This window comes from Scardinius erythrophthalmus (assembly GCF_964197995.2).
Source record: "Scardinius erythrophthalmus genome assembly, chromosome: 4".
Classification (NCBI taxonomy): Eukaryota; Metazoa; Chordata; class Actinopteri; order Cypriniformes; family Leuciscidae; genus Scardinius; species Scardinius erythrophthalmus.
In genome coordinates this window covers 9,350,990-9,411,937 of record NC_138224.1, presented here as the reverse complement: position 1 = coordinate 9,411,937, position 60,948 = coordinate 9,350,990, and the positions used below count along the sequence as shown (strand labels likewise).

Below are 60,948 nucleotides of genomic sequence, written 5' to 3'. Positions count from 1 at the left end.
ACTCGTAACATGAAAAATTATATAAAAAATTCACAGACAACATATGTTCACATTCATGGCACAATGCAAACGGGACCAGAAAATAATTATTTTCTCCCATTCACTTGCATTGACGATTTTTTAACCTAGAGGTCCAGTGGGGTTTTACGGATGGGCGGGACTTACCAGCTCTATGGTGTTTCTTTACAAAATAACATCGCCAACTACTGGCCTGGCATGAATAATACAGCGTTTTTAGTCGTTTTTTCACAGATCCGTGTGAACGGGAACAATGCAAAGGAAAAACCTTTTAGTTTTTAGTATACATTGCCGTGTAAACGTACTCTTAATTTTAGTTTAAGTATTAGTAATTTTGTGCTTTTGTAGTTTTGTTTAATATTTTTATGTAGCTTAAGCTTTAGGGTACGTTTACATGACAACAATGTACTAAAAACGGAAACGTTTTCCTTTGCGTTTTTTAAACATTGTCAAAACGTTCCCCGTTCACACAGATCTGCGAAAATGCTGTATTATTCATGCCAGGCCAGTAGTTGGCGATGTCACTTTGTAAAGAAACACTACGCGCCTATAGACTGAACACGTAATATGCATGCGTGTGACGTCACCATTTTAACAAATTTGTGTTTTTGTAGTTTACACTGAGACGATAACGTATAATTTTCAAAAACCTTCACTTTGAAACCCGGTTTCAAAAGTTTGAGTTTTCACAGGCCCCCAAAACGCCGCTGTCATGTAAATGAACAGCCAAAATGCATACAACGTTTTGTTGAAAATGGTGTCGTGTAAACAGACCCTTAATTCATTTTTATTTCAGTTGTAGTTTTACTTTAGTATTTCAAATGAAACGTATTTATCTCAGTTAGTTTCCAGGGCAACATTTCTAATTTTAGTTTAAGCTTTTATAGTTATTAACGGACGTTTATATTTTATATCAGCTAGCTTTATTTCAGTTACTGAAAACAATTTTGTATAGTTTTAGTTTTGATTAATCTTAATAATACTGATTCAGACAACTCTAGGTAAATGTTTGCACGCGTGTGTGAATTGTTAGTCAGAATCTAATTAATTTGAACTATTCTAGAAAGCTAAATTCATTTTCCAGCAATAAATCCAAGACAAAATGTGCTCTAGTAATTACATTTACTAACAGAGAGCAAGAGAGAGACTTTTTGCCTTGGCTCTGACCTGAATCTCCTTTCTACCCAGAATCCTCAGGGCCGTGGTGTATGCGTGTGAGTCAGACAATGTGAAGAGACCTCTGATTCATGAGTAGGCAAACACTTGCACACACACGCCTTGTGCGCTCATAAATGTGTGCTTATGACACACAAACTCACACACACACACACACACACACACACACACACACACACAAATCTCCAGGATACAGAGTGACACACTTGCTTTCTGAGGACACTTTTGATGTGGCGGAGATGATGGATGTGTCGAGGGCAGCTTCATTTCTGTTGCTGTTCTCACAAACACTTACATGCGCACACTCATTTCAAACCTTAATTGGGCACAGAATCAATGAACAGTGCTTAGTGCTTTGCTATTAAAGCCATTTTTCTCTCTTCATCATAGAGATTTGGAAGAAAGTACGTAGTAAAGGAACCATAAGATATAGAGCAATATGTTATATAGAATATCTTGCAGTATGCAGTTCACATTTTAATAAAATCCATTCCTGATTCATTGAGTATTAATGCTGAGTTTTGGAAAAAAAGAGGTAGCACGCCATCTAGTGGTAACAAGTACAAACTGTGACCTTCATACATTATGCAGATGACAAAGAAGCTTAAGTTTAAAATGCGTAAAGAATCATGCAACAAAACATATATATATATATTAACAAATAGCTTATGAGTTTATGAACAAGATGTTTGTCTCAACTGGTTGTCTTACTTAGGCTATCTGTATTCTGCAAGGCATATTTACAAAACAAGATGATCAACGCCTATAAGTTTGTATTAATGTGCTTTATTAGCCTATTGTTATTTCATAACAGTCACAATTTATTATACACAGTGGGGAAAAAGCTAAACATCTCATCTAAATGAGACATTCAAATTTAAATTAACCCTGACCTAACTAACCTAACCGTGAAATTTCTGTTATGGTCCGTCTCACCCTCGTCACTCCAAAAGCGCACGTCCAAGCTCTTCTGCGGCTGTCATGCTCCACAAAAGTGTCATAAAAGTAGTCTGCTGTATTTAAGGTCTTCTAAAATCATATGATAGCTTTGTGTTAGGAACAGGCCGAAATTTAAGTCTTTATTTGCAGAAAACATCAGTTTCTTTCGTCCAGCTTCCGTATATTTAAACCTGGCGCGTGACGCGTCACGAGCTCTTCGCGAGAACAAATTAAATTTGAGCAAATTTTCTTTCGCCCCGCCTACTTTCCAGGATAGAGAATGAATATTGTTCACTCAGAACACAGACAACACAAAATGGCAGAAAACTAGTTTAGGGAGCTATTTTGGACACAAAACTTATTTGGATGAGAGAAACTAAACTTTCTGAATCTTCTAAACAGCCATGGTTCATTTTTATTTATGCATGGTCTTTCTGAATACTCGATTCTGATTGGCTGGAAGGTGTGCAATAAAACCGTTATTATATATCAGTGGTTCCAAGTCAATTTCATCATAGACATACAGAGAGAGAGATGATACTCACTTTAAAAATTAGTAAATTAGTCATTTTCTGTTGGCATACATTGGTTATATTTATTCAATTTTCCATCATTTTGGGCATATCTGAGACGCTCCAAGTCCAGGCAGAGTTAATGTATCAGGCAATAGGTTTTTTGTGTGTGTGTGTGTGTGTGCAAACATCTGACTAAATAACTAACAAATGTAGGCCTATGATCTAGAAATAAAAAGCAACTGGAATGTACCAAAATTGGCAACTCGAGTAATTATTGTGATTATTTAAAAAATGAGACCGTAAACTACATGATGTGATAACCTCACCTCTCATCAAACACAATACGAGAGTCAACAACATTCACAGATAGCCTACATGTGTCCTCCAAATACTGCCAAAAACACATCACAGGATTATACAAATAATCAACCCACGACCACCCTGAAATTATAGAGGAAATATTTATTTAGACAACCAAATGCATGCCAGAAACACCAATTTTACATAACTGACAGCTCCCTTCTCCTCCCTCGCTTCACCAGCCAGCTCCAAATCAACTCCTTCTGGGGCAGGGAGTGGATGGGAGAGCCATCTGGTGGATATACCTCTGTATCGCATTGAAATGACAATTGCAGAAAAGTTGGGGGAAACCTGTATGAGTGAAAAGACTATGGACCTATAATACATAAAAAGGGACAGAGTATGTTTAGACGGTGTAATCTTTGCAAACGGCAAAAATATTATTCACATCTCGTACATCTTGCATGGCACAGAAATGACCTCTCGCACAACACACCGACAATAAAAATAAAGATGCACAAAGGCAGAATTCACATGCAGTGTGTTCTCCACGGCATCTAATCTGACCGAACCCACACATTTTTTTTAGGGAGATTCACAGCTAATCATGATTTATGATTTCTTGTTAGTTTTGCACAATGAATGAAGTTAATACAAGAAAGACCTAAAGATAACCTTAAGAGACAGAAAAAGAAAAAAACGTAAAACTGAGATTAAAGGTACAGAAGAGATCTGAAAACAGCCTCATCTGCAAACACGTAACAAGAATCTTAGCCTAAAAACAAATAATTGGTCCGTCTATGGGTACTGCGGCCCGTCGGCCACGTTTACAACTGAATAGAAAAAAATATCAAAAATAAATGCAACCCTTTGAACAATAAACAATAACCAGCAATAAATAATCAAGTGGTGTTCCGCTGTATATATGTACATATACTAGGGTCACTCAGCATTCAGCCTAACATAGACTGAACTGGCAAATGAATGACGTAAACTTATGAAATATGAGTAATAATAATTTAGAAATACACTACAGACATTATGGAAATATCTAAAAAGATGTTCTTTCATTTTTACGCAACCGACATTTAGAACGATCATCTATACGGCTGTAATCCGCAGATAGTTTGACTATGCGACTGGTTTGGAAGAGCTTATTCATTCAACTCATGCACATTGTTTTTGAAACCTAAATTTTGGCAGAAATGGTCACCACAGTTAGACCTTTTTTTTAGTCAGTCAGGCCCACTTGATTATCTGAAACAATTAACACGAACATCAAAACGCTTCTGAGGATCAGAGGTTAGACAAGCTGTTACTAAGACATGCCTTATTTTCACCTTTGACCAATTGTGTCCATAATTACTTAGTGTTGTTCTATGTACAGTACAATGCTTGCTCATATATTACAGTCTTTACAAATCAGAGCAACTGGCTTCCAGTTTTCCAGGTGCCAAATTCGCTCCGCCACGTCTTTTCCACAATCACAGACCGTATTTTGTCGCATCGACAAATAAGTTTCCTTTGACACCAAATGCATCTTCTTTTCCCGTTGGCACTTTCCCTTTTTAATCACAAAGGTTTTTTGGCAAACGACTGTCTTAGAAATGCGTGCTTTGATGAAAACCATCACGTGTATGACGTCGGATCTGGAACACTAGTAGTGTAAAAGGTCTTTGCTGTCACATCACAACAACAAAGAGAATGTGCTTTCCCTGGTGAACGGGTGACATGAGCAGGATTCCAGTTGAGTTCACCGTTTTTGAGTTTTGTGCTATCGATTATGGCCGCACTGCACGTATGTCTGTTGTATGAGTGACTGATGCAGATGTTTACAAGTGTGTGTCGTCGACTGAGTGTGCGTGTGTGTCTCACACGCTGCGTGGTGGTCTCTGCTGTTCGTGGGTCCTGCGGTTGCGCCCCCTCTTGTTCTCCTGGAGCTGTTTCCACTTGGCTGTGTTAGGAGGTCCTCTCTGAGGGGTCTGGGTACCTCTTTTCCCCTGGTTCGGCTGTGCTCTTTGGGTCTCGGGAGCACTCTGGACCTTCTGCGCGCTCTGAGTGTCCGGTTTGCTGCTTTGGATCTCTGTGCTCATGGTACTTCCTGGGACTTGACTTCTCTGCAAGCCGGTGGATTTGGGAAGAATCTGAACACTCGGGTTGTTCGGCACTTTGGGTGTGTTTTGGGCTCTCTGCGTCGGGTTTTGCGAGCTCAGAGCCGTCATTTGAGAGGTTTTCTCTGTTTTTATACCCACACCTGCTCCGGTATTGACTTTGGGGGCTTTTTTACCCTTTGGCTTCTTCTCTCGCTTCCAAACCCGCTCGCAGAACTCGTCCACACTGTTGAGATCTGGGTGCTCCAGCAGGCTCATGAAATCCCGGTACCAGAGTTTGTGTTTTGGGGAGGGATCCTTATCATTGGCTCCCGCCCGGAGAAGCAGCTCACCCACGCGCTGAGATGGGATGACCTGGAGATTGATACGCCTCAAGGGCTGGATGAAGCCGTGCTCTACGGCGTGGCAGAGGTACACTCCTGAATCGGCCTGGGTTAGACTTCGGATCAGTAAACCTTGGCCCGTAAGACTCACCCTTTCATCAATCACAATCTGACATGGAGAAAAAGAGATTGAGTTAGGACTGCTCGTTTTTTAAAAATGGTCCCAGACCAGGACTTAAATGCTAAGGGTCACATCTGGGGTGCAAGGATAAACTACAGCACAGTTTGGGGATTTTCTTACACAGCAGGAAGGCTGAAATTTGACCGTTATTATATTAACATGATGACCGTCTGGGCTGAGGTGTTACTTTAGCGCTATTTTTTGCCTGATCATATCAGAAAGAGAAACACAGCTGGTGTATGTGCGGTGTTGGGTGGTAAGGGAGGGAAGGAGGGTCATTATGTCATATCCTGTTCATTAAAATCCCTTAATTTACTAGTCACAACATTCCCCTTAACCTTTGTAAAACAGCAACATTTTACTTAATGATAATTATATATAAAAAGAAATTAATACTTTTATTCAGCAAGGACTTTAAATTGATCAAAAGTGAACCATAAGATATAGAGAAATTTCTATTTCAAATAAATGCTGTTCTTTTGAACTTTCTATTCATCAAATAATCCTGAAAAAATATATTATGGTTACACAAAAATATTAGGCAGCCCAACTGTTTTTTGAGCAGCAAATCATGACTGAAGAAATGGATGCTGAAAATTCAGCTTTACCATCACAGGAATTAATTACATTTTAAAATATATTAAACTAGAAAACAGTTATTTTTGATCAAATAAATGCAGCCTTGGTGAGATCATAACATAACAATGACTCAACCAATGGCGTGAGTTGGGGGGCGGAGTTTTCCATTTGGCCAAGCAATGGAAGAGCTAAGTGATTCCATTTGCTAAAGCTTTTGACACAGAAATTATTTTTTTACATCGAAAATTAAAAATAATATTTCAGTATTCATAAATAATGACTGGTGCATTAGATAGACTAGACAGAATAGCCTTGCTGGCTTATCTTCTTGCTATTAAGAGTATATGCATGTACCTCATGTTTCCGCTCGTCGTTGGGTCTCTGTAGCTGCCAGTAGATTAGAGCTCTCTGAGACTTTGGGCTGCATTCCAGAAACATACTGCTGTTCTCTACGCCATACACACTTCTCTCCTCCACACTGCTGTAACCTTCCAGATCATCTAACACACACACACACAGACACATGAGGAGGTAATGTTCAGTAATGCCCAGAGTACTGAAATAGAAGAATGTATCAGTGGCATCTGCACAAATGAAAGATTATAGTGCATAAATTCCTCTCAAGCGAACTTCATTGTTCAGATTTAATTCTAATGTGTTGTTGATCACCTGTATTAAAGAGTACCATTCATTTCATTGAATTTTTGGAAGTTGCTTTTTAGGAACACAGGTAGGTCACAATATTCAGTACATTAAATTATAAAAGATGTGTAAGATTAAATGCACATATTTTAGGCCAATCGATGAACTTTTTTTTATGTTTTTTTCTTGAATTTGTGACATTTGGACATTTGTGCATTTCCTCATGTTGGTTTAGGCAAATGATTGATTGTGCATGATCATGTACTGCTATGTAGTACATGTACTGTGTTTATTCTTACCATTATGTTGCAGATCAGAGCACTGGGAAAGAGGATCACCATTTCTGATGTCCTGACGTCTTGTTCTCCTGTTCAATATAAATGATTGAATAAGACACATGTGATGTGATGTAGATCTTCCCAGCTAACAAAAATATGTTCTAAGATCGTTTTGCTAACATACCTATTAAGTACAAAATCAAAACTTTGCTCTCTGGAACGTTCAGAAATAACATAAATGTTTCTTGGTTGCGCAAACATTAAGAAAAATTTAACTTGGTGTTTATCCTTTGCAACACTACTACACTCAGACCACTAGAGCGCACTGTTGTTTCAAACACCTACATTGTACCATATTGCCCTCTAGACTTAAACATGATGTGTGATTTTTTTTAGATGGTAAAATACTTTATACTATTCTAGGTTAATGCACAAAGACAATAATTGAACTATTTGTGTAAACAATGTTCCTCCAACATTGGCCAACACGGCAACACTGATCCATCCAATACAATCTGTTTGTCATTACAAAGGCAGATGGGGAAAGTGTTGCAAATAACTTGCAAATCCATGTGGTTCCATGACAGATATTTAGGTGCATGAAGGAGGGACATGTGCTTGACGTGTTGGTGCCCTAGTTTGATTCATGGAGAGATATTTCATAATGTTCAAATATATGTTCTTGAAATATATTAGTCTTTCATTCTCCATTAAAGCATTTACAACCACTTTAAGAGAACAGCTTCACCTCTTAAATGCTAACATGGGCCAGGGACTGAGCCAAGGCCGGCACTCTTATCCATTCACAACTGTACTGAAAGGCTGAGAAGATTTCCTGTGTCGAACTGAAAACATTCAGAATCTGGTGTGAAGGCTGCCTGTAGCTGAGGTTTAGCTGCAGTAGATCTTGGAGAATGATAAGTGAATTATGAAAACCTGCATAGATTCTGTGCAAAACGTGTTTGAAACAGCTTTGTTGTCATTTCCCCGTGATCTTCTCAATTTTCTTTTCCTGTTCTGTACATTTTCTCTCGTTTTGCTAAGGCGTGCACACACACACACACACACATTCCTTGACTCTGGCTGTCTCGGCACGTGCGGGAGGTGCGGTAAGGACGTCTGTTTTGCATTTTAGGCACAGTGAAAATATTTGGAGTGGCGTGGACCATCCTGGTGCCACGAGGGTGTGTCGAGACCAAATCCATGGCCTTCTTCTTCCTCTGCGAAGGTGTAGCTGGCACAGATAGTGTGTGTGTTTTACTTTAAATATATTAAGAGTGGTACGTGGTGTATTGTGGTGTATCGTGGTGTAGTGTGTTTAAAAGCAGCGTGAATACTTGGATCCAGGTGTTTGTACTTGTCTATGCATGTGCGTTGTGTGTTGAGATGCAGAATTTGCAGTGCACTTAACACCTGAACAGTGAATATGGTGCCAAAATTTGTGCTAAAATGTCATTGACTTAAAGGGATAGTTCACCGAAAAATTATGTTTTGTCATTTACTCACCTAAATATGTTGAAAAACGTCTCAAAAAAGTTGAATGGGATTGTTTTGGACCCCATTGACTTTCATTGTATGGATAAAATCAGTTGTTCAAAATATCTTACTTTGCGTTCAACAGAAGAAAGAAAGTCATACTGGTTTGGAATGACACAAGGGTAAGTAAATATGACAAAGATTTTATTTTTGGGTGAACTGTCCCTTTAAGAACATGTAATTTGATGCATTTTCTAAAAAAAAGCACTCAAATATTCAAGAAATTCATCAATATGTGCTTACCTCTTAGCAGTGGGAAAATATCGAGAGCATTCGGTCCCATCCCAGGCACAATATGGATCTCTTGCCAGGCAACACTCGGCACAGGCCTTCCCGTAGACCTCACAGCGGTGCAGGGGCATCTGGGAAATCCCTAAATCTGACCCGAGGTACAGCTGTTGCTGTTGACAGATGAACATATAAGTCTATTAGGACACGGTTTACTCTCTGCTAATGGCTGGTGAAGAGTCATTTCAAGCAGACGTACTTGTTTAGTGGAGAGCTCCATGGCAGTAATAGGTGTTGGCTCCTAAAAGAGAAAACACAGCATTTTAAGATCGGAGGATATTTGTTAGATGACATGCTGTGGCTGTGCAGACAGATTTATGGGAGAACAATTAAATGTACTAAGGTGAAAATTATAGTTGGATTATTTCGATTCCAATAGCAAGCAGAAACGCACAGCTCTCTTGGTAATGAACAGTTGGAGCTCATACCCTAAACACCGTCATCTCTTCCAGCACCACTTCCTCCAGATCATGCCAGCTTTCCCTCGGAATGGTCACAACCTTCAAAACGGTTCCTAAATCTGATTTGGGATTAGAATATATTTATATTCATCATGCTTTATACAATATCTCATAGTAATTGTAACTTTTTCTCTTCTCAGAAAAAAATATATATCATATGGGTCTGAAACAACATGAGTGTGAATAAAAAATTTAAATAGAAAACATTTGTAGTTTTGTGTGAACTAAGAGAGCTCAGAAAACATTCAAGGGGACATAAATGACTTAAAATATTTTAAAATCAGACAATGCAACCACTACTATTAAACTGCACTATAAGCTAAAACCATTAAAAATCAAGATATTCCTTATTTTAGTCTTGGAAAACCTGGATTATATGATGGAATACATCATATATGCTTTGATTTGTTTATTCAGAAGTTATATTTCTGTATTGACGACGTGTTGGTTGGTTTTACTAGCCTGTGCCGATGAACATGACTTCGTACTGGCCGTCCTCAGCTTCCACACGGTCCACTACCAGCTGAGTGAACTGGTACTCCACGTTCGTGCGCACAACTATGGGCTTCCCACCCATCGGTTGCACAGGGTTATACATGGCTGGGTGCAGGCGTGCAAATGTTATTACATCATCGGGAAGGTCTTTGGTGGAGTCAAAACCTCCGAACGTTTTGCTGGGACACTACAGTGGGTAAGAGAGGGGAGATGAAGGGTTAAACCTTCTCACTGATGCAGAGGTTCAGGTCTCAAGATGGAATTCTGAATAATGTAGTGTGGTTTTAGTTATTTTTGAAGTGTTATTAAAAAACGTGTTTATTGTATTAGAAGTATTTTTGCAAGAATTAATTATCAGACAAATTCTGGTAAATGTGCTTCAAAATAGACTAATAAAGTACAGTATGTTATTAGTTGGAAGAATAGTTTATTGTGATTATTATTATTTTGTATTATTATTTGACAAAAATGCACAGATATAAAGTTGTAATTTGTCAGAAAACATTAAAAAAAAGTGTTAATGCCATATATATTGGCCAGTACTCACTGTGCCAGGACGGGGGTATGGCACTCTGCCCTGGAAGGGAACCCACTGGTAGTTTGGCCCGTCCCTGTGGGCATATGGACCTAGAAATACCCTTCGGATGTCTGCCATACTATACATGCATATAGCTGATCCACGGAAGATATTACTGAGGAAAGAAGAGGGAAGAAAATGGAGGTTAAATCGTTTATTTAACACAAAAGCTTACATTTCTAGAAGCGTGTATATGAGAAGTGACTGATCCATTTGAATTCAACAAGAAAAATGTTGGGAAGGACAAATGTTTGCATGGATTTAATGGATCAGGAATTAGTTAAAATTGAAAATGGAGCTTTATGACAGGTGGTCTCTCTCTGACAGGTGGTTGTTGATGAAAACGTAATGCGATTCACTTGCTGCATCAGATGTGGCCGTTCTAATGACGGACAAAACATGTATCAAAAAACCTTGTAATTCCATTTAAGCTTGATTTTGGTAAAACATTAATGATATAATGACACATGCAAGTGTCTGACCATATATGAAGCCACAATATCAACTTTGACAACAAAGTGTTGTGAAATATGTAAAAAATACAGTGTTTTTTCCATTTCCCGAAAAGTAGCAATTTTGGACATACAAGGTTTCAGACCGACAGCCAGTGTTGGGAAAGTTCACTTTCTACATGAACTAGTTCAAAGTTCAGTTCACAAATTTTAAAATGAACTAGTTCAGTTCATAGTTCATACTCAAAATTTTGAACCAAGTTCACATTTCCAAAAATGAACTAGTTCATAGTTCTTTTTTTCAATGCTGCTGCGAGATATTATTTTTCAAAATGATTGCCACAGCCCAAATAGAACCACAGACAATTATTTTATCAATTTTAACACACCGACCTTGTCATAAAACTCGGTTAAATGATCATACGACGCCTCCTTGCTGCTTTTTGTTTTGATTTGTAACGTAAGTGATGAGTTGTTCATGAACGATCCATTCATTGCATCTGTCACATGACAAATGAACGAAAGACTCGGAAGGTAATTATTTATGTTCCACTTCCCTGTAAACGATTTTTGACTGCATTATAATGATTTCTTAATTCAGAATATGATCAAGATTGCATAGGTGGATGTGTTCTGGGAATTTGCCAGTTAATAGTATAACATTTAAAGCCCCTTAAATGAACGAAATGACTCGAAAAAAGATTTGTTCATTTTGATGAACGAGATCGAACAAGAGAGTCAGTAGACACTGGTGGCTGGTGTTGCCAGATTGGTTGTTTTTTCCGCTACATATTAAGGCTGGTTTACGGTGTGTTTTAGCCGGGATTTCGCCTGAAAGGCTCTATAGAAATCTGTCACTCTATTGAACGAAGTTAAACTGAGAGAGCGTGGCGTTCACAGACACCAGAATGAACGAGTTCACAGTAACGTTCATCAGGCAATAATACAATACGTTCAGTTCAAGTTCGCCCAAAATATGAACGAGTTCATGAACTATCGTTCAATGAACGCGTTCAGGCACAACACTGCCGACAGCGACGATATGCAAAAATAAATAGAACACAATAAGGGTTGATTCTGATTTCATGCTTACTTTGATGTGTGTTAGCTGATGTACAAAATTAGCATTTGTATTGCAGTGTATATGTGTTTATCCAAGCCGTTATTCCCCCTATACAGCCATGAAACCAAACACACTGTGGTGGATCAGCCCTTAGCATTTGTAAAATGTTAATTAGTGAGAAAATCAATTAACCACAGGGCACATGAATAAACGAATTCCCTATCACTCAGTCAGGGTCCCAGACATAAAAACGCACACACACACATACATGTGCTTTCACACTCTTAACACACATACACACCCAGATAGAGCGAGAGATAAAATACTGATCCATCACCGCAGAGTTCAGGCCTCATTAAGTGGCAATATTAAAAGCAAGTTCCTAGAATGCACTTCTATTCATCTCAGAAACAGGGCACTTAGAAAACCAATTAAAGCAGTCTAATTCTTTAAAGCCCGTAATTGAATTTTTGAGTGTTGTGTTCCCTGCATACATTAGGAAATCAGTGAGTTGGGAACACATGAGCAGGATGTGCACGGTTTGGACGATCGCTTTTGCCTCTCTCGCTTTTTGACAGTGATTAATCGTGATATGTTTGTCTTCTTCCTCATCTCATGTTTACATGCACGCACACCTCCGTACACACACACACAGTGTGCTCATCCATCATCTTAAAAGTCTTCCCCTCTTTTGAAAATCGTTTATCTGCTTTTGTTACTGCCTTCACCCTTCCCCAGCCCTCCGCTCCTCGCCAGCAGGCCCAGAGAAGAGTGTGGCTGGCTGGGGAGTGAGATTCAGGTTACCACCTTAATCGTATTTCCACTGAGCTTAAGCTGAATGGGGAAACAGGTAAGAGGGGGCAGAGACCAGGATAAGAAGGAAATTCCCATCCAGAGTGCAGTGATGTGAAGCGCCTGTCTGAGTTTAACCAGATTATCGAACTGCAAAGCTTCTAAAGCACCAAACATATCATGCATCACAAAATCACAGCCATCTCATAAAATAGAAGAGAAAATAAGAAGGAAAGAAGGAAGGTAGAAAGAAAAAGTGAGAAGGAAAGAAGGAAGAAAGGGATGGAAGGAAGAAGAAAGCAAAGAAATGAAGGAAAAAGTGAAGGAAGGAAGGAAGGAAGGAAGGAAGGAAGGAAGGAAGGAAGGAAGGAAGGAAGGAAGGAAGGAAGGAAGGAAAAAGGGAAGGGATGAAGAAAAGGGAAGGGGAAAAGCAAAGAAATGAAGGAAAAAGTGAAGGAAGGAAGGAAGGAAGGAAGGAAGGAAGGAAGGAAGGAAGGAAAGAAAAAGGGAAGGGATGAAGAAAAGGGAAGGGGAAAAGCAAAGAAATGAAGGAGGGAGGGAGGGAGGGAGGGAGGGAGGGAGGGAGGAAGGAAGGAAGGAAGGAAGGAAGGAAGGAAGGAAGGAAGGAAGGAAGGAAGGAAGGAAGGAAGGAAGGAAGGAAAAAACTATGGAATTAAATAAGGAAAGGAAGAAAGGAAAAAGCTAAGATAATAAAGAAGGAAATAAGAAGGAAAGGAAAGGAAAGGAAAGGAAAGGAAAGGAAAGGAAAGGAAAGGAAAGGAAAGGAAAGGAAAGGAAAGGAAAGGAAAGGAAAGGAAAGGAAAGGAAAGGAAAGGAAAGGAAAGGAAAGGAAAGGAAAGGATCCTATGTAACTTCTTATGGAATATCTGTTAAGGTTAATTGAATGTATGTCTGTATTACCTGGATGTAGTAAACACAGCGTAGATCACTGGATTCTTTGGATCTTTAGCACTCATCAGAAACACATCCTCTGGAAGTAAAAAAAAAAAAAAAAATAGAGTTGTTAAAATGTACCTTAAACTTAAACTAACAGCATCTGGAATGTAGCAATGGAAATGTATGTGCCAATTGTTGTAAGTTTGCCACACTTCACTTCATTGTAAGTGTTTTACAGGTAATCTACTCACAACATTTCTAGACATTACAGCGTTCATAGACATACTTACGCAGCTCATCAAAATGTGTGTCTATGCCATTGAGACCGGGCACTGAGCAGGTCAGCTTGGCTTTCAAGAAGGTCGTCCATTTGTTCACGAGACTCCTGTGTCCACCCATGTCATTCTAGAAAAAAATCAAGCAGATTAGCTATGTTCTTAAAAAAGTTTTAAACATTAGTATATGATAACACTGTGTGTACAAAGGCACTGGAAAATTTGCTTATCCATGTGCGTGTTTTATGTTTCTGTATGTGATGATACCTTACACAGTTGTCCTATCCTGGAGATGGTAGCTTTGCCTGTATGTTCACCATCCATGGCATTCTCTTTGAAGAACAGGAAGATCTTGTCATCTTCAGGATTATCGCTTTCTGGGATCAGGTGTATTCCTAGAAACCTGGGGTCTGGAATACACACACACACAATGCATCAGAACTTCAGTTTCATAGTACTGAAAGAAGATACAGAAGGAATTGAGCTGTTTAAATCAGGGAAGTTCAAACACACCGAAATGATTGCATACTTCATTAGCTTTTCCAAAATGAGCCAAGACCTCAGTATCGCCAGTTACAGGGGGATCACTCCTATCCAGCTGTGACCGCTCAGAAATGAAACGTAACACGTCCCCCACCCACGCGGGCGGCACACGCACACAGCGACATGCAGTGCTGCATTACATTGCAACAGACCCATCAGAATGTGAAGTTTAAACAGCGGAACAAACATTTACCGAAGACCGACTGCGTTCATGCACAGTAAATGTGTATGTGTCTGTAGAGACGCCAATGATACAGTTCCACCCATGTCATTCAATACACTGACTGTTTCCCAAAGATATTCAACTTGTTCCAGCCTTCCAAACATTCTCTAACCGAATGTTTGCTCTAAAAAGACTGATCCTCTTTGAAGTTCAGGAAGAATAACCATCAACAGCCATTGGCCACGTTGTCTGAGGATAGCAAGAGGCCCGTGTCTCTATTGATAAGGGCTTGATAGAATATCCATGTGACTAATCCTCTAAACGACACTGGCTCTTTTGTGCGAGAGAAACAGCTTTCAGTGCAGGCGAAATGGAAGTAACGTCCAATGTATCCGTGGTAACAGACAGCGAGGATTAAGGTGAGATGAGCGTTTTCAAAAGCACCTTTCCTCGAGAATATAGGGGGGTATTGATGGCGTGGACGTTGACCCTGTATGAGGGGTGAAACGAGAGCCACTCGCAGGAACAGCTGAGACAGGATTAACTTCATGGGAAAACCCTGACCGGCTCTGCTATCTTGATATTGACCTTTTGTGTCCATAAGTCTGCAAAAATGCAGGCGGGATGTTAGAGGAAACACTCAACACCCCGGCCGAGCTAATCTCTCCTGCAGACGCTCACAAAGAGTTTCTTTCTTTCTCACACACATACACATGTGCAGGGACATAAACTCACACACAAAAGAAAACCCATAAATTTACATTTATTTCACACATTTGCCCTTGGCAGACACATGCTTAGCAAAGTAACATATACTGTGTGATGACTTCAGCAGCCAGCTATGGATAAAAATTGAGCTCTAGGACAAAAATGTACGGACAGACACATATATGCAAGCACATGTATATGCAGTGTCTATACAAACTTTACAAACTGACTCGAGTTTGAACAATATCTCAGTTACAAGAGAACGGCATGTCATGAACAAAATGGTTACGTGACTAATTCAGTGACTCACTCATAAAGACAATCACTTGATTCGTTCCCAAATGAATCATATTAAAACAGTCATATCACAGGAACGTTATACATCACAAAACTAAAAAAAACATTGTCCAGTCAGAATATTTACCATTCAGCCATCTGGAATCATGCTGCTCAGTTCTGATTGGATGATGTGACCCAAGTGTTCGGAAAATGGCAAAGTCTCGTCCCATGAAGTCTGCTGATGTTCCAGAATACAGTTCTCCATCTGACAAATAGATAAGAGCATAAAATCTCCAATCAGACGACAGATAACGGATTCTAACAATTTAAAGATAAAACAGCAACATCTCTGACTGGCTCACCAATCAGGAGGGATGAGGACTGCATCTTTGGATCATAGGGACTTTTCCCACGTCCATTCTCAAAGTAGCTGGCATCCAGTCTGAAGATGTTGTCCTGTGGAAAGGGATAATGAATTAAGCAACCACAGCAAGGCATGAATAGTAATTGGATGAGGTAACGGAGAGGTGAATGTCAAAAAAGTGCCATTAGGATCTTGTTCAGGAGACACAAGTCTCTCAATATTAAAAAAAGTTACAGTTTTTGAAGAAAAACACAAAATCCTTCAACTCCTACTTTAGATTTGGATCTCTCTAAACTCACACAAAAAGAACAGCACTCAACTTATCTTCTGTTACGTCGAGGCGTTCAGTGCACTTAGGCCATGATTAATTTGCGTGGATCAAATGGTGAAATTCACTGACATTTTTCTACCATGTAAAGGCCATCTCATTTCCCACAGTTGAGGCACTTCTAAATAACACACTCGCTGCTTTGTGACACTCTCATTTTCTACTTCACTGGGCTGAAATTGTTAACAGGTTAAATCATCAATTTCCTTTTCATTCCTTTAAACAGTTTGGTGAAAGTGCTTTTGAGATATGTACTGCATGCACATGAGCACATGAGTATGTTTTAATGCTGTTACAGATGGTGGTCAACCAGAATGCCTATTACCGCCGCGCCAGCCGCCGCGGCGAAATTACCGCGGCGAAAATAAACCAGCCGCATTTCAAAGTCGTTCCCGAAATGACCGCCAGGTGGCGCAAAGGGACATTGTGCAAAACAGCAGCAATTGCCGTATTTTAAAATGTAAGTGGGTTAAATAATAGGCATATTTTTCATTTATATAAATAGGCCTATTAGGCTACAACAGAATAGAACCAAAGATAGAATCAATTTTACAGCTGAAAAAATAGAATCAAAAGTTAAAAATAGAGACGATGTTAGGAGCAATGACGCTGAATATTTTTACTATTCTATTGAGGAATTAGATAAACGAAGAGCTCTCGTGAGCGATACAATTTATAGTGATTTCAAAAGCAGTCCTTAAAAAAAAAAAATTACATGGAGTAGTGTGGCATAATTTTTGAGAGATTACGCGGAACACGTTTTAGTTAAGATCCTGGTTTCAATGCCCTTAATGTATATAGGCTAGGCTTTAAAAAAAAAATCACAACGCGTTTTGAGATTGTTTTGAATTAAACATTGAAGTTTAAAATGTAGTGTTTTGGCACACCAGGCCGAGTGGCGTTACGCATTGTTCAAAAATCAGGTTTTATTCTGGCATGTTGAATTGGCGTTAATATCTTTTATTTTTATTTATTAGATTTAGATTTTAGGTTTTGTTAGATTTATTTTTCTCATAACAGCTAAAATAACTTAATATATGCCTTGTCTTCATATGATTTTTATCAATGAACTAGTGTTTTCTGACAGTGTCGACTGCAAAGATGAAGTTGACGATCGCCATATTTGTAGTGAACGCACCTAGAGAGAAATGCACAAAGACATAATCAGAGAGTAGCCTTTTTCTTTTTCGTTTTGAATTATTTCGTTTGAAGACATTTCAAGCTTTGTGTATTTGATGTATTTATCATGTCTGTGTGAGGCATACGCTGAGTTTCGTTAAGTTAGGAGGATGAGATGCGCTCCAGCTGACGTGCAATGCAAGTGACCTCACGGGCGCCTCTATGATTAGTGTCTGTTTGCTTCTCTTATTGAATCCAGACAATTGGGTGAAAAAATGATTAAAATTAAGATACAATTTATAGAAAACGAAATTCACTTTAAAAAAAGGTTTCTACTAAACAAAACTTAATGAAGTGGTCAAAATCATGTCTGACCCACTCCATATCCATCTCTCGATATAATGCATCTTATTTTACTCATGCTGTTCACTTTTCATATTCAACATAGATTGAAAAAAAAACATTATAATATTTTAACAAATATGATACTAAATGAGATTATTTAATGTCTACAACAGTAGGCCTATAGACTCTATTTGTACAAATTGCTGCACGTTAATGTAATTAAATGAAACCTTGTAACGAATTCACACTGTAGGGTAGACTGTGTACAGTTGAGACACCTTAAATAACCTGCGTTCGCAGCAAGCACAAGTTGTGATTTTTGCTGTGCACTTGCATATAAGTGTCAGCTGGGAAGGAAATATAGAGACCAGACCTCTTGGAACTTTAATTGAATACATAGCGTTGGTAAAGCATACTGAAATTACATCCCTACAAATGTATTAGGCCCTACTGAAAATAAATGTATCGAATTTAAGCAAAGTAGCCTAAATGTTAAGACTGTAAGCCCTTTGCTTTTTACGTAGCCTAAAGGACTCTTATAGCCGACTTTGGGTTAATTTAATTTGTAGAGGATTTTTTAACTCAAACATTAACACTGAAATAAATTAAACTAAATTATTGTAATTTTTGGCACACCACGACGAGTGGCGCTATGCATTGTTCTAAAGCCAGGTTTTATTCTGGCATGTTGAATTAGTGTTCAACAAATGCGGCGGCGCGTTCATTTGAATGAAGAGCGTTTCTCGCTCGTGCGAGCGAACACACACTGGAACGTTAGGCCGTATCGCAACGAGTGAATAGTGGCCGAGTGGTTGAACGTACGTTACGATCATTTAGATGACACGGGTTCGAATCCCGAACTAACTTGGACTACTGGTGTTTTTATATCAGCCTATTAATGCATTTAGTCTATTGTTGATGCAGAGAGATTTGTCTTCTAAAACATTTTTTTTTTGCCTATTTACAAAATAAAATCGCCATGCATTTCCATTTTACACTAAGGAACAAATATTATACAATGACTTTACTTCTGTAGCCTATAATAATTCATATATATGACGTTTAAACGACAAACAATAAAATCAGAACCAGTATTCTGTTGCGTTCATGGTTCCAGTGGCAGTAATGCATCCACGGCTTTTCAAAATGTCTCAAAGCGTTTTGAGATTGTTTTGAATTAAATATTGAAGTTTATAATTTGTTTGGCACGACGAGTGGCAAACTCTTTGTTTTGTTTTGCAAACTCAGCCTGTGGGGGGTTTGGAGAAGGCAATACTTTGCTTTATCGTGGGGGTGCAGGACAGAGGTGTTAATGTTCCGTCTTTCATATGGAGAGTGTCGGAGCCAGCCTGATGAGGCAAAGGCAAAATTCTTTTAAGGATTAATCTCAAAATCTCCAAAAGTCCATAGCCTATGTACAGTAGGCCCTATATCTTATTAAATTATATATTGTAGTTTTATTGATTGTATAGGTTTTCCACAAACAATTTAAATTTAGCAGATACAGAGCTCTTTTATTGGCGACCCACCTCGTTTTATTGTGAGGTGAATTCAGCAAGGCATGTTGTATCTTTGAAGGAACAAAAGCTATTTGTTACAGATTTTTCTTTCGTGATTTGTGTGGATGACACACAGCGACATATACAGTATTATCAGCTGTATGGTGTTTTTTTACGCTGAAATGCTTAATTTCGAGAAAGACCCGCCGCGCGCAGTGAGGGAGACCAAACTTACAAAAAAAATATCCATCGCGAGAGAGGCAAAGAAAAACACCTGTTCTTAATTTATGTTGCTTTGAACTTTTTCCGTTTTGTACCGTTTTAATTTTTTAATTTAGCTGCAATTTCTTTGACAATAGAAATTTAAAATGTTGCAAGAATAGGCCTAAGATTCTGTGTTTCTTATTTTGCATCACAAAGGGAATAAACTCTATCGATGCAACCCTGTTTAAATAAATAAACTGTCCCGACACTTTATTCATATCTTAAAATGTGCGATGGGTTTTCAAACTTAATTAATTTTATTTTTCTTTTACATTTTCATTGTTTATTTTTTAATTGAAAGCAATACTGTATTGAAAGTATTTTTCTGATTTGTTCGATCTGTTTTGAAAAATGTCTTCCGTTGATATGGCCGGGTATCACTGTCAGTCATCTCAATCTCGTGAATGATTCACACACACACAAAAAAATTATTTAGCAGATTAAAGACGAATCATCTTCATTTTCTGGTGCAATCGGCTGACAGTCTTCCTTCATCAGATGTGTCGTCTTTGCAGCGGGAATGTAGCAAATTTATGTTGTAATGTACAATTGATAATTAAACAAGATGATTGACTTTAATAAACAGATGCATATTTAAGCATCAAGAACGGAAAAACATAAACACTGTCGGCTACACTGAGATTCGATCTCAGATCGTTTGAAGCTCCGAGAGGCTATTGATAATGCTTTGACCACAGAGCTACCGTCTGAATCGCCAACGTCTACTATTTTCTCTGTTTTAAAAGTTTGTAACATGTAAGGCTATTTAGTTCTGAATATAACAAAGAATGCTTAAACCGACTACATCGGTTAGGAGCTGCAAGTCCTGAAAATGTTTTAATTTCACGGTAAATTATTTTAAGTTATTTCACTGTTATGTTTCAGTTAATAAATCTACAAACACATTAAAATAACACGAAGAAAATGACAAGTAACCTATTGACATAGCCTTTCTAAATTATAGAAAAACTGGGCACACAATGTTAACGTGTGTCTACTTTGTTTAAATTTAATGAATTTGAATTCGTTTAACCACAATATTTATCTTGAATTTATCTGTGACCTCAGCTCAAATTACTGCCGCGGCAGATTACGTCATAAAGAGAATAAACTGACACTTTTCAAAGTCTGTGATTACAGCGCCACTCAGCGGTAAAAGGCAGCAAATACACATCCCAATTTTGCCGCCGCGGGAACGGCGGCGGTAAAAGTCTCATTCTGGTTGACCACCATCTGTACATTGCTGAGATTCAATTAAAGAAAATTAAGTTTTCTAATTATTGATGTAGAGATTGTGTGTGTGTGTGTGTGTGTGTGTGTGTGTGTGTGTGTGTGTGTGTGTGTGTGTGTGTGTGTGTGTGTGTGTGTGTACCTCTGCTCTTTTCCCCATCTCCAGATAAGAACAGATAGGATGGAAGGCTCCAGTGCCACATATGTAAATATGCGTCTGGTTATACGACTGCAGCACACGCACAAAGTTTGTGCATTCTTTCTGAAAAAGGCATAACAAAAAAAAAACGTGTTAACCAACCAGATATTATAAAACATTCCAATTAAAATATTAACTGACACCAAACAAACATTTGTTTTGCTAAAGATACTATATAATATACAACATTTGAGTATTATATATATATATATATATATATATATATATATATATATATATATATATATATATATATATATACTGTATGTGTATGTATATATATGTATATATATATATATATATATATATATATATATATGTATATATATATATATATACACACACACATACACATACAGTATATATATATTATACTCAAATGTTGTATATTATATAGTATCTTTAGCAAAATAAATGTTTGTTTGGTGTCATATACACAACATAATATACCACGTTACAAGTTTTCTTGTAAAATACTTTGCAAATATAATAATTTCTCACTTTCAGACTCTCCGGCTCTGTATAACTCCTCTAATGCATTTGTGTTATATTTATAACTTACAGCAAGTCCATTTTGAGAATGCTTCTAAATTGACACGAGATCTGTAATAAATAGATTAACGAGAGATTTAAATTCTATGTAAGCCTAATATTTAAGCTTTCAGTGTCATTAAAATGCCTTTGAGTTCCTGCTGGTTGACTGATGACGATCCCACCTGTTTTATCCATCTCAATATCCTGTCAGCCAACTCTCATTAGTGCTGAAAGTGTTAGTGTGTGTCTGGTTTTGATGAAAGGGAAACGTATAGCACATGTCTTTGGGCCATCTTAGTGAGTTGGCGAGAGCCGATGAGTGAATTGTTTTATGTGAATGAATGCTCTTTAATTCCCTTTCAATTGCAAAATATGCGAGGGCTAGGTTCAACAATAATAAACCGACACATTATAAACAGTGCACGCACAAACACACACCTATGTGCGCGCACACACACACCTTTCCACAGCTATTGAGAAAATAAAGCAGGTCCATCTGTGTAAACACTGATGGTCTCGTGACGATGTGTGCCGTCTGAATGCGAGTTGTCATTTAAGAGCACAGGAAAGGGTGTTGCCATCTCTGTGTGTGTGTGTGTTTTCACCACAAAAAGACACACACACTCTTATTCACTGTACGCATGTGTGTGTGATGAAAGCAAAACAGAAGAATAGATAAATGCAGGCCTGTTTCCCTCGATTACATCCAGTTCAGTTCAGTTTGTACAGGCTATTCAAAGCACATAATAAATGCTTGTATAGCACTCTGCATCAGCAGATTTTGTGGCAACACATTCGGTTCTCTTATAAAACCAAAGACCTACCTCACCTGCAACTTCCATACGGCAGCCAATCAGATCACTCCCTCGCACATATGTGTGACCCATCTCTGTCAACCCACACAAAGGAACTTTAGTGTTTCAGTGTAATGGCTTTTCTAAGCTAAAGGAAATGTGTATATTCCTAACATAATCATTCCATGTGTGCTATAAAATTAATCTCTTCCTGCACTGGGCGGAATGTTTGAAATTTCCCATGGCCGTTATTGTTTTTAAGGCCCTTGCCTGCTCCGATAGAGCCAAGTACAGCATTCACGTGAGATAGAGGTGGCTGATCTGGCACTCTTTGCAGTTTACTATGTATACAAACCACAAGTTGTAATAACTGGGTGGTGTACTGTAATTACAGTGCAACTACTGTGTAATTAGACACATATAACCCTGCTGTTTTATCTTCAAAGTCCATAAAGAAGTGGCCAAAGCTGTGACGCAGAGAAGTGAGCGTTCCTTTATAAGAGTGAGAGATATATGATACCCTTTCAGATAAGAGAAGTGTTGGAGATTATGATTTAGACACATCTGCAATTATGCGTAATACTAACAACACAGTAGTGACTAATTTCATTCACACATGAGTGAAGTCATGAAAAGATAATTACAGTAAAGAGCTTGTCAATGTCAAAACTAAAGCACAGTTTTTAAAAAGCACAGATTGATTCACCCATGTGAATCTGGCAAACATAATGAAATATTGCCAGGATGCATAATTTATCAGTATTTTTTTTTATAGTACAATAAAATATTCAGAACTTTATTATAACATCAGTGCAAGCTATTTTATTTTCTTTAAAACAGAACAGATGACTATAAAAAAATAGACATGTTATGCTCCATTGTGAGATGATTATAGTGTTTTGTGTTCCCTTTGCCTCTGACCTTTTATAATGAATTCAGAATAAATATATTGAAAGTATTTATTTAAAAGTAAGACCTTAGACTACAAAATGCATAAATACAGTTTGGTAAATGGCAAAGCAAATTTCAAGATATCAAGATATAATTACACAACAAATGTAGACAATTAATACACAAAAGAGACTGACTTAACTTACTGTAGCTAATCATTGTGATTCTACAGCACAATGTTCACACTGTATATCAGTCCTGTTTGCTCTGAAGACATATCATTCGGTCGTCATTTAATTATAATAATTAGCAGAGCAACTACTGGGAAATTACTATGAAAGTCCAGCAACAAGTAGCCAGGAATATACCGTTAATTCACACTAAACTTTTTTGTACAGTATAATTGTCATCTGATCACTTCAAACACAACCCCACTAATTCTTTGGAAATGATGTATTTAAATGTATAGTATTGAGACTGGAATGAACAGTAATGAAATGTGCTGCTGAGATGTTTAACCCTCATCTCACATGAAACACAGCAAGAGTTTAGACCGAGCAGCGAGGCAGTTGTACCAGCTGCCGTTCTGGGCTTGTTTTTGCCTCGTCTTGCCAAGCCAAATGTGAGAATGAAGAGCTTTATGTTTGCAGAGGGGGAAATGCACTGATAATACCCTAATCAAGCTTTCAACAACTCTGTATCCAGAACAAACACTTTCACAGCACGCAAACGCCATTATTCTGAACCGGTGAATTTGCGTGAATGTAACGTCAAATAAACCCCTCACAGCCAGTGCCAAAAGCTGAGATACTTTCAGAATGCATGAGGTAAACATGTGATTCCTGTACCTCATTGCAATATCAGGTGACTTTATTTAAGGGTGTACGTCTCAGAAGTAGGTCTGGTGAGTTATCTGTAATAATCCAGCTCCCCTTCTGCCCCCCATCTCAGCGGGAACCCAGCCGTGAAATTACCATCAGATACAACACACACACGTACAGAGGAGGCGAGAGCCGGGTTGATAAATAAACCATTTCTGTTGTATAGAAAGGCCAAGGGTTGCTGGAGCCAAACACAGAATATAAACTCTCAAGAGGAACAAAAGAACGTGTGCACGAGCAAAACTCCATTGCTAACAGCAACCGCAATCAATCAAGCCAAAGCGCACACGCAACACCCGGCCTGAGTAATGCAGGTCATGAGGCGCAAATACACTAAAGGCTCTTCAGTGAACACTTTTCTTATCACAAACCATTTTTCAAGTTCATGTTGCTTTGGAGATTACTAAAAGATTCTTGACAATGTTTGTCCAAATCAGTGTATTGGTTCTAGCGATAGGCCTAGTTAAAATAACCAAAATTTAAATCCATTTTGTCTGTAGATTTTCGTAAAAAAAAAATCTTTTGCAGAATTCAGAATATTTTTACATCAACAGAACTGAATTAATATTTATTTATATAATAGAATATTTATTTATACACTACCATTCAAAAGTATGGGGTCGATAAGACTTTTTAATGTTTTTATTAAAAAGGTTACTTTCACAGTAATAAAGAATATATTTTAAAAAAATACTGTAAAAATAGTAACATTACTAAATATTATTACAATTTAAAATATTTTTTTTAACTCTTTCCCCACTAATGATGGAATTTTCCGTCATTTATGAGACAACGCTTCCCCACCATTGATGAAATTTTCCGACTTTCCCTGTTTTCACTGTTATGCAGTAGGTGGTGGTATTACAAAATTCCTAAAAGAGTAGAGAATTTCCGGATTAAAACACCGGAAAAAAAGGAGCAGAAACAAGCAATAAAAGCATTGATTATGCATGTTGTATTCTTTGAAAAAAACAACAACAAAAAACAGGATTTTCTCAGCTTTTTGTTAAAATTTTTGTTTTTTCTATGAAACTTATCCACATTCAAGTGTTAAAGTGATAAAAAAAGAATGCATGAAGTTTTGTTTTTAAAGCAGAGGCTCTGTTCTTTTGATATATTGCATGTTCAGATATTCATACAACAAAATATTCTGGTGGCCATGAAAGTTTTGTGAAAATGATCAAAAATGCTGGTGGTGATTTTAAAAACGCTAGCGGGGAAAGAGTTAATATATATATATATATATATATATATATAAAAACGTATTCCTGTTATTTTTAGTAGCCATTACTCCATTGTTCAGTGTCACATGATCCTTCAGAAATCATTATAATATCCTGATTTCATTGACACTCAAAAAAACATTTCTAATTATTATCAATGTTGAAAACATTTGTGCTACTTAATATTTGCTTGGAAATTTACTTTTATTTAGGATTTTTTTATAAATCGAAAGTTCAAAAGAACTGAATTTATTTTAAATAACATATTTCCGTAACATAAATCATCTTCCTGACCCCAAACATTTAAATGGTAGTGTATTTTAAAATATTTTTTAAAAGTGAGTGACATCCTAAAAATACCCACACATTCATTGGGGTTCGATGTAGTTTTGAGGTAAAAGGAAGTTGTCGCCCCACACTTACCACAAGGTCTTTTCCAGCCCACTTGCATTCATCACGTTTGGAAGGTGTGGCAGGCCAGGCGATCTATAAAACAGTGAAAGAGAGAAGGTGTGAGAATGTGTGCGGAGCGAACACAATGAACTGCAAATGACTGACTAAGGCGCTCGGCATGAAACCTGGCTGTAAAATAATCAACGACTGCTGCCTGCCGTCCTTCTGCCACCTCCATCTGTGACGACGATGAAGACAAGAGGATAAAAACTACCATTCCCCTTATCCTGAGAGCGCACATTCACACATACATAGGCCTGCACACAAAAAGTTTTTTATCCTGCCTTATCTTCCTCTGAGATCTGCTAAGGTATTCTGCCTGCGAAAGTAATTTGGTAAATTAAGACAATTTGCCAAGTTCTTATCTTTAAACGATGGCATTGCTGAAGTATGCATGTTTGTGTGAGTGTTCAATAAAAGCCAGCTTTAACCCTTACGAGGACTGAATATAAAGCAAATGGTCTGCAGCCTTCAGGACAAAGAAAGAATAAAGAAAGAAAGAGGAAATCAAAGTAATGGAATCCAGAGATAGGAACAAAGAGCGATTGAGACAGAGAGAAAGAGAAGCATTACGCTGCAGATATGATCTGGGAATGAAAAACAGAGGGAGGCAGGCTGAGATCAAATGGGCAGATGGAAAAGAAGGAGGAAGTCAACTCAGATCTGGGTTGTGCAGTTAATAGGAGCGAGATGGACGACTCTGGTGACCCTGGGTTTCAATGACACACTCCATAAAATCCCTCACCGATCTTTCTTTCTAAATGTAGACAGAGGGAAACAGCATGAATTATGATTCCCAACCTGAGCTTGACATTAACTTTTTTGCTCACTGGTGGTTTTCCAAAGTTACTAGCCACTCAGCATTTTCACTGGCCATAACTGGCCTAAAACATGGATTCATTGCGTTACACATGCGTTTTCTTTCTCAACTGTTTATGTTCACTTAAAATAAAACTGACTGTGTTTATGTGAACAGGCAATTTGTGTGTGTTGCAATTTTTGTGTGTTTGACTGTTTAAGAGCAATAAGCAGCAAAAATAACTCAATTTAGTACTGAGAGGCGCCTTTATGTGCATGCACTTTAGGTGTGAACACAAAATCGGCGGGAATGAGTAAAATTATTTTTTAAGTTATGTTTTTGGTCTTTTTGTGCCTGTATTGGATAGGACGGTAGAGATTTTGAAAGGAAAGCGTGGGGAAGAGAGAGGGGGGTACAGGATCGGCAAAGGACCTCGAGCTGGGAATCGAACTCGGGTCGCCGGAGAGTTACGCTATATGTCTGCATGCTAACCACGAGGCTATCGGCACCGACGGAATGAGTAAAATTATGCGCAATGCCATGCTGAAATTCAAGCTCTGTAACATCAACAATATTCATCCAGAGCAAATGAATAGAGTAAGTGAGAAGAGGCGGGTTTGTGTGTCAACTCGCTGTCAGAGAGATGAGAGAGCGAGAAAGCGCAGCTGGTATTGTGTATCTGTTCTGCGGAAAATGAGTATTGTAAGTGTTTCAGATATTTCAGTATCGATATGTTTTAAAAAAAAATCTACATTTTTGATAACACTACATTTCACTTTATTATTTCGACTGCCTTTTTAAAAGACTACAATTGGAAAAATATTTTATATAAAATTCAACCCACAAAAGTGGCTAGTAGGAGTGACTAAATGCTGAAATACACCGGCATTTGGCAGTTTGGCGAGTGTTAATGTCAAGCCCTGTTCCCAACCTATTTTACTGTTAAAATGTGATTTCCAAGTGAAGCAGGGTATTCAACTAGAACAAATGTAGGGCAGAATGTGTTTGGATCATGAAAAATGGGCTTTCCAAATCAATCTGAATACAAGTTTGCTTTAAAAAACTGGCTGAATTTAAAAGACAGCTGAAATTTAGATGAGTAATACTATTTAACATTATTCTAAGTGAAATCAGGAAAAGGAAATTGGTTTGATGGAGATTTAAATTGATTAATTTGATTATGAAGACAAACTGTTTTAGTTGAAATAACATGCACAGATGAACTGTTCACAATAAGTCCAGGAACATAACATTCATTCATATGGACTTTAAGGTGACCTAGAGTTGTGTGTCACCTGTTTGACATCTCTGTTGATGTTGACCAGGTCAAAAGAGAAGACATGATCCTCCGCTCCGACCAGTAATCTCCCTCTTTCCTCATCCATCAAGAACGTGTCGTAACCTGAACTGTTTGCCAATCCAGTGAAAGTCACTAGATTACTGGATTCCAGCATTTCTGAAAGAGAGAACAAGAAAAAGAAGGCAAACATAAGTCTAGAACGAAAAATAGGCTACGTTCATATTTCCTTCAGTAAACAGCATGTGTCATTTTAGTCGAAAGTTCACAAAATGTACACCTGCATTAAAAGTTATTTGCGGCACTTTCAGCATCTTTGAGAAACAACAGTAGTCATGTGTTTAGTTACACTTTCTTTAAGATCACCTCAATGGTTAGTGAACCGCATCTGTATCTTTTCAACCATAGCATGAAAATTGCTGAAGAAAACACAATCACAAGGATCTAATCTGAACCACGTAATCATTTATATGAGGTTAAGACATGGCTGGATAACCCACACTTGTGTGCACTGGGTTTAAGGTGGTAACAGGACAGCTCTTAAACATATTGGTATATACAATATATTTTATAGTTCTAGCATTTGGCACTTTATCTGCATATGTAGTCTATATTAAGACAGAGGACCTGATTACATTTGTGTGTATAAAAACTGTGCAGCATCATAGTACAAGAATCCGATTGACTAACGTAATTTGCCGGGAACTACGTCTTTCAGCACCAGCACTAAAAGTCTCCTTTAAATATACAGTAGGTGTGTCTGACTTATTTGCGCAATTATTCAGAGTAAATCCACAATACACTCACAAACGACCACACACAGTTTGTTAGACTGCGCAAGCAAATTAGTACCGCTTTATTTGGAATCTTAATAACTCGTGTCAGAGGAATAACTAATCAAGTAAAAATGCTCTTGATAGACACAGCCAAATAAACTATCTGTTCAACAGCACTAGACCAGACACTGTGAAAATATAATGACCTGAGACACAAAATCTGCCAAAATTGTCACTCTCCCAGTGAGCAATGAAATAAGGTCGGATAAAAGTAAGGGAAGGCAGAACGGAGGGAGGGGGGGTCCAAGTGAAGAGGAGATGAAGTGAGAATGATAAGGAAGAGGTGAAAGAGAGAAATGAGTTTGGAAAAGAGCTTGCAGGAGCCAGTGGCCAGAACATCTGCTCATGGGAGAGGGTGAGGTCAACATCTCTGCAACGTTTCTGCAACAAGCACACGAATCATAATCAACAGTGACATGCAAAGACTGCAACCCCTCTCCAGAGCCCAGATCAATCCGCTCCTATAGTAGCCATCTGCGTTTCTCCCCGCTAAGATTCTGGACATCTGTGTGGTTGTGGGAGAGGAAAAGAGAGCGAGCGAGGAAAAGCGTTAAGGAGAAACAGACCATCCATCCTTTGCCTGTGTCAATAACACTGCATATCAAATGTAGAACAGCATTCCCATAGGACCGAACGCAGAGCGGGCACAGTTCAGTCCGTCCGTTCCTGCCGAATTCAGTCTCTGCTTCTAACACGAGAGTTTCATTAACCAATCACAAGTAATATCCAGATATATATAGAGATGCCAGGCCTGTCTGACAAACTCCGGCTGAGTCAGAATATTGAGTATGTTCTCTTTCATGTAAGAATAAACATACAGAGAGGTTATTCTTTCACCCTGAAGGGGTTTAAAGAGATAGATCACACAAAAATGAAAATTCTGTCATTTACTCACCCTCATGTTGTTCCAGACATGTATGAGATTGAACACAAAAGAAGATATGTTGAAGAATGTTTGTAACCAGACAGTTGACAGTAGCCAATGACTTCCATAGTATTTTATTTCCTACTAATGTCAATGGCTACCGTCAATTGTTTGATTACCAACATTCTTTAAAATATCTTCTTTTGTGTTCAACAGAAGAAAGAAACTTGTACGGGTCTGGAACAGCTTGAGGGTGAGTAAATGATGACAAATTTTTATTTTTGGGTGAACTATTCCTTTAAGCAATATCACACAAGCAAAAAAAGAGCTGCTGTACTAAATATCAGCATGGATTATTGCTTTTATTCAGACAAATTCCATATGGTTTAACATATATAACAACACCATTCAAAAGTTTGGGATCAGTCATTTTTTTGTTGTTGAAAGATATTAATACTTCAGCAAATATGTATTAAATTTATTTTCACATTTTAAATAATGTCTATTTCAGGAATCCTGAAAACATGTATCACTATTTCCACAGAAATATTAAGTAGCACTAAATGTTTTCAACATTGATAATAACAAGGAATGTTTCTTAAGCACCAAATTAGCATATTATAATGATTTCCGAAGTATCATGTATCACTGAAGACTGGAATAATGATGCTGAAAAATCAGCTTTGCCATCACAGGAATAAATTCCATTTTTTAAATATATTAAAATAGAAAACAGCTATTTTTTTAATCTATATATTTTTTTTATCAAATAAATGCAGCCATGGTAAGTATAAATTTACCAACCCCAAACTTCTGAAAGGTAGTGTACTTGTCAAACAAATAAATAAATAAAAGGAGAAGAAGACAAAGCGGAGTGATACAAGAGATATGAAACTATACAGAAGCACATGTAAAAAAAAATATCAATTCTCTGGGTCAACAATCTGTACTAAACGAGGCAAAACTGTATACAAATTTTTTTTAAAGCAGAATGCTGCACCTGACCAATCAGAATCAAGTATCCCTGAGAGCTGTTTAATAATTAATACAAAGCATTCTTCATAGGTCAGTAAAATACAAAACACTGCCTATTCAGAAAACCATCTACACTGGTGCATTAAAGGTATAGCGGAGGATCTTTCCGAATTTTAGATAAGAACCGCCCTCTCCACTTTTTGAAAAAAATGCACATGTGCAACACTCTACCTGCTCCCGAGAGGGAACGCCTATTAAACGTGTGCGAGGTTCTCCTCGTGCACGCTCTGTTTACAAGTTGCTGTCGGCATCGCTCATACAAGATTACTTTCCAAAAGAAGATTTGCACTTTTTCTCCAAATAGCATGCCAAACTTTACCTGTCAAGTAGAAACTTCGCGACTGAGGCATCAGTGGGAAGCCCAACCTGTGTTTTCAGCGCACGCCATCGTGTGAAACAATCTCCCAAAAACACTCTGATCTTGTTTCTCTCTTCTGAGGCCTTTCTCTTCTTCTCATACAGTTCGTACAAACTTTTTCTCTTGCGACCCTCAGACATTTTCAAAGGACCCGGTGAAACGGCGAGCTTCAATGAATGGCTGAGCTCTAGCTCACCACACATAAACACCTGAAAGTGCGCATGCGCAGAAAGCGAAAACTAAGGGACGAGCACGTACGACGGTCTTACGTAAACATATCACCAGAATGATTGACACTTAGGTGGACCAATAGTTTACACTACCCACCCGGAAAAAGAAAATCCTCCGCTATACCTTTAAAGAAAGTCCTGATGTAAAAAAAAAGAAAAAAATATATTTATGCATGGATGAATCATTCTCAAGATCAATAACACGACTAGGGTGAATTTTCATTTCATGTTGACTTTAAACTGATCTTTAGAACCAATAATGTATCAGCAATAACTTTTTAAACCTCCAAAGGTTCAGAATGCTTTCTCCTGTCACAGCAATATGCAAAGACAACTTTAAATAATAATTTTAAATCAGACTGTCATAATTCTAAATCAGTCTTTTTTTAACTAACGTCAAATGGGAGAGTGTTTGAGAAAGCAGTTTGAAAACTAATTCTTCAATTCCACCTGTTGACTCTAGTGGTTAAAGCATTCAATAAGAAATATTGACAGTCAAAAGTATAGTGCATATTCAGGAAATAAAAGAAAGCCACACTGATTTCCTCTTGCCAGACTTCAGGGGAGGCCTGAGAGAACATAAGAGGACATCCTGGAAAGAGACTTCATCTCATCTTTCTTCTTCTCTCCCCTGGCTCATTATATTAACTCATCTAGTCTTTGCATCTCTACATCTGCCAAATATTCTTATTCTTAGCCTCCTTTTCCCCTGCCACTCTCTCTATTACTCCCGTTAGGTGAAGTTCTCCAAAGCCTCACTCTCCTGCCATTCTGGCTCAAGATCTGACGGCCACGTCTGGCAGTTTCTCGATTCCCCAGCTCAAAGTGAGCGACTGGTGCATGAACTCTGAAGACAAGGCATTTTTTCCCCTAAAATGCTGCCTTGGCAAGACCATCACAAAAGGTAGTCATCTGATGATCCGTGAACACACAGACACACACACACTTTATCTGGGGATACATCAACCTGGATAAGAGCTTAAAGTAAATGAAGGGTGAGTTTTAAAGGAGAAAGAAGCTTAACAAAAGTTTCTCCCTCTCTCTCAGTCTCTCTCCGTCCTGCAGACTGAGAAGTGGCCTGTCAACACTTTATATATCATTGCACAGTCTGTCATGCAATTTATTTATACACTGCAACGTTTGTTTGTTTCCAACAGATTTATGATGTAACACATAAAACTCAAAATAAGATGAAAACCAAAGAGCATTACAAAGCAAAACTAACAACTTTGAATTAAAAAACGTAGAAACTGTACATCTTGGAGCCGTGGCAAGTAATCAAACATGTTGAGCTGCGATGCATCATGCAAGTTTAAGTTTGGCAATATTTGGGAATAATATACAGTATTATTCTAAGTAAATGTGTTTGTGTGTGTGAGCAATGCATATATATATTTATATGTGCATTTTTATGTTTTTTATTTGACTCTAATCAGTGACATTTTTGAAAATAAGGCATTTCAATAACTGACTAACAACCTTTTCCTTTCCAAAGAGAAATTACTGAACCTAAACACAGGAGCCTGATAAAAAAACCTGAAAAATGTTAGACAGACTTTGTCCTCACTAATCAATTAGTTGCCCTAGACACATCCCTAAAATAAGAGTTGCTTAAAGGACAAAAAGAAGCATGTCCAACATAACGCATATGACTTAAGAGAAAACCAACCTGTGTTGGTGAGTGGAAAACGAGTGGAGAACTAATACACAAAGTCTAAAGGCTATAAACCAGTTTTGGACTTTGGTGCGGGTGTATAGTTATGCATCTCTGCATCTGTGAGTGTAGGTGTGTGTATTGGAGGGATGGGAAAATGTGTGTGTGTATTGGAGGGATGGGAAAATGTGTGTGTGTGTGCATGCTGCTGCCACTGTGCTTTAGCTCTGCCTCTGGCTACCAGCCGCCCCAGGAGAGCGAGGGAAGTGAGGAAAGAAGGAATAAAAAGTGAAAGAGTGCTGCAGATGGTTTTGGGCGCTACCTGTTTATTCAAGCCAGAACAATGGCGTGCTTCAAAACACACGTCGTCGATCTTGACACAGTTTTGGCAATAGTTCTCCTTCTCTATGTTCTCTCAATGGGCTAAGTGTGTGGTTCGGTCTTGTCGGTTTTTTGCTTGAGAGAACCTAGATTTTAGAAACAGCGATTCGCTGAACACGCTGTTTCGCATATTGCTTTAAGCTCTGGGATATGAATACGCCTGTAGTTTCGCTTCATTTTAACTTGCTCTCGCATGCAACCGGTCGCAGGTTTTGGTAAGTTTCCCCGGTAACCGTGCTGGATCTTGGCCTATGAGAGCTCAGTCTGCTCGATTGACAGCTACTGAGGGCTGCCGAGAGGGGACCGACACCAGCGGGCCAACATTTGATTCCTGTGACACCAACAGGAAACATAATCACTGTGTCAAATCTCTTTATGCATATTAGTTTTAATAAAAGACGCCTCTGTACGAACTGATGCTTTATGTCACGGCCAACTGCCTCAAATTTCCATTAACAAAGCCAAACGGTGAGGAAAAGACGGATGTCTGCTTTTTTGCAAGACATGTGGCAATTATGAAGATGAATTTGTTTAGCTTAAAAGGAATAATTCACCCAAAAATGAAAATGGTGTTTACTCAACCTCATGTCCTTCTAAAACCATTTTCCTGGCGACTCTTTTCTTTGTGAATGAGGGCGAATGAGACAAAAAGCAGGCGATTCCTGCATGAAATTCTGAAGGCATAAGATACCTTTGCATGAGGAATAGCCCGTCGTTTTCACAAAAAAAATCTTCACTCTCTCCTTAGCATGAGAGTTTCCAATTCATGCATTTTACATTCATTTATCAGATTCACAAAATCGGTCTCACTGATTCATTCACTCCCTGATTTAATGATCCAGTCACAGTGTTTAACAGCCCACTGGAGGGGAAGATTGGGAAGACTTATATTTCTGTTTACACAAAGTTTTTTGTACGGCTTCATAGTTCATATAGACTTGGAATAAACTTTTAGAACACTTTTATAGTGCTTTTGTGGTATTTTTGAAGATTGAAAGCTTTTATTTTAAATGAATGTAAAAAAAAGAAAAACTATTCTATTCAAAAAAATTTGTTTTTATCTTCCACAGAAGAAAAAAAAATCATACAGGACTGTAACAACATTAAGCTGAGATAATAATGACTAATGATGTTGATTTTTCTGTGAACTATCCCTTTAAAACTATCCATATATTGTGGTTATAATTTATAAAAATAAGCTCTTCCAAAATACAAGAGGTCTAATTAAACTGAATGAAAATAAGCATATAGCGCTACAAATGTAAATGTCACATTGGCAGTGGTGTTACATTAATGCACGTTCATGCTTTCTTAGTTGTTGCAATCTAAAGCTGAAAGTCTGTTTGTGCACGCTACAAAAAAAAATCCAACATCCTTGCTGATCTCCTCCATTGTAGACTGCGCGCGACCGCAGGAGATTCCTGTGTTGCCCTGTTCCACAGAGCGAGGGGAGAGTATGTGGAACCGTTTAATTACCCCTGAATCTGCTCACGACATGATGGGTGAACCGCAGAATCTGTTTAAAACTGGCCTCCGGCCACAGACCGTGCAGAGAAAGCACAATCCACTCTCCACAGCTCCAGATGACATACAAAACACAGCGCATGTACACAGAGCGAGAGTGACAGCCAAAGATAATGTGACATTCAAATAAATAGCCGAGAGAGGAGTTTGACAAGAGGGAAAGCATAAGGTAAAGTGCTGAAAGATAACTCTTATACGGATCTTTTATTTACTTCTAGTCTTCTTGGAGGTGATGTAAAATTCTTACTCGATTTGTAGGATTATTCTAAAACTTGACAGAAATATCCCAGACAGGGCTTCAAGACTAAAATTGACACATATGTGACAAAAAATGTGTGAAAATACTTTAAAAATGTAGTTGCCATTGGTGACAGTCAAGCTTTGTGTTTTGTATAAATGTGTCAGTGTTTCCTGCATGCTCACAACAACAAAAAACATAGCGTGAGCCGTTATGTCCGATTTGCGAACAAGTGACTCTTATGAACTGGTTCTTTTTAATGAGTCAATCAAAAAATAATTCACGTAACAGCTTCAAACTCGCTCATAATCAGACTCACTCAGTCAGAGATGTTACTTAGTTTACAACATCACTGAATTGCGAAAGTATCCGGAAACCTTTTCCCTGATATACTAAACTTTAGGTTTGTGAGAACTATTTATGACTGGTTGTTATTGTGACATGTAAATATGTGGCACAAATTAGTCTGACAGCATAAAATTGGAAATTGGAATACTATATTCAACTAAAAAAAGTTGAAATGAGTATAAAAAAAAAAAAAAAAAAATTAAAGCTAAAGTTAAACTACAATACTCCTGAACTATCATGAAACTCTAGCTCGCAGGTTTATGGGTCCTTAACGCAAGCTGATAATATTTACAGCGTTAACAACTTGGCACAACCTGATTGGTTCATGTCGCATCTGCAGCCAATGAGCTTGCTGCTCAACATTTAAATGGCTGGTTACATTCACTACTGCAGTTTGCAGCGCACTTTCAGAGTTTGTCTAAATCCTCCACCATCCCCTGCTCCACCTGTATAGATCTGCTATGGGTAATTGATATATGCTATTTGTGCAGCAGCAATATGTCTTACATACTCACAGCAGCGTATCGGTATATGTATTGGCAGTGGCAAGTTCCTGTACAGCAGCAATAATCAACAACAGCAGCAGCGTAGCAGATCTATTCCGCCAAATACATTAACACTGTCATATCCATTACCATGCTAAAATATTTTAGAGCTGTCATGATAGAAATATATTTTTATTGTATATAGTCTGGAGCACTGACAAGCAAACATGCACACACACACACACACACACACACACACACACACACACACACACACACACACACACACACACACACACACACACACACACACACACACACACACACACACACACACACACACACACACACACACACACACACACACACACACACACACACACACACACTCGAAATTTGACTCGTCTGGAAATGCTTGTCTAAGGACACCATTGAAGTTCAATAACAGGTGCACCACTTCCCAACACACTACACTCAGTATAGTTAGTAATCTAATACAAAACATATCACACACACTGCATCTGAATATTCAAACACACTCCTTAATACATCTGTGTTATGAAGAGGAAGCTAAATGTGCAAATCCTTCAGCCAAGTGGGTGCTGAGAGTCATTAAAGGAGTCTAACATCTAATAGGGCTAACAGAGGACTAAACACAACAGGATGTGATGCGTAAAAAGGTCAATAAGGACGAAGCCCTTCTACTGCCACAGAGTAAATAATTCATTCAGTAGAAAGACTTCAGGTGACCTTCAAGTTCCTTACAGCAGTCTGGACAGAAAGAGCCAAATAAAGCGAAGGAATGAATGAGAGGAAGGACATGAACAATAAAGAAAAACACACAGAATCATAGATAGACAGCAGCTTTTCCAGTAACAATCTACTTTTTCCAACAAGCAGTGGAGCACAACAAAATTGATATAGTGCTGTTATAGATAAATTAGAAAAGAATAAAAAGTTAAATGCAGCTGTTCATTACGGAGCTCCACACATGACGTGGAAGAAAAAATAAATATCGTTAATTTGTTCCCTAATTTTAATGAACATTGAAATTAAATTGTTATCACATGGTTACTAATTCATTCTCTCATTTTCATTTAGTTATCATGCCCACTAAGTGTAATTACATTTAATGAAACTAAAACAAGGCAACAAATTAGAACAATGTGACCACTATTTAACTAAAATGAGGGAAATAATATATTGTGGGAACTAATTCTTAATTCATTGCCATGATATCTTGTTTCCCCCCTACATGTCAGTTGCTGTTAATAAATAATGATTTTCATGGTTTATTTTTGAATGGTATTTAGTGTAAATGAAACATTGTGTAAATTAAAAAATGATATTGTTTAACTGTAACTTATAGCTTGTAGCTTGACAAACTACAGTTTAAAAGTAGCTTCATCATGTGAAAATGAGAGAGAGAGAAAGAGAGAGAGATCTGCTTCTGGTGAAGAGGGTTAAAAGAGACAGCCAAGAGACGGATGCAGATGAGGCCGTGAGAGAAACAGAAACCAGCATCATTCCCAGCCTCTCCATATAATCATTCCCATCCAGCCCAAAATCCTGGCTCGACGCCAGCTTGCACTTCACCCGGCAGCCAGCGAACAGCCCGCTATTATAGGATGCCTCCAGTCTGCGTCCAGTGCGGTCGGGCGCGGAGTGTCTATTTCAGAAGATTTAGGCTGAATTCCGACGACTCGCAGTCTCTCGTCGTCCCAGTGTCGCCCATCCCAATCAATCCCAGGAGGCCATGGGGCATGGTAATGAAATGGGAAGCCTGGTAATTACGCGGTAGTGAGTAATTATCAGGTTGTTTCACAAGCACTTTAAAGTCCCGATGCACCATTTTATCAGTGTGTGACGGCGGGATGGCCTTTTTCATGAAGGGACCCCCTATCAGAGGCGAGAGTCCACACGTTGCCACCTGCAGGGGGCAGTGTCTTCATATGCACCGACCACCTCCACCCTAATCTGGCATCTCAGATGGTATTTATGCAGGGTTATGGGCACACATGGGCCCTGTAACCCACCGCTAATCCTATAGTGTGAATTCACAACCTCGTAACCACAAGTTTGAGATCCGAAAGGCAACCCGACAGCATCTGACAAGCATGTGAAGGCCTATCCCACAAGCCTCCTCAAGCACTGACAGATGAACAGGGCCGCTGATAGCCCTGACAAGAGCAATTTTCACCAGCGGCAGTTTAAAACATACGAGGGGAATAGAGAGAAGGCATAGCGCTGGTATAATTACAGGGAGGGGAAACGAAGAGGAAAATCTATCACTCGGCCATCATTTAACAACTAAGATGGATCTCTCCGTCTGTGATCGTCAGACTGGCCTCCCCGGAGGCGGCATGACTGTAAGCGGCCCTGAATTGCAAACTCTATGTGCAACTCATGATAAATCTGTGTGTGAGAAAGCGATGTCGTCCCCCCTTCTCGGCGCTCGTTCAAGTGTGCGTCTCTGGAGAGCATGTCTCCGCGTTTATTTGGCTTAATTACTATGCTGCATTCACAGGGGGAGTGAGAATGAATGACACTTCACTTAACGACTATCCTCTCCTGGCCAACTACTGTCTGCCCACCGCCTTCATTAAAACAGCCGCTCTCTTCCCTTCCCGCTCCCTCTTTGCCACTCTTCCTCCATCCTTTCCTCTCTTCCTCTCTCTCGTTTTAACACTCAGACACTGTGTGGGTGTGAACAGCGATCTGTCATACTGCAGAGCATCAAAAGAGCCATCAAGCACCTGTGGACTATGTCTCTCTGTTACACACATACACACAGACACATATACATACACACACAGCTCTATCACCATGGCCAGGTGTCCAATTATCTAAGCCTGCCTCCATTCTCACACATCTTTCTGGCCAGAAACACATCAGACACATTTTCTTTGTAACACACACACACACACACACACACACACACACACACACACACACACACACACACACACACACACACACACACACACACACACACACACACACACACACACACACACACACACACACACACACACACACACACACACACACACACCTTCTAAAGCATTTATTAATCTTTGTTAAATGTTAATTTCAACATTTCCTAATAGATTACTAAAATCAAAAGTTGTATTTGTTAACTTTAGTTAATGCAGTGATGTAGCATGAACATAAAATGCACATCTATATTTGTATTACATAACGTTAACAAAAATGAACAAATGTATTACCCATGGTTAGTATTTTATATAATTGTATACAATTATTGTAAAGTGTTACCCTTTTATTTTACTCAAGATTTACTCAAAAACCAAAAACAGAAATTATTAACACACCAGAATGAAATACCTAGCACGGTCTCCTAACCAGGCATAAAGCGATAAAGTAACAATCGATAAAAGTTATCGTTTTGTCCGTAGCTAACGACAAGCGACAGGACATTTTGTCAAATGCTTAGTCACGGATTTCTGTAGCGTCGCACTGGGTAGCTGCCCTGTCCATATAGGAATATCTATGGTTCAAAATCCTGTTCCACAAGTGTTCATTAAACTGTTTTTAATTATCATCTATTGTCACACAGAATTTTCGCAATCATTTGAAATGTCTGGTTAGGATACAAAATAACAGGATTCAAGGGAAAAAATATCCAATGGGCCGGGACCATTTTGACATTCCGAATTTATTTTGTGTATGCTATTGTCTTTGCTGTGCAGCCTCTGTTTTTTTGAATGCATATGTCAATCAAACTAAATCCAAATCCATTACGACATACGAAAAACTCTAACATGAATCAGAGAAAACATAGCCATAAAGTGCACAGGTGGCATAAGTTTGGAAAGCATTGTGGTGACGCAATGTGAGACTGTTTTCCCACAATGCTTTGGACCATCCAAGCACAACAGTATTAACTCAGAGAAGCATGTGATTGATCACAGGTGGACTTGCATCTTTTTTACATAAGTCTCCTTTCCTCTTAAAGTTAAACAGCAGACGCTGATGGTCAGAGCAACAATTGGTTTCTTAAACCCTCTCTCTCTCTCTCTCTCCATTCTGCATGCTCTCTCTTTTTAAACAACACATTCTCAGACAAAAATAAATCGTCTTTTTCATTCTCCGACTCTTTAAAAAAAATGAGAGGGCATTAAACGGACACTGGTGGGGTAAACCCATGCCACACACAGACCTTACAATCGACACACCAGAAGCACAGATTCACTGACAGAACAGAAGGCTATATTTACCAAATGAGGGAGAGAGAGAGATCACCGCCACACATTGATGCGTATACTTTTGGTCATGTTCCTGAACAAAGAACCACAGCAGACCCGCTAAGCTTACATTAAAAAGGGAAACAGCCCAAAATATGCCAAAAATGTTGCCGCTTATTTCCGTGAGAGATGAAAGCTCTGGGTTACAAAGAGGCTGCTATAGTCTGGATCTCTCCGCTGTCTCCTATAAAATAGCACAGCCTGGAGAATAACATGTTTGCTGTTACCACCATTCACGCATAGCGGCCAGCATCACCAGAGCCTTCGAATGCAACACAGAGTACATGCTTCGAAATATACAATGTGTGCGAGTATGAGTATGCATGCTTGCTGGAGTGTGTCCACATGCCAATATAAGATTGAAGATCAGGACAAAGCTAGTAAACACACGTGTGGCATATGCCTATTAACCCCAAATAATGTTCCACTTGTTCCTCCTTTTCTTTTAAAAACCCAAAAATCTAGGTTACAAAGAGCAACTTACAATAGAAACGTGGCCAATCCATAAGCAATAAAAAACCCCAGTTTTAATATAATAGCCACTAAACATAAACAATGCATGTTAACACGATTTCAGTGAGAAAAAAAAAACACTTAGTAGTTTTTTCTGTGTAGTTGCATCTAATTTTACAACTTTGTTGCCATGACGATAGAATGCAATAAATCCTAACATGACAGTGAAAATGACTTTAACAGCTTTACAGTTCAAATTAATTTTGAATTAATGTTAGTGCTTTTATAAAATTAGAAGCGTTACATTATTGCTTTAAAATACTCCAAAAATTGGCCTCATTCACTTACATTGTAAGTACTTCACTGTAACCTTGGTTTATTCTTTTTTTTTTCCTTTAAAGAAAACAAGGAGTAGGTCAAAATAATGTTTTAGTGCTAATCTACATACTGTCGACTGAGTTTAACTTGTACTGAGCCCACAATATTTCTTTAAAGGATTGCTGTAAAATCAATTTAGAGGCAAGATAAATTAAATTTCTGGCCGCAACTGCAGAGTCATTATCCACGATACCTCATTCAGAGTTCATAAGCCATAAGACAGGGAACCAGTGCAGAGTTTAGAGCTATAGGACAGTGCACTGGAAAAAATTATGTAGAAGAGCCAATACATGCAGAAACACCACATGGAAACAATCTGTCAGTGCAAAATTTGAATAAATCAAATGCAAGAAAGTGAAAGAGAGAGAAACTAGAAAAAGGAATTAGACAACAGTGACAGAAAAGAAAGTCAAATAAATATATATAATGACATATATAATGACAAAAAGAGTCAAGTTTGAGAGCACACATAGGGTAGAAAGAATAAGAAAGGTGATAAAGCTTGTGTGCATTTCGAAATGGTGATGGGTCTGGTTGCAAAACTTACCCTTGTAAGAGAGCTTGAGTCTGGGCACATTCTCTTTGGTGTGCTGGGGTGCAACTCTTCCAGGTAAAGCCACCCCACACAACAGCAGAAAAATCCCAACTAGGTAATCCATGGTGCTGGAGCGCTGGCCTCCAGCCCAGGGGGGCTTGCAGCCCACAGTGCCCAGAGCAAAGGGCTTCCCTCTGGGATAGCCGAGATCTTCCGAGTCCCTCCTTACTTCAAAAGATCCAGCGCCTGGAGCTTCTCCCCAAGGAGGCAATCCGAAATCAGATCCCAAGCGAGACAGGAGTCGGGGGTTCACATGGCTCCATGTGGGGGGCGTTTCACCGGTCGTGGGGGTAAAGGTGTACTCCTCTGGGATGCGCTCTCGGACACTGGTGGGGAGGACCGCAGAGTGGGATTCTGTGTTTGTGGGAGAGGTAGAGTTTCAGAAGGGGATCCGGCAGACCCTCTCTCCGCTCCGGCTTCGCGCGCGCACACTCTCACACACACTCTCACAGACTGCTTCTGCTTGTGTCCACTGCTCAGCCTGAATGAGAAGGAGAGGGAGAGAGAGAAGCACACCATCCACCGGAGCGCAGGAGGGGAGAGGAGAGGGAGGGGGAGCAGCTGAAGGGGGAGGAGGGGGTTGAACGAGGGAGCGGAGCTGAAAGGAGAGGTATGCGAAAGACTCTTCTGCAAAGGTTTGCTTGCTCTGTCTGTGTCCTTCTTTTCTGCACTGCTTATACGCGGCACCTTCAATGCATTGTCTTCCCAGCTGCTCTCTCCTTTTTGGCTTTCTGACAGACATTCATATTTCATCACATTCCTAGCCTCTAAAATATTTCTGTCTGTCCAGTGTGTTTGCCTACATTGAAGTATTATCTATCTATCTATCTATCTATCTATCTATCTATCTATCTATCTATCTATCTATCTATCTATCTATCTATCTATCTATCTATCTATCTATCTATCTATCTATCTATCTATCTATCTATCTATCTATCTATCAGATTTGAGTAATAATGAAATATTAATAGAATACAGTAATAAAAAATGAAAAATTAAAATTAAAGAAATATCTAGATTACAAAATTGAGAAATTAATGAATACATAAATCCTCTGCTATTTTAAGGTGTTTCTCTTTTTGCCACTGTGAGAAATAGGTTCCTCTTTGGTGTGCTTAAACCAACTTCAGCCTTTCTACTAAAATATGAGGCAAGTAAATCAATCGTACTGATAATCCTGAAAAAAAAAAATCAGAAAGTGAAACATCGAGCCAGTCTAGCTAGACTATCCTGCATTCTTCTCTCACTCACTCTCTGCTTGTTGCAACAAAGCCTCTGATAGACAGAAGTGTTAATGTGTGATTTTTCACCCCTGAGTGCTAAAGACAAAAGTGCCTCACAAACACCAGCTGAGTGTGTGAAGGTATTTAACAACCTTCCAAATGTGAAAAAAAAAAAAAACCCACAGATCTCTCAATGCCTTTAACATGTCCGTGTGTAAGTGTTTCCTGCTTTCATGAGCGGGTCTGTGCCAATATCTCATCACCTTTACTATATCAAACATGATCTTTAGGTGTTTACACAACACAGACTTGTGGGGATGATGGACAGATCCTACAACCTCCACACCTCCTCATATCAGAAGGCTAAAAAAACACCTGCAGCCTGGTCTCCATCAACCCACGGCAGAGACCGCATCCCAGGTGGATCCGCTGGCATGAGGAGGTTTTCCTCCGGTCGGCGCTCTCTCGTACTCAGCTATGTGAAGGGCGCTTTGACTAATGATGTCTTAATGAATTGCGACTCGCAGTGCACTAAAACGAGATAGCTCATTGACAACTAGTTTCCAGAAGCCTGTCAGTAGCAAAGTGGTAAATATAGCCTCCGAAACATGAGATCCACAGAGGAGCGGCCTCCTCCAAACACAGCGAATGGATCCTGTCAGTCAGAGAGGCTTCGATAAATATGCCATTTGTGTTGGGATATAAGTTTGTAAAGTGTTCCTGTAATCATTAGTGCAAATGCAATGGGTCTTTGACACCTGTTGGTGCGGAATGATTTGTGCAATCTACTGTATAAATAGCACATGTAAATAATTATCTTTCTGTCACTTACAACTATAGGCCTATAGGCAAATGTTCACATTGCTGGCGTGTACAGTACATGCAAGTGCATGCAAAAATCAATGATACGTAGGCGTCTCCCTGCATCCACTCTTTCGTTCCTCTTAAGGGGGATGGTTGGTGCCTACAAATTAGTTTTTTTGTCTGATTTCCAAATAAAATATCCCAAAATCCTAGAAACAAAGTTAATTTACTTGAGAATGATCAACATTATCAACTAGGATCATCAAAATACCACACAATATTTAAATAAATAAATAATTGATTAATCAAAATTAATACTTGAGATTGCAATTTAAATAAATAAATACTATTTAAACACACTACATAAACGGTTAAATATAAAACTTTAGATATACTAAAATATTAGATATGTATAGATTCAAGGTTTAAAAGTTTGATATTATATTTTAAAAGTCTATATATAAATTAGTTCAAATGTATTCGTTTTAAGTATGTGAACGCTTCTGTACCTTCACCTTCACTCTCTCATTTAACTAGCCGTTCCCTTCCTGCATTTTGTTCTTTAGAGGTCATTGTCATGACTATTACGATAACTGCCGGCCACGTTCAAGGTTCAACTCTGCCGGAAGGAACTTCCTGTTTGAAAGGTCACACTTCCTGTCTGAGTAACACGCAGCAGTGACGTCTCTCCAAACCATGTCAGCAGATATAACTGAACCACACGCACTTACCCTCCTAAATGAGTGTTGGGTTAGGTGAGAGGAGGGATGGATGGAAAAAGAAAGAGAGGAGAGGTGTAATGTTTGCGTGGCATAAGACGTCAGTCTCCACTCTACCCACATCCTCCACTCGCAGTGATGACAGATTAGACGCCTTGGTCTGCTCAATCAACACATGGCCCAGTGAAAGAGAGAGAAGCAGAGAGAGAGAGAGAGAGAGAGAGAGAGAGAGAGAGAGAGAGAGAGAGAGAGAGAGAGAGAGAGAGAGAGAGAGAGAGAGAGAGAGAGAGAGAGAGAGAGAGAGAGAGAGAGAGAGAGAGAGAGAGAGAGAGAGAGAGAGAGAGAGAGAGAGAGAGAGAGAGAGAGAGAGAGTAAAAACAAAAAAACAAACAAATCACATCTGCTCATGAACAACAAGCCTGTAGAATGGAATTCTGTGTAGCGAACAACACAAGTGAACTGATTTAGTGCTGTTATAGATAGATAGATAGGCAATGACAGCTATAAAGTGGGAATGCCAAAGCAGACAGGGCCAAAAACAAGCCTCTCTTTCTCTTTCTCTCTCTCAAGAGAGTATGCAAGTAATACTAGGGCTTTATCACACTCCAAAAAGAAAGGACGTAATCACTTTACCAGAGATTCCTGCTGGGACAGCAAAGCCCCCTGGAACATGTACTCTATTACTCGATGTAATAGAGAGGTGTTACACCGGCAGAGGAGACAGGAGGTGATGAGAGAGGGGGAACGCTGATGATGTTGTGGGCAATTGTTAACTCTGACTTTTTAAAAAAATTGTATAATAGAGGACGACATGCAAACAAACAATCTCTTTTATACTTGGAATATATTAAAAACCTTTTCTACTTGTTTCATTACAGCACTGTGAACTTCATGACGGAGCACAATTTGTCAGTTTTCCTCAGAACTTGAGGGTGTGTTTGGCTCATTTAGTACCTCCTGTCCACTTCCATTTCGGAAAAGGGGTGTTTCCTCTGCTTCATCGGAGGTGCAAGGGTCAGAGGTCAGCCTTCATTTCACAAAAGAGGTCACAGTTCTTGCCATGCAAGCGACAGAAGTTTCATAATCTACCGTTCCACCCTCCACATGCCCCCACCTTGACACCCTCCCCCTCATGAAAGCTTCTGATATTAAATCTTTTAGTTTGTAAACTGAATGTAAAAAAACAGTGACGAACCACATTATGATGTATGAGTGAAATGGCACCCTCATATAAACATGAAAGAGCATCAGGGTTGAGAAACCGGGCTGAATTATTATTTTTTTTCAGTAATTTGTTCCTGTCTATCACAGTGGAGGAAGCATCCCGCAGCGTCTTCGCCACAGATGCATCCGTTCCAGCGGGGCATCAACGGGGTCTTCCAATTTCAGAAGTGATTTACAAAGCAGAACAGAGGAAGAAAGAGAAGAAAAAAACTTTCATCTGACTCATAAAGTCTGACAGTGTCTGGACTTGTCTTACAGGTGATGTAATGTGAGTGGCAGACAGCAGGATGAGGTGGATATATGTCACCGTGTAGTTTGGCGTGGGACAATCTCAAGTTAAAATGAGCGCAAATGGAAAGACTTTGTGCACCTGGATCTCATTCACTGTAGATTTTTTTTATTTTTCAGTTAACCAAGTAAAATACTCAAAAAAAGAGAAAAGGTAAAGGTTTAAAAAAATTACAATAAAGTGCTGTGGTTGTACCATGATAGAGTGATGGTATCAGATGGTAATACCATGGTACTTTAGTGTATACACCATGATACTGAATGCTTTTGATCTATGCCACTGCTGCTGAATCTTCAGTGCCATTTAGTGCATCAAAAACATATAGTACAACCAGCATAGTCTGATTCTTCTGAACCAGTTATTTTTAGTGACTCAAAAACATACAGCGCTGATTCCTGAACGAATGACTTTTAAACCAGTTCTTTTTAGTGAATCAAAAATACAGAATAACAAATGTAGCCTGATTTCTGAACAAATGACCCTTACAAATGATTTTAGTGAATCAAACATACAGTAAAAACAGAGTCTGATTCCTAAAATAAAATACTCTTATGGTTATTTTTAGTGAAACTAAAACAGTGCAACAAATATAGATTGTTTTACAGTTGTTTTAATGCATAGTAAAAGATGTCTAACGAATCTTTCACTGAACCGAATACATCAGAGTGGTGACTGAATCAACATCTGACTCACTTACTGAACACACATACACATGATATAGTAGCTACCAAAAAAAAGGGAAGTTTTTCATACTTATTTGTTTGTGTAAAGTTGAATTATAGCCCAATTACTTGCTTTAATAGACTCTGTACTTAAAAAGAATCACCATTAAACTGTTAAACTGAATTATTCAGATCAGAACAAACAACACTAGTTCCAGGGTGGATATTGAATCAGCGTTCAATGGATGTGCAGGTCCCCGCTCCGGATCACAGGAGTTTATTGTCCGTTGGAGTGCTCCTAAAAAGCACTAGTGATGTGGAAAGGCCTAGTCAAGTTTGTGAGGAAGCTGAACTAATCCAGGAGGCAAAAGGTCTTTTTAAATCTCATGTATATGTAAATGTTGTGTGGCGTCAGTGAATGGGTCGGTCCGCAGAGCTTAACTCCAGATCGGCTGAGACAACAGAAAAGCGCTCATTATTCCATTTGTGTAACCCAATCAGAAGGCTTAAGCCGGCAGAAAATCCTCCTGCAACCCCCAGTCAAGGTGAATTGGGGTTAAGAAGGACACAGAAAGAGCATTAGCTTATTTGCATGGCTTCTGGAATTAAAATGTAACCAAATCAAATGGAGAGTTTCAGCTACAGGGGTCAATTACTGTTTTGGGACCCGCTTGTTTGGTAAGTGGGCTTCACAAAATAAAATAAAAGCATACAAACATACCTATACCGCCATGAGTCTAAGCCAACTGTTCAGAAAGTTAGTGCCAGATGGAGATCTTTGGCCACTGTGTTGCATCTCATTACTATTTTCAGTGCCTCGCACAATGAACACAGCATTTTTAAGTTGTGTCAAGTTTAAAACAGTTTATAAAGTTGTAAAACTTCCATAGTTGAGTTCCATTCAGCTGATCCCTGGACTGAAAATGCATTTTGACACAAATATCACTGAAACTGATGCTATACCCAATCCCAAAATGTAAAAGTAAGCCCTTTTGGGTACAGTATGTATACTAATACTGTATACTAATCATAAAAAATCATAAAATAAAAAAATGAAATCTGCAAATATAAATCTGTCCTGCATGTCCTGAATCTCTGGTCTTGGATATCTCTGTTGTCAGGCACAGGGCTCTTCAGCTTGGGAAAACTATCACAATGAGATTGCAGTCCAGCCTGCATCTCCATTAAACATTTACACGCTTGTGAAACGAATAAAAACTAACCGCCAGCCCTCACGTTACAGCCAAGCTGAGGAGTCATATTTAATATGGAGCTGAAGTACTGCCAAAACATATCAGTGTAAAAGAGAGAAAGAGAGAGAGAACAGCAACTGTAATCCTCTTTCGAATGAAACCTGATGATCTGCGGTAAAATCCATTTATATGGGGTGTTTTTGGTGTAGCGCTTGATTCGATTTGCTTTATTATGCACCGTTTTTGTGTTTAAGCAAAAATATAATGAGTCAGTCTGTGACTTGGTAACCTTATGTGACTGTCTATGAACTTGAAACTCTTACATCACACATTAACATCACAGTGCCACCAGGGCAAAAGGCCTTTGTGACAGAAGCATGAGGGTGGATGATTGCACAAATAACCGGATCCTCTTCAACGTAGCTGCTTCTCTTGGACATTGAATGTTTCCTGTGAAAGCGCAGTTAATGCAATGTGGCGTTGCGATGAGTCACAGTGTTTGCTGCTAGTGATGAAATCCAGCTGTGAGTGTCAAAGAGCGACAAACATGTTTTTCACGACAATGACGCACAACACGACTTCAGGGACAGGTTCAGATTAGCAGCCCACCTTTACCAGCCAACAAGGAACGTTCTCAGAACTTGCCTAACATTATGGCAAGGTTCTCTCAAAGTTATGAATAAATGAACATCGTCCATGGAATTGTTTTTTTTTGTTTTTTTTTTTCAGAAAAGTTTATCTAACATTTTTTAAATAGTTTCAGAATGTCCAGAGCACAATCAATAGTAATGCTCCCATAATGTTTGCACAATTATTAAATTGGAATGTTCCCTTAATGTTCGCATAACCTAGAATTTTTTATTTTATTTTGTACTAATTTTTTAAGTTAAAAAATAATGCATTCATAACGTAATGGGAACATGAGCAAAACGTTTTTAGAACATATTTTTGTCAGCTGTTGTCTCACCTGATTTTGATATTTAAGTGTCCATACAATAAAAGTCAATGGGGTTGTTTTGAACCAAATTTTCTTTAATTGTATGGACAAAAACTGTTAAAAAATTCTTCGAAATATCTTCTTTTGTATTCCGCAGTCATACAGGTTTGAAATGACATGAGTGAGGAGTAAATGATAACAGAATTTTTGTGCGAGTTACCGCTTTAAAATGTTCTTCCAGGATTGACAGTCTGTGATAGTTTTTACCTGTGTTGGAACAGACTAATGGACACATTTCCATGTTACCCAGAGGAAATCTCTATATGCAATGCAGGACACGCTTTTGGAAAGCACACAAGCTTTTGTTAAATGCTGCCCGCAATTGGGCTACGTACACATTACTGAATAAGGCAAGTCAAGAGCTATTCAGGAAATAATGGAGGGCAAGACAAATTGTTCGGTTGCCATTTAGGATAATGAAGGGATATTTCCGCATGCAAATGAAACACTGGCACACGCTCCTCCACACCGCCACTGTCCTGCTTTCATTCCTCACCCCCCAAAACAATCAAGCTCTCAAAAAAAAAAACAAGCTTTACAACCGAATTGTGCATCAAACACAAATGACAGGCCCACAAGATACAATGCAGATCTCCTCAAAAAAGTGACTTGAGCTCAACTTTCATTAAAAAAACTGGGTGTGGCCAATTACTTCAAAGACAGGTTATTTTTATGGGACTGCCATAGATATAACATGTATTCCAGCAGCATATTTAATTTAAAACAACTTTCAGAAAAAAATAAATAGTGTTTCCCAAGCCAGTAAATCAGTCACTTGCTAGATTTGAGCAATGGGAGCGCATGGAAAACACTTTTGTGTTCATATCAGGGTTGGGTTGAAGAATGAGTGTGAATTTGAATTGAACTGGCTCCAAATGATGTTCACTTAGATTCTGAATTGGAATGACAGGAAATGGATTTTACTGAATTGCAATTCAAAGAAATTGAATACAGCCAATGCATTCTGAAAAATCAAGGGCCAGTTTTACAAACATCTTTCGAAACCCTCTTTTGGCGATAAAAAACTCCTGTTAGGATTTATTAAAAACACACAGTGAAAAAATTGTGCTGAAAAGGCGTAGACAGTTATTTTTGCAGCTGACCTTATCGTATATGCATCTGTAAGAGTTTCCACTTCAGACGCAATATTTATGGGAGGAGAGTATTTTAATCGTGTTAGGTGATTTACTAAGTTTTGTGCTAGTCAATTTACTAGTATTTGTGCTATTATTTAACGGCAAAAAAAGCATGTCTTAAAGAGATATTTCCCCAAAAATGAAAACTTTGTCAACATTTACTCGCACTTAAGTTGTTCCAAACCTGTATGAGTTTCAATCTTCTGTTGAACACAAAAGAAGATATTTTAAAGAATGTTGGTAACCAGTTAGTTGACGGTAGCCATTGACTTCCATAGTATTTTTTTTCCTACTATTCCTATCCCTACTACTTCCTACTTCCATGTTCTTAATTGTGCACACTGTCAGCAAATTGTCAGTAAAAAGACATTCTAAATTCAGTCCTCAATGCTGCAAATCATCCATGGAACAATCCATGACAAACATTCATTGAACTTTGATGAAATTATGTGAACAAACAAAATTTTTATATTACAATTTATTACCACAATTGAAACACTCCATTATCTTTAATTGTCAAATAATAAGCATGTTTAGGGCACTTCCACACAGCAGAAAGGGTCAAGTGATTAGAATGAGGCCAGCATTGATTTACGCTGTGGGAATTCTTCAGTTAACCGAGATTCATAATTGAAATGAGATGTTTTCAATCCTTGGTATGCATTTCACTGGGTCTGCAGGCTTTGTACATAAATAAGCCTTCTTTCAGTCCTCATTCCATTATGACATGCCATCCATCAGAGACGTCTAGTGTGCATTCTGTGGTTGCTTTAGGGAAACACTAATGGGCTATTCAACTGTTGGCATTGGCGTTCATGACAATAACTTTTGGCTCAAGACATAAAGACTTGGCTGGGAGCTGACATCTCTTTGAGATAATAATATACATGCTGATACGACAAGTATACTATTGTCATGATGATGGACAGTTAATCAAATACATAAAACTCACATTTATAACAATCATAATCATAACCAAAAACTGACAATCTCATAAACGCTTCTGCATAGAATGTGCCGTTCAACATATTTTGGAAATAGTTATCGGTTGGCCATGGCTCTTCTGGATGTATCCACAGTAGAAATTCCCTGGCAGGAGATCAGTCTCATTCATTCCTTTCCAGACAATATCATCCTCTCGCTCCCATCAGCGAGACACTTCAAAAAACTGACGTGCTCCACTTTGAAAACAACCCCTTATCCTGCTGGTGGGAACAGAGCTAAAGGATCAGCTAATGACCGTGAATTATACCTCATCAGATCCACATACACACACATGCACACTGCCTAGGATCTTTTATAAAGTCTCTGATAACAGCTGTGTGTGTGAACATATAGCTACTAGTAGGGATGGGTGATTTGTTGAATTAAAACTACCTCAGTAGCAAAAATACTAGAGATGGTAAAATCAATTAATTTTCCATTTGAATGAGTCAATTCAAAACTCTGATTCAACAACTATGTCATCACTTATGAACTACACACAAATGTTTTCTCAAAAAAGCTTCCAATTAATTAAAATGTGTATGTGTAGGTAAATATCGCTGTTTGTTCAGTATTGCCGCATTTAAGCAAATTATTAAATATAATAATTCAGCGTCATATATATATATATATATATATATATATATATATATATATATATATATATATATATATATATATATATATATATATATATATAATCTTTTTTTTCAGCCCTAGCCAGTGTTAATTTAGTTGTTAATGAAAGTTTTGTATTAGTTTTATATTTTGATGTTTTTGTAATTTTTATAAGTTTTACACTTTTTATATGTCTGCACAGTTTTATGAAGTTTTAGATTTTAATTGAAGTTATTTTTGTAATACTTCAACTTAAACTAAATGAAAATGAGAAATGTTTCCTTGGCAACTAGCAGTTAACGCTTGTTTTATTTAGAGTAATGCATTTTTTTTAATGGTTTTATTAAACAATAATGACTCTAACTACCAAAAACAAAAAGATGGTTATCCAGGATAAAATGTGCCTTTTAGGGAGGAGCATCACCTTAATGTGACTCCTGTGCAGATTGTAAAGTTAGACATGGGGGCTGGTGGCGCGAAAGCCACATCAATAACCTTTTCAGTTAGCGCTATGACTGGCAACATTTACTGTACCTGCAGGAATGCATAACTTATGTCTCCTACACACTTAGTCTAAATATCATCCCAGCCCCTTTCAAAGAGCGTGCTGCATTCATCAGGTCATCTCTGTCACTTACAAAGCCGCATCCGGGCCAACTTTTCATCCATTACCTGTCATTGTACTCGACAATGTGGCAAAACACACCTCTTTTCACTCACAACACAACAAGCAGAGATTCAGCAGTGTCCTAGGGCAACGAAACCAAACAGGCATTCAGAGCGGCATCTGTCACTTCAGCAGCTCTGTTTGTCTTTGTGAGTTTGCGCTCCCATCATGCTCGGTCTCAGATTTTTTTTGTCCGATTGTCTGTTGGCCCAGTGGTGTTTTTGGCGAGATTAGCCCCTGACTCACTGTTGTTTCGGTAGCTTTTGAATGATCCCTGTTCTTCTATCATACCCAGATAAGAGAATCCCTGTTAGCATTGTTAGTGTTGGACGGGGAGGCTCTTTAGAGTTATGGGAACCTGCCATTTGAAAACTGTCATTTGATTCCCAGCTATTGTGGTTACGTCATCTAGACCTTGTAAAATCTTATGTAATTCTTTTATACTCACATTAAAGCACACGTATGAGGCCTCAGAGAACAAGGCAACGTTTTGGAATATACTTTAACAGTTACTCACAAATAAATTCAACTGCATGACACAACATTTTCCCCTCATACATTTTTCGTAAAAAAAGAAAAAAAGAAAAGAAAACCTGATGTGTCTCTCAAGTTACAACTTGAACAGTCAGATTTGGAAAAACGCAGACAGACCTTTGCATTTGTTGGCTTGCAACTGTAATCCCTTAAATAGGGTTTAGCCACCCAAAGAAAACGTTTTTGTAAACGTTGCTTGTGCTGAAAACAAGTTCCACCTTTTTGGCTAATTCCTTTATGATTATCGAGGCTTTGCGACATACATGCAAGATTTACCCTAAAACAACATTTGTCAGGGAAATATGTCATACAGTCAGCAGTGCAACGAGCAGACTTGCCCTTCATCTATACATTTCTGTCAGCGTGCGATCACAAATAATGCCAATCGACTTATAAAAAAACATATATAATTCATGCGATACTCTTCCAGAATACACACACACCTGCCTGTCTAATTCTCTGTTTAAGGAGACCACCTTAAGTCAATATCTCTTCCTGACAACCTGACATGCATGAGATCAAGGGATATGACTCATTTGAATGAGAATATCTACAGTATCAACAAAATTGTGGTTATGGAGATTGAGTTGATGCATGTAGCAACACATTGCATTAATAACAATCAGAGAGTTTTTTTTTTTGCATGCTTGACGAGTCACAGAAGCAAATAAACTTACACACGCAATAATCCACAATGTTCAGGGTCTGGCCACATGTTCGAATAAGTCGTGGGGGGTGTGTGTCTTGTTGGGAGGTGGCCCAGAGGGTGAGAGATTAACTCATGCTGCGCAGGCAAAACACTCCAGGGCCCTCCAGTAAAGACCAGCTCCAGGCCCCCGACCCGTCGCCTAATCCAGTCCCAGCTGCACCCAATCCGTCTGAGTTTGCAGAGCTTCGTCACTGCAGCCCTGCGGCGCTAAGCCTCCAATAAGAGGCTTGGACAAGTCTGACAACCTGTCAAGCTGAGGACTTAATTAACCATCTAAAGTCAACCTGACTAATAGGAAAGAAAAAGATCCACTCAAGTAGTGCCACAAAAGAAGAAGGGGTCAATTCCTACTCTTCTTGTTATTATTGTGAATGGCAGGCACTCTGCTAAATTGTCTCAGACTTTTTTTGTTGTGGTTGCATGCCTTAGGGTCAAACCTGTTATGGAGCACCATATGAACTCGTTAACTTTTAAAAAAAGTGAATATGCTTGCAATTTAAATTCATTTAAGTATTCTACAAAAAGGCATGGCTCGAAATGAGCTTTTTTACTTGTTAGCAGTAGCACTGGTGCTCCCAACTTCAAAAATTTAGGAGCACCCATATATATAGGTCTATAAGATTTGTACAATATTTAACATATATTAAATATGTTAACAGATGGTGTAGGCGGTGTTAAATTTCACGTTCAGCTCTGCCAATTAAGCGGAACGGCCGACAACATCCATCTGATTAAAAGCTTCGAACCTGATCCTGAATTCTTTGCCACACACTTGTCATGGCATTTTTTTTTGTCTGTGTGTTTGGCACTCTCTCCGTATTTAATAAAGCTCTCGCACACAAAATGTGCGGATTCAGTGGCGAACGCAGTGTTACCTGCAACCTCTGTACCACAAGCTTTACAGTGAACGCAGTCCTTTGAGCAATTTTCATAGCGGACACACTCGAAGTCTTTCAGCCACTCTCTCTGAAAAACTCTGAGCCCTCTTTTCCACTGGTGGATCCACATTATCTGTAACTTTAGGCAGCTTACAAAAGAAGAAGTCTCTCAGTGTTCTTTTCATCTTCAGCTCTTTCCATTTTGTGCGCTAGTTAGCTCCCAGTCATGTGACAATGGAGCGCAGTGAAAAGGAGTGATTGGCAGCTAATGTTAAAATCTAAAATCTGCATTAAAGTTAAGAATTTAAAGATGAAGTTTAATTGGTTATGTAACAGTGGACCGCTCACTGTATCAGCTCACAGCAGGCACATACAGTGCAGTAATTATCAAATGTCTTGAAGAGAAATTAAAACAGGTCGCACCACAACAATTATTTGCACTCGCACAAATGCATAGATTAAATTTTGGGAACATATACGACCAAAATGGTTGCAATTTTAAGCCTTGAAAAGGTATGTCAGACTTTCAGAAATGTACTTTGGTACAAGCTGTGTTAATATATTAAGCTATTAATATATGTTCAAATGTAATTTATTTCTGTGATGCAAAGCTGAATTTTCAGCATCATTACTCCAGTCTTCAGTGTCACATGATCCTTCAGGAATCATACAGTATGATGATTTGGTGCTCAAGAACATTTCTTATGATTATCAATGTTGAAAACAGTTGTGCTACCTAATATGATTTCCATCCTTTAAAAGTCTAGTTTGAATTATTTAATATTTTATCAAATAAAATTTTAAAGGGGTGGTATAATGCCCTTTTCACAAGATGTAAAATAAGTCTTTGATGTCCCCAGAGTGTGTATGTGAAGTTTCAGCTCAAAATACCCCACAGATATTTTTATATAGCATGTTAAAATTATCATTTTGAGGGTGAGCAAAAACGCACCGTTTTTGTGTCTGTCCCTTTAAATGCAAATAAGCTGCTGCTTCCGCACAGGGGGCGGAGCTTCAACAGCTTGTGTCCTTTAGCCTCACACAGACATGCACTGAAAATTTCAAAAACTTTTAGCCTTTTTTTTGTTCAAACCGGAGTCAGACAATAATGGAGAGACTCAAGAAGAAGTGACAACATGTAAAATGCAACAGGACATTTCTGAATGGTTAGTTAATGAATTTATGTAGCTTATGTGTAGTTATCTTCTAGTCATTGATTAGCATATTCTGTCATAATAATCTATAAATCGTGTTCCTGGGGGCGGGGTTTATGTAAATTTTAGGGTTGGTGATGTCACTAACCCGGGAGGAATGTCGTGTAGTCCCTACCAGCCGTTTGTTGTAGTCCTTAAAAAGCAATTTCTTTAAAAGAAAATATCTCCATTTGCTTTGAACTTTGACCATTGTAACTTTGCAGATGTTGTTTATGCTCAAACAGCAGCATTACACACCAGAGCATGTGAGCGGAGTGGAGCGGGAGCGGGAGCGAGCGGGCGGTTCTTGGACAGAGCGCAGAGCGGCATTTTTAAAAGGACGGAGCGTCGCCCTATTTCCCGCTCCAATTTCGCTCCGCTCACACACCACGATTCTGAAGCATGCTCAGTCAAGCCTGACTCAGTCTACTGTTGATGACTGTGCAAGATGGATTCTATTTTCAGTCAAAACTCAGCTCAATAATGGAGTTCATATGATAATGTGGTAGAAGAAAACGAATTTGGAGACATCGTTTCAGTCAGTAAAGATTCATTTTGGAATCTAAAAAGACACATCTCTCGAAAACATGCAGTGTGCTACGTGAACACGCTGGGAAGAAAGCAAAAGGTTAGCAAATTCAATACGGTAACTTGTAACAAAGTGTAAATTAAATATAGCGTAATATTCAAACAATTGATACAAGCCAATTTAAATTTGAATCCTGCGCGCTGCGCAAAAATTCAGTTATAAGAATTTTGGCCTAATAGTTAATTTAGCCAACTTTTAAAACGTTAATGTATATATTTTTTTATATTTTTGTTTATATAAATTGTATTTATATTATTAGGCCCATTTATTCGTTTAATTTTACAGCAGTTTGTGTGTACACTGGATATAAGTCAATTAAAATTTTAATCGTGCGCATTGCTCAAAAGTTTACTTATCAAAATTCTGGCCTAATAGTAAATTTACTTTTAAAACTTTTATGTATATTTTTGTTTATATAATGTTTATTTATATTATTAGGCCCATTTATTCGTTTAATTTTACAGGACTTTTTGTGTAGGCTATATTTCTTCTTACATAGGCCTAATTTGTAATTTGAAATAAAACATTTCTATTTGAAAAATGTTGTTGTTGCTCAATAGTTCTTTAGGAGGTAAGGCTGTGGTCTAAGCTAAAAATGATATACATGTAGATTTTTTTCCTTTTTTGGAGCGAGCGGGGGGTGATTTGAGTGGAGCGCGAAGCAAACTGCGTTGAGCGCTGAGCGATAATGAGCGCTGTGCGATAATAAGCGGAGCAGACTGATGTAGCTTTGAGCGGGGGAGCGGAGGGATGAACAGTTCCGAGAGCGATGAGCTGAGATTCTCACCGCTCCACTCCACTCATATGCTCTGTTACACACTAACTAAAGTTAGAAAAGTGAAATCATAATCAACCACCCCTTTAAAGCAGAACTATGCAGCTTTGCCGATTTCTTTGCTGTTTTCTTACTTTTTGCTCGCGGGTTTCTCTATAGAGCTCCCCCTACAGCTTCGGAATAGATATTTGACAACACTGTCGTCAAAACACGTTGGCGACTCTCCCCCCTCCCATCTTCTCCCGCTCGTCATGTGCATTTGTTTTCAAAGAACCCGGTGAACGCACGAAGCCATGTCCACTGAGGTATGTATGATACACAGAAGGCTAGCATATAAATGTTTAGATAGTGTATGTGTGCAGTGCCGTAAAGCAATTCGTTACATCACGAGACCTGATATCACACGATACTTCCTGATGCTGAGGGCGGCGGCTCGCCGGCCCAAAGTTGCAAGGGTGGTTTTTCGGCTCACAGGCACTTGGGGGGTGCGAGACGACCACCATTCAACCCGAAAAAAGTCATATAACTATTCCAATGACTCCGAAGCTGTTCGGTTAAGGTAAAATAGTTACTTAGTTCACCTTTAATGTTTTATCCAAAGTATTACGCAAATTTGTGATGATTTTTTTTTTTTTTTAGCAGTGTATCTCCTAATAGTGCAAATAAAAGTAAAATTTATCAAGCACACTTTTATCTGCTATTTCCAAATTCGCACAAAGACTCTGCATGATCGCAAATTCCCCAACAGGAAGAACAAGAGACACTGTAGAGTTGAAGGAGACAGCAATCAACTGCGCATAACTTGTTTGTTTGCACAAGGTAAGGCTGTGTCAAAACTCAGTCAGCACTTAAGATTCAAGAGGCACGGCGCTAGCTCGCTAAACTAGTCTGAGTTAAAACAGAGTCTCACTTGACCTTCCTCTCCTCCTCCTCTCCATCACCGTTGAGTGTTTAAGCACACCATCTCCTTTCCGCCATAATGTGTTTAGAAATGTCACTCGCACCCCCTCCCTTTCAATCACTGTAATGTGTTTGCGCTAACCCTCTTCCCTCTGGCCATAATGTGTGTAAAACTGTCATACACTCAGGCAACACTCTATCAAGGTAATGTGTTTGATTATTCCAGTCCCGGCCTACTTTACCAAACGTGCCTGAGTGTACCAACAGCCCTTTTCCTGACCGTGCCGGCATGCTAAACAGGGGCGGTCCGACATTATGAAGCAACACAACCTGTTCATGTTCAAATGAAACCTAAACCGCACTGGATGCAGTATTTGAAATCAGTGTACTATGTAATCTGAGTCAGTGTAATGTGTAATCCGTCTCTGTGACCTCCAGCTGAATGACTGTCTGAGAGCTTCCAGGTGTATCATCAGATTTTCCACTTCTCTGCTCCCTTAAATCTCATTCTTTCTTTCCTGGCACCTTCCACTATTTCAGCCTAAGCCACTTGATGCTTTTTTCTCCCCATCAACTCTCACTTCTTTTCCTTGCTTAACCCACTTCAGTCCTTTTTTTTTTCTTCGACTACAAAACACATTACATTGCCTCTTGAACTTTTTGTTATTCTGTCCCGTTTGCCCACATTCTTCCCCTAAATCTTCTCATTTTCCGTCAACAAACTGTCTCTTTCCCACTGACTCTCTCTCTGTGCGCTACTGTTCCGAGAGCCAGAGGTTGCCGAAGAAAAGCACACTGCGCCACGGCAGTAATAGCAGTGTTCCAGTGCGGTACAGCTAATGATGTGTAGCTGTTAACCTCCGAGGTGCGGACCCTGGCTGTGGGGAGATCACCCACGGAGAGGTAGCCCCAACTCTACAAACACCCCTAATTCACACCACATCTTAAAGCCTTTGTGTGCTCCTTAATACTGTATCCAACTTGTTAACATGCTTATTTGAATCTCAAACTGTTATCCAAGGAATTACACACTTGGTGGCTATTTCAATTTTATTTCTTTTTTGCACAGAAGACTAAATGTGAAGTTTTCCAGAGATTCTGATGTTATCTCAGCTGAGACTTTCTCTGCTTTATGTACATGAAAGGTGGCTTTAAAGGGATAATTCAACCAAAAAATGAAATGTCATCATCTACTCGCCCTGACGCCTTTCCAAACATGTTCTGTATATATTTAAATAATGCCCAAGCTGCTCTTTTCCATACAAGGAAATGGTGACCAAAGATGTCAAGCTTGATTTTCAATATTTAAAAAAATAAATAAAATTATTAAGGTTTATATATATATATTTTTTTGTGCATTTATGGTTCTCTTTTTCCACTTATATAAACTTGACAACTTTTGGTCCCTATCCACTTTCATTGAAAAGAGAGCTGTGTGAACATACTTAGCAACTTCTCCTTTTGTTTCACGGAAGAAAGATTAATATGACTTCGGGATCAACAGAGTTATTTTTTTTTAGTATTATCTATATACTATTAAAATATTTATTAACATTTTGAATGTGCTTCTATTTTTAAATTCAGGCTTCTTAGTTTAAGTTTTAGTTGACAATAAGAACACTGGGGATCACATGAGGGTGAGTAAATGATAATGGAATTTTTATTTTTGGATGAACTAATCCTTTAAGTTCACAGTAATTCCGAGCAGCACGTCTAAATCCTTTGGCACCTATTTCCTATTTAGCCAATAATGCCGCTCTGTTTAGCATCAAATTAAATTCCTAAGGATTCAGTAGGGAGTAATTTAATCAATTAACCTTTTTACATTGGAAATGACTTCAGGAATGTGGTCTGGCCTGAAGTCCAGTGCAACCCACCTCGGTAACAATCTAAGAGCTGAAGCATGCGAGTGTGTTCTTGAGTGTGTGAGTGGATGAAACCCGTGTGGTCGGGGGGAAACGTAGAGAGTCTGACATTAATAAATACTAAATCAGGCTGCGCTCACATAAACACTCTATTGTTCTTTGAAGTGTCTCTGTAGTCTTGCAGACGGCGAGTCATACATCATACTCAGACACACATGGGGGTCTTGGGGGCCAAGTCTCCCTCAACAACTCTCCAAATCTTTGGACTAATACTGTGTGTCCCCTAAAAATCATCTTTCCCAAGGGCTCAAGCCCCAGGTTAACAACGGCCGGCTGTGTGAATGGAGTCTACTGGATGATCAATTGACATTTCCATACATCACAGAGGATAAAGTTGGCGCCAAGTCACAAAATAAGACGGACACTATTAATATGGTCATGTACTAAACTGATATTCCAGAGTGCCAAATGCCAAGACATACAGTTGCATCCAAAAAGTATCCACTAAAGTCAATGCTTCCTTTGAGTCTATTTTTGTCCTACTTATAAATATTCACAATTACATAAAAATGCAATTCTTACATATATTGACTTAAATTAAAAACAACATAAGTGCATTCATGTATTAAAAAACATTTTTATACTGTTTGGAGGGCATAAAGTCCAAAAGAGGTGATACAACTGTCCTGATATCATAATGAAGAAAAATGCTTCATTAATAATAATAATAAATAAATCCTTAAGTAGTTTGCCTAAATAAACTACTAAAATATATAATACTGCAGCTACTCTCTCTCTCTATTTCTCATACGACCTTTTCAAGTCATAGGGCTGGAGTCTATCCCAGTTTCTTAGGTCAGAGGCAGGCGAAAGCACCCTGGACAGATGGCCAGTCTATCACAGGGCTCTCTCAAACACACACACACACACACACACACGCACACACGCACACAGGCAATTTTTGACTGTCCAATTCACCTAAACTGCATGTCTTTGGAATGTGGGGGAAACCGGAGTACCCGGAGGAAACCCACGCTAACACAGGGAGAACATACAAACTCCACACAGAAAGGACTCCTAGCTCAGCCGGGGCTCAAACCGGGCAACTTCTTGCTATTGCAGCTACACTGCTTGTTAATATTTGAAAAACTAAAAATTGTATAAAAGTAAGTGATATCATAGAGAGGACCCCAGCAGACCCTGATGACTGTGTCAATGTCAATAAGTTTCTTAAAATATTAGATAATTTGACCTTTTATGGTACGGCAAGGTAATGTTAGGGTGTAAAATATTATGTGATGTGACACCCCAAATTGTTATTCATATTTATTAATTTATCATTCATAATTTAGGTGTAAGTTGTAAGAAAATATGTTTGGCACTTCAGTCAAGTCACGTCACGTCACGTCACGTTTATTTATTTAGCACTTTATACAATAGATTGCTTTAAAGCAGCCGCTTTAATTTCTAAAGCGGATAGGCTATCCAGTGTGTTTATGTTTTTCCTCACGGAAGTCTGACCTCGAT

The 60,948-nt window shown here is 38.6% G+C and overlaps 1 protein-coding gene across 1 annotated transcript; it reads right to left on the bottom strand.

Moving 5' to 3' along the window:
* Positions 1-3,095: 3,095 nt before the first annotated feature.
* Positions 3,096-41,946, bottom strand: sema3aa (sema domain, immunoglobulin domain (Ig), short basic domain, secreted, (semaphorin) 3Aa). The gene is made up of 17 exons (XM_081363985.1): positions 41,412-41,946; positions 27,810-27,970; positions 25,686-25,748; positions 20,883-21,002; positions 15,954-16,047; positions 15,737-15,856; positions 14,166-14,308; positions 13,914-14,028; positions 13,648-13,717; positions 10,390-10,534; positions 9,810-10,029; positions 9,315-9,406; positions 9,086-9,127; positions 8,842-8,999; positions 7,084-7,151; positions 6,497-6,642; positions 3,096-5,551 (listed from the first exon to the last, which is right to left on the bottom strand). The coding sequence occupies exons 1-17, from the start codon at positions 41,521-41,523 to the stop codon at positions 4,820-4,822; spliced, it is 2,601 nt and encodes an 866-aa protein (XP_081220111.1). The 5' UTR covers positions 41,524-41,946; the 3' UTR covers positions 3,096-4,819.
* Positions 41,947-60,948: the final 19,002 nt, after the last annotated feature.

What these genes read in the sequence shown, in the direction of transcription:
- sema3aa (XM_081363985.1), bottom strand. Translation starts at nt 41,523, where the DNA reads ATGGATTACCTAGTTGGGATTTTTCTGCTGTTGTGTGGGGTGGCTTTA. An exon ending in TGGAGCTCTCCACTAAACAA is followed by an intron (nt 9,000 to 9,085) that starts GTACGTCTGCTT and finishes ATCTGTCAACAG; the next exon opens with CAACAGCTGTACCTCGGGTC. An exon ending in CTCTGATCTGCAACATAATG is followed by an intron (nt 6,643 to 7,083) that starts GTAAGAATAAAC and finishes TGTGTGTGTTAG; the next exon opens with ATGATCTGGAAGGTTACAGC.